Source organism: Phyllobates terribilis, unplaced genomic scaffold (genome assembly GCF_046119375.1).
Source record: "Phyllobates terribilis strain yellow unplaced genomic scaffold, ASM4611937v1 Scaffold_3__8_contigs__length_932513732, whole genome shotgun sequence".
Taxonomy (NCBI): Eukaryota; Metazoa; Chordata; class Amphibia; order Anura; family Dendrobatidae; genus Phyllobates; species Phyllobates terribilis.
This window is the reverse complement of record NW_027362763.1, coordinates 615,546,471-615,616,935: the sequence shown is the minus strand read 5'-3', so window position 1 is coordinate 615,616,935 and position 70,465 is coordinate 615,546,471.

The following is a 70,465-nucleotide window of genomic DNA, read 5'->3' as shown; positions in this document are numbered from 1 at the left end:
CCCTTGGAAGAGCGGTGGAGGTCGCAGTAGCTTAACAAGACGGTTTAATGCCCCTTGGAAGAGTGGTGGAGGTCTCAGTAGCTAAACAAGATGGTTTTAATGCCCATTGGAAAAGTGGTGGCGGTCGCTGTAGCTTAACAACACAGTTTTTATGCCCCTTGGAAGAGACGTGGAGGTCGCACTGGAGTAAAAAGACAATATCACTGCCCCTTGAAAATGTGGTGGAAGTCGCAGTAGCTTAACAAGAAGGTTTTAATGCCCCTGGGAAAAGTGTTGGAGGTCGCAGTAGCTTAACAAGATGGTTTTAATGCCCGTTGGAAGAATGGTGGAGGTCGCAGTAGCTTAACAAGACGGTTTTAATGCCCCTTGGAAGAGTGTTGGAGGTTGCAGTAGCTTAACAAAACGGTTTTAATGCCCCTTGGAAAAGTGGTGGAGGTCGCAGTAGCTTAACAAGACGGTTTTTTATGCCCCTTGGAAGAGACGTGGAGGTCACAGTGGATTAAAAAGACAATATGAATGCCCATTGAAAATGTTGTGGAGGTCACAGTAGCTTAACAAGACGGTTTTAATGCCCCTTGGAAAAATGGTGGGTCGCAGTAGCTTAAAAAGCCGGATTTAATGCCTCTTGGAAAAATGGTAGAGGATGCAGTAGCTTAACAAGAAGACTTTAATGCCACTGGGAAAAGTGGTGGAGGTCTTAGGAGCTTAACAAGACGGTTTTACTGCCTCTTGGAAGAGCGGTGGAAATCGCAGTAGCTGAACAAGATGGTTTGAATGCCCCTTGGAAGAGCGGTGGAGGTCACAGTAGCTTAAAATGACGTTTAAATGCCTATTGGAAAAGTGGTGGAGGTCGCAGTAGCTTAACAAGATGGTCTTAATGCCCCTGGGAAAAGTGGTGGAGGTCGCAGTAGCATAACAAGACAGTTTTAATGCCCCTTGGAAGAATTGTGGAGGTCGCAGTAGCTTAACAAGATGGTTTTAATGCCCCTTGGCAAAGTGGTGGAGGTCGCAGTAGCTTAACAAGAAGGTCTTAATGCCCCTGGGAAAAGTGGTGGAGGTCGCAGTAGCGTAACAAGACAGTTTTAATGCCCCTTGGAAGAATTGTGGAGGTCGCAGTAGCTTAACAAGATGGTTTTAATGCCCCTTGGCAAAGTGGTGGAGGTCGCAGTAGCTTAACAAGATGTTTTTTATGCCCCTTAGAGAATTGTTGGAGGTCACAGTGGCTTAACAAGACAGTTTTAAGTCCCCTTGGAAGAGCGGTGGAGGTCGCAGTAGCTTAACAAGATTGTTTTAATGACCCCATCGAAGAATGGTGGAGGTCGGAGTAGCTTAAAAAAACAGTTTTAATGCCCCTTGGAAGAGCAGTGGAGGTCGCAGTAGCTTAACAAGACGGTTTAATACCCCTTGGAGTAGTGGTGGAGGTCTCAGTAGCTAAACAAGATGGTTTTAATGCCCATTGGAAAAGTGGTGGAGGTCGCTGTAGCTTAACAAGACTGATTATTTTGCCCCTTGGAAGAGACGTGGAGGTCGCAGTGGAGTAAAAAGACAATATCACTGCCCCTTCAAAATGTGGTGGAGGTCGCAGTAGCTTAACAAGTAGGTTTTAATTCCCCTGGGAAAAGTGGTGGAGGTCGCAGTAGCTTAACAAGACGGTTTTAATGCCCCTTGGAAGAATGGTGGAGGTCGCAGTAGCTTAACAAGATGGTTTTAATGACGCTTGCAAGAGTGGTGGAGGTCACAGTAGCTTAACAAGATGGTTTTAATGCCCCTTGGAAAAGTGGAGGAGGTCGCAGTAGCTTAACAAGACGTTTTTTATGCCCCTTGGAGAATTGGTGGAGGTCACAGTAGCTTAACAAGACGGTTTTACTGTCCCTTGGAAGAGAGGTGTAGGTGAGAGTGGAGTAAAAAGACAATATCAATGCCCCTTGAAAATGTGGTGGAGGTCACAGTAGCTTAACAAGGTGGTTTTAATGCCCCTTGGAAAAGTGGTGGAGGTCGCAGTAGCTTAACAAGATGTTTTTAATGCCCCTTCGAAGAATGTTGGAGGTCGCAGTAGCTTAACAAGACAGTTTTAATGCCCCTTGGAAGAGCGGTGGAGGTCGCAGTAGCTTAACAAGACGGTTTAATGCCCCTTGGAATAGTGTTTGAGTTCTCAGTAGCTAAACAAGACGGTTTTAGTGCCCATTGGAAAAGTGGTGGAGGTCGCTGTAGCTTAACAAGACAGTTTTTATGCCGCTGGGAAAAGTCGTGGAGGTCGCAGTAGCTTAACAAGACGGTTTAATGCCCCTTGGAATAGTGTTTGAGTTCTCAGTAGCTAAACAAGACGGTTTTAATGCCCATTGGAAAAGTGGTGGTGGTCGCATTAGCTTAAAAAGACTGTTTTAATGCCCCTTGGAAGAGACGTGGAGGTCGTAGTGGAATAAAAATACAATATCAATGCCCCTGGAAAATATGATGGAGGTCACAGCAGCTTAACAAGATGGTTTTAATGTCCCTTGGAGAATTGGTGAAGGTCGCAGTACCTTAACTAGATGGTTTTAATGCCCCTGCGAAAGTGGTGGAGGTCACAGTAGCTTAACAACATGGTTTTAATGCCCCTTGGAAGAGATGTGGAGGTCGCAGTGGAATAAAAAGACAATATCAATGCCTCTTGAAAATGTGGTGGAGGTCGCAGTAGCTTAACAAGACGGTTTCAATTCCCCATGGAAGAGAAGTGGAGGTAGCAGTGGAATATAAAGACAATATCAATGCCCCTTGAAAATGTGGTGGAGGTCCCAGTAGCTTAACAAGAAGGTCTTAATGCCCCTGGGATTAGTGGTGGAGGTCGCAGTAGCGTAACAAGACGGTTTTAATGCCTCTTGGAAGAATGGTGGAGGTCGCAGTAGCTTAACAAGATGGTTTTAATGCCCCTTGGAAAAGTGGTGGAGGTCGCAGTAGCTTAACAAGATGTTTTTTATGCCCCTTGGAGAATTGTTGGAGGTCACAGTAGCTTAACAAGATGTTTTCAAAATGCCCCTTGGAAGAGACGTGGAGGTCAGAGTGGAGTAAAAAGTCAATATCAATGCCCCTTGAAAATGTGGTGGAGGTCACAGTAGCTTATCAAGACGGTTTTAATGCCCCTTGGACTAGTGGTGGAGGTCGCAGTAGATTAACAAGATGGTTTTAATGCCCCTTCGAAGAATGGTGGAGGTCGCAGTAGCTTAACAAGACAGTTTTAGTGCCCGTTAGAAGAGTGGTGGAGGTCGCAGTAGCTTAACAAGACCGTTTAATGCCCCTTGGAATAGTGGTGGAGGTCTCAGTAGCAAAACAAGACGGTTTTAATGCCCATCGGAAAAGTGGTGGAGGTTGCTGTAGCTTAACAAGACTGTTTTTTTGCCCCTTGCTAGAGACGTGGAGGTTGCAGTGGAGTGAAAAGACAATATCACTGCACCTTGAAAATGTGGTGGAAGTCGCTGTAGCTTAACAAGTAGGTTTTAATGCCCCTGTGAGAAGTGGTGGAGGTCGCAGTAGCTTAACAAGACGGTTTTAATGCCCCTTGGAAGAATGGTGGAGGTTGCAGTAGCTTAACACGACGGTTTTAATGCCCCTTGGAAGAGTGGTGGAGGTCGCTGTTGCTTAACAAGATGGTTTTAATGCCCCTTGGAAAAGTGGTGGAGGTCGCAGTAGCTTAACAAGACGTTTTTTATGCCCCTTGGAGAATTGTTGGTGGTCACAGTAGCTTAACAAGACCGTTTTAATGCCCCTTGGAAGAGACGTGGAGGTCAGAGTGGAGTAAAAAGACAATATCAATGCCCCTTGAAAATGTGGTGGAGGTCACAGTAGCTTAACAAGGTGGTTTTAATGCCCCTCGGAAAAGTGGTGGAGGTCGCAGTAGCTTAACAAGATGGTTTAAATGCCCCTTCGAAGAATGGTGGAGGTCACAGTAGCTTAACAAGACAGTTTTAATGCCCCTTGGAAGAGCGGTGGAGGTCGCAGTAGCTTAACAAGACGGTTTAATGCCCCTTGGAATAGTGTTTGAGGTCTCAGTAGCTAAACAAGATGGTTTTAATGCCCATTGGAAAAGTGGTGGAGGTCGCTGTAGCTTAACAAGACAGTTTAATGCCACTTGGAAGAGACGTGGAGGTCGCAGTGAAGTAAAAAGACAATATCACTGCCCCTTGACAATGTGGTGGAGGTTGCAGTAGCTTAACAAGAAGGTTTTAATGCCCCTGGGAAAAGTGGTGGAGGTCGCAGTAGCTTAACAAGACTTTTTTAATGCCCCTTGGAAGAATGGTGGAGGTCGCAGTAGCTTAACAAGATGGTTTTAATGCCCATTGGAAGAGTGGTGGAGATCGCTGTAGCTTAACAAGACGGTTTTAATGCCCCTTGGAAAAGTGGTGGAGGTCACAGTAGCTTAACAAGACGGTTTTTATGCCCATTGGAGAATTGGTGGAGGTCACAGTAGCTTAACAAGACGGTTTTAATGCCCCTTAGAAGAGACATGGAGGTCACAGTGGAGTGCAAAGACAATATCAATGCCCATTGAAAATGTGGTGGAGGTCACAGTAGCTTAACAAGACGGTTCTAATGCCCCTTGTAAAAGTGGTGGAGGTCGCAGTAGCTTAACAATATGGTTTTAATGCCCCTTCGAAGAATGGTGGAGGTCGCAGTAGCTTAACAAGAAATTTTAATGCCCCATGGAAGAGTGGTGGAGGTCGCAGTAGCTAAACAAGATGGTTTTAATGCCACTTGGAAGAGGCGTGAAGGTCGCAGTGGAATAAAAAGACAATATAAATGCCCCTTGAAAATGTGGTGGAGGTGGCAGCACTTAACAAGGCGGTTTTAATGCCCCTTGGAAAAGTGGTGGAGGTCACAGTAGCTTAAAAAGCCGGTTTTAATGCCTCTTTGAAAAGTGGTGGAGGTTGCAGTAGCTTAACAAGATGACTTTAATGACCCTGGGAAAAGTGGTGAAGGTCACAGTAGCTTAATAAGACGGTTTTAATGCCCCTGGAAAAGTGGTGGAGGTTGCAATAGCTTAACAAGATGGTTTTAATTCACCTTGGAAGAGCGGTGGAGGTCACAGTAGCTTAAAATGAGGGTTTAAATTCCCCTTGTAAAAGTGTTGGAGGTCGCAGAAGCTTAACAAGACGGCTTTAATGCCCCTTGGAGAAGTCGTGGAGGTCACAGTAGCTTAACAAGACGTTTTTAATTCCCCTTGGAGAAGTGGTGGAGGTCACAGTAGCTTAACAAGACTGTTTTAATGCCCCTGGGAAAAGTAGTTGAGGTCGCAGTAGCTTAACAAGACGGTTTTAATGCCCCTTCGAAGAATGGTGGAGGTCGCAGTAGCTTAAAAAGACTGTTTTAATGCCCCTTGGAAGAGTGGTGGAAGTCGCAGTAGCTTAAACAAGACGGTTCTTGTGAAATAAAAATACAATATCAATGCCCCTGGAAAATGTGATGGAGGTCACAGTAGCTTAACAAAACGGTTCTAATTCCCCTTGGAGAAATGGTGGAGGTCGCAGTAGCTTAAAACGACGGTTTAAATGCTCCTTGAAAAGTAGTGGAGGTCGCAGTAGCTTAACAAGATGGTTTTTATGTCGCTTGGAGAATTGGTGAAGGTCGCAGTACCTTAACTAGATGGTTTTAATGCCCCTGCGAAAGTGGTGGAGGTCACAGTAGCTTAACAACATGGTTTTAATGCCCCTTGGAAGAGATGTGGAGGTCGCAGTGGAATAAAAACACAATATCAATGCCTCTTGAAAATGTGGTGGAGGTCGCAGTAGCTTAACAATACGGTTTTAATGCCCCATGGAAGAGACGTGGAGGTAGCAGTGTAATAAAAAGACAATATCAATGCCCCTTGAAAATGTGGTGGAGGTCGCAGTAGCTTAACAAGAAGGTCTTAATGCCCCTGGGATTAGTGGTGGAGATCGCAGTAGCGTAACAAGATGGTTTTAATGCCCCTTGGAAGAATGGTGGAGGTCGCAGTAGCTTAACAAGATGGTTTTAATGCCCCTTGGAATAGTGGTGGAGGTCGCAGTAGCTTAACAAGATGTTTTTTATGCCCCTTGGAGAATTGTTGGAGGTCACAGTAGCTTAACAAGACGGTTTCAAAATGCCCCTTGGAAGAGACGTGGAGGTCAGGGTGGAGTAAAAAGACAATATCAATGCCCCTTGAAAATGTGGTGGAGGTCACAGTAGCTTATCAAGATGGTTTTAATGCCCCTTGGACTAGTGGTGGAGGTCGCAGTAGATTAACCAGATGGTTTTAATGCCCCTTCGAATAATGGTGGAGGTCACAGTAGCTTAACAAGACAGTTTTAAAGCCCCTTAGAAGAGCGGTGGAGGTCGCAGTAGCTTAGCAAGACGGTTTAATGCCCCTTGGAATAGGGGTGGAGGTCTCAGTAGCTAAACAAGATGGTTTTAATGCCCATCGGAAAAGTGGTGGAGGTCGCTGTAGCTTAACAAGACTGTTTTTTTGCCCCTTGTTAGAGACGTGGAGGTCACAGTGGAGTAAAAAGACAATATCACTGCCCCTTGAAAATGTGGTGGAGGTCGCAGTAGCTTAACAAGTAGGTTTTAATGCCCCTGGGAGAAGTGGTGGAGGTCGCAGTAGCTTAACAAGACGGTTTTAATGCCCCTTGGAAGAATGGTGGAGGTCGCAGTAGCTTAACACGACGGTATTAAAGCCCCTTGGAAGAGTGGTGGAGGTCGCTGTAGCTTAACAAGATGGTTTTAATGACCCTTGGAAAAGTGGTTAAGGTCGCAGTAGCTTAACAAGACGTTTTTTATGCCCCTTGGAGAATTGGTAGAGGTCACAGTAGCTTAACAAGACGGTTTTAATGCCCCTTGGAAGAGACGTGGAGGTCAGAGTGGAGAAAATAGACAATATCAATGCCCCTTGAAAATGTGGTGGAGGTCACAGTAGCTTAACAAGATGGTTTTAATGCCCCTTGGAAAAGTGGTGGAGGTCGCAGTAGCTTAACAAGAATGTATTAATGCCACTTCAAAGTTTGGTGGAGGTCGCAGTAGCTTAACAAGACTGTTTTAATGCCCCTTGGAAGAGCGGTGGAGGTCGCAGTTGCTTAACAAGACGGTTTAATGCTCCTTGGAATAGTGGTGGAGGTCTCAGTAGCTAAACAGGATGGTTTTAATGCCCATTGGAAAAGTGGTGGAGATCGCTGTAGCTTAACAAGACAGTTTTTATGCCCCTTGGAAGAGACGTGGAGGTCGCAGTGGAGTAAAAAGACAATATCACTGCCCCGTGAAAATGTGGTGGAGGTCGCAGTAGCTTAACAAGAAGGTTTTAATGCGCCTGGGAAAAGTGGTGGAGATCGCAGTAGCTTAATAAGACGGTTTTAATGCCCCTTGGAAGAATGGTGGTGGTCGCAGTAGCTTAACAATATTGTTTTAATGCTCCTTGGAAGAGTGGTGGAGGTCGCTGTAGCTTAACAAGATGGTTTTAATGCCCCTTGGAAAAGTGTTGGAGGTCACAGTAGCTTAACAAGACGTTTTTTATGCCCCTTGGAGAATTGGTGGAGGTCACAGTAGCTTCACAAGACGGTTTTAATGCCCCTTGGAAGAGACGTGGAGGTCACAGTGGAGTACAAAGACAATATCAATGCCCCTTGAAAATGTGGTGGAGGTCACAGTAGCTTAACAAGACGGTTTTAATGCCCCTTGTAAAAGTGGTGGAGGTCGCAGTAGCTTAACAATATGGTTTTAATGCCCCTTTGAAGAATGGTGGAGGTCGCAGTAGCTTAGCAAGAAAGTTTTAATGCCCCATGGAAGAGCGGTGGAGGTCGCAGTAGCTAAACAAGACGGTTTTAATGCCACTTGCTAGAGACGTGGAGGTGGCAGGGGAATAAAAAGACAATATAAATGCCCCTTGAAAATGTGGTGGAGGTGGCAGTAGCTTAATAAGGCGTTTTTAATGCCTCTTGGAAAAGTGGTGGAGGTCGCAGTAGCTTAAAAAGCCGGTTTTAATGCCTCTTGGAAAAGTGGTGGAGGTTGCAGTAGCTTAACAAGACGACTTTAATGTCCCTGGGAAAAGTGGTGAAGGTCGCAGTAGCTTAACAAGACTGTTTTAATGCCCCTGGAAAAGTGGTGGAGGGCGCAGTAGCTTAACAAGACGGTTTTAATGCACCTTGGAAGAGCGGTGGAGGTCACAGTAGCTTAAAATGACGGTTTAAATGCCCCTTGGAAAAGTTTTGGAGGTCGCAGAAGCTTAACAAGACAGTTTTAATGACCCTTGGAGAAGTGGTGGGGGTCGCAGTAGCTTAACAAGATGGTTTTAATGCCCCTTGGAGAAGTGGTGGAGGTCGCAGTAGCTTAAGAAGACGGTTTTAATGTTATGATCTGCTACAGGCACTAAGGAAAGACAAGAGATCTGTCCCTACAATAGAACTAAACTAGATCCCTACGATGTAACGGGGAACCTGATCCTGCGATCAGACCCGCTAAAGTCCTCGGCTAGTCTGTACGAAGACCTATAGATGTAAGGGAGGGATCCCTACAAGAACTAGGGACTGGGATAAAGTTGGACACCTCCTAGCAGAAATTGTAGCAGTCAAAGACAAACACACAACAAAGAGCATAGAGGTCAGAAGACCTAGCAAAACTAACAGAGAACGGTAACAGAGCACCAAGCTAGCTCAAGAGTAGTAAATACAATGAAGTCCAGCAAGACCAGGAGGGCGGAGCCGGATTAAATAGGCAAAAAAGGTCATGTGACCAACAAACGAGAAAAAAACCAACAGGAGAGTTCTAACAGTACCCCCTCTTCTAAGAGGATCCTCCGGATCCCCTAGGCCCGGGCTTATCAGGAAACCTCCTGTGAAACGCTCTGACAAGTCTGGAAGCAGAAACGTCATCCGCCCTCACCCATGAGTTATCCTCGGGTCCGAAACCCTTCCAAGCGACGAGATACTGCAAGCTCTCTCTATACCGTCTAGAATTAGGATGCGGGAAATTTCATATTCCCCGTCCTCCACCACCGGAGGAACAGTGGCAGAGGCGTCACCAACCGACACATCAGCTTTTTTCAACAGAGAAGCATGAAACACCGGATTAACCTTCCAGGAGGTAGGAACCTCCAACCTAACAGCAGATTGTTTAACTATCTGAAGCACCTTAAAGGGCCCTACAAACTTGGGACCCAATTTTTTAGAAGGAATCCTCAATCGCAGATTCTTAGAGGACAACCAAACCATGTCACCAATAGCAAACGAAACCTCTTGCCGTTTCCTATCAAAGTACCTCTTAGATTTTTTGTTAGCCTCCTGAAGATTATCAAGCACATCCTTCCAAACTCTCTCCAAATCACCGGAAAAACTCTCCTCCTCAGGCACAGCCGATACCAATTTGGAGAATGACCCAAAAGACGGATGTCTCCCAGAGCAACAAAAAAAAGGCAAACATCCAGCAGAAGAGGATGTATGGTTGTTAAGAGCAAATTCAGCAAGTGGCAGAAACTCAGACCACCCCTCTTGATTGTCTGACACAAAGCAACGCAAGAACTGCTCAACATCCTGGTTCTTTCTTTCTGTCTGGCCATTAGACTCAGGATGATATCCGGATGAAAACGACAAATGAACTCCCAACCTGTCACAAAAGGCGCGCCAAAAACGAGCCACGAACTGAGGTCCCCTATCAGATACAATGTCAGTAGGAACACCATGTAGTCTGACAATTTCCTTGACAAAGGCCTTAGCGAGTGTCTTAGCGCAAGGCAGTTTGATGAAGGGAACCAAGTGACACATCTTCCTAAAACGGTCCACGACCACCCAGATGACCGTGAATCCTTCAGTGGGGGGAAGGTCAGTAATAAAGTCCATAGCCAGATGTGTCCAAGGTGCACTAGGAACCTCCAGAGGGCAAAGCAACCCCACAGCAGGAGCATGCGAAGACTTGAATCTAGCACACACAGTACATTGACGCACCCACTTAATGACTTCCTTCTGCCATCCAGGCCACCAAAAACTGCGACCCACAAGTCTCTTGGTCTCAGAAATTCCTGGATGACCTGCCAACCGAGACTCATGACACTCAACAAACAAATCTCTCCTAAAGGTCCTAGGCACAAACAACCTCCAATGGGGAGAGTTAGATGGGGCATTCTCCTGAGCTTTAAGAATCTCATCCTCCAAAACGGAGTCCAAAGCAGCAATCACAACACCTTCTTGTAAAATGCTCTCCTCTTCCTCCTCAACACCGACCATGGGAGAAAAGCTGCGAGACAAAGCATCAGCTTTAACATTCTTGGTACCCGGAATGTAAGTAACGGAAAAATTAAACCGCAAGAAAAAAAGTGCCCACCTAGCCTGATGGGCATTCAAGCGCTTGGCAGCATCAAGATAGATCAGATTTTTATGATCAGTGAAAACCTGAATGGGAAATTCAGCACCTTCCAAGAGATGACGCCAGTGTTCAAATGCAAGTTTAATAGCCAGCAATTCCCTATTACCAAGATCGTAATTAAGTTCAGTCTCAGAAAAATTTTTTGAAAAAAAGGCACAGGGATGTATTCCATCCTTGCTTTCCTGAGACAACACCACACCGACCCCCACAGAAGAAGCATCAACCTCAACCAAAAACGGCTTAGTCTCATCAGGCTGCATAAGGATGGGAGCAGAGGTGAACCTCTCCTTACGAAGCACAAAAGCTTCAATGGCCTCAGAAGTCCACTGAACCGCATTAGCACCTTTCCTGGTGAGATCGGTCAGCGGTTTGACAATAATAGAACATTTTTTTATGAATTTTCTGTAATAATTGGCGAAACCCAAAAACCTCTGTATCGATTTCAAACCAATAGGCCTAGGCCATTCCTGCACAGCTTGAACTTTAACCGGGTCCATCTCAAAACCTTCACTGGAGATAATGTAACCCAAAAAACTAATTCTCTGTACAGCGAACTCACATTTCTCTAGCTTAGCAAAAAGCGAATTGTCCATTAATAAATGTAAAACCTCACATACGCTCCGCCAATGAGACTCCAGATCAGGCGAATAAATCAGAATGTCATCCAAATACACAACCACATTTTTGCTGATTAAAGGTCTAAGGATGTCATTAATAAGATTCTGAAAAAATGCTGGAGCATTGGTAAGACGAAAAGGCATAACCAGATTCTCAAAATGACCCACAGGAGTGTTAAAAGCAGTCTTCCATTCATCACCCTCCTTCATGCGCAACAAATTGTATGCCCCCCGGAGATCAATTTTAGAGAACCACTTGGCCCCCACTAACTGGTTAAATAAATCAGGAATCAATGGCAGTGGGTAAGGATTGCGTACAGTAATTTTATTAATCTCACGAAAGTCCAGACAAGGACGTAAACCGCCATCTTTTTTTTTTACAAAAAAAAATCCAACAGCCACAGGAGACTTGGAAGGCCTAATGTGACCGGCGGCCAAGCTTGTCTGTATGTATTCCTCCAAAGCCTTTCTCTCAGGAATAGTAAGATTAAACAAACGACTTTTAGGAAGAGTCGCTCCAGGGACAAATTCAATGGTACAATCATAGTCTCTATGGGGAGGCAAAATTTGTGACTCCTCCTCAGAAAAAACTCTCCAAAAATCCTGAATAGGTACAGGTAATTCCCATTTTTCCACCGCAGCAATACGTCCGTTACAACACTTGTCATAACATTTAGGGCTCCAGGACTTAATTTCATTGGTAGACCAATCCAGTACAGGATTGTGCAATTTTAACCAGGGCAACCCAAATATTACTGGAGAAGGCAAATTATTTAATACTACCAAATCCAAATTCTCTTGATGAATACCATTAATAGTGAGGGGAAATTCACAGACCTTATGAGTAACACTCTTCAAGGGAGAGCCATCAACAGAAACCACAGCAATAGGGGATGACAAAGATTTAGGTTTTAATTTAAGTTTTTCCAAGAATCCCCCATCAATCACATTCAGAGTAGAACCACAATCCACAGATACCCGAAATTCAATTAATTCATCCTGAGCAGCGGTAGTAGCAGATAGGAATACTCCCTTAGAATTTAAGCAGGCTATACGTGCATGACTGACCATTTTTTTTTCTTTCTTCATACGAAGCACACAGTTCTTAATAAAATGACCAGAATTTCCGCAATAGAAGCACAAACCTTCAGAAAGCCTGCGGTCTTTTTCCTGAGAGCGGGGTGCCATCGCCCCAATCTCCATCGGCTCTCCTTTGTCAGCACAGACCCTCTCAGGACTCGGAGCTGACATAGCAGAGGATTTGCTCTCATTAACCCTTGCACGCAGTCTCCTGTCCACCCGTATAACTAATTGCATTGCCTCCTGCAAGTTTCCAGGTGTGGGATAAGCAATCAGTAAATCCTTAACCCTTTCACCTAGACCTGCAAGAAACAAGCTTTTCAAAGCTGAATCGTTCCACCCCACCTGGGCAGACCACCGACGGAAGTGAGAACAATATTTTTCCACATTACCTGATCCCTGCCTCAGATGTCTCAATTCAGACTCAGCAGATGAGACACGATCAGGATCATCGTACAACAAACCCAAAGCAGAAAAAAAACTATCGACTGATCTAAAGCACAGATCACTAGATTGGAGAGAGAAGGCCCATCCCTGAGGATCTTTGCGCAAAAGTGACATTATGAACCCTATGCGCTGTGATTCATCACCAGAGGATCTGGGTCTCAAACGAAAATACAATAAACAAGCATTTTTAAAAGAAAAAAAATCTTGTTGTTCACTAAAAAATAGATCAGGCAGACGTACCTTTGGCTCCACAAAATGTGCTCCAGAACAGCTACTCACGTGTTGTTGGAGCTCGGCCACCTCCAGAGAGAGTCCCTGCAAGCGTTGAGCCAAATCTTGAACCGAGACCATGATAGAAAACTGGAGGTCTTTCCTTAGAGAAAATTTTTTGGACGGGACTTACAGTTATGATCTGCTACAGGCACTAAGGAAAGACAGGAGATCTGTCCCTACAATAGAACTAAACTAGATCCCTACGATGTAACGGGGAACCTGATCCTGCGATCAGACCCGCTAAAGTCCTCGGCTAGTCTGTACGAAGACCTATAGATTTAAGGGAGGGATCCCTACAAGAACTAGGGACTGGGATAAAGTTGGACACCTCCTAGCAGAAATTGTAGCAGTCAAAGACAAACACACAACAAAGAGCATAGAGGTCAGAAGACCTAGCAAAACTAACAGAGAACGGTAACAGAGCACCAAGCTAGCTCAAGAGTAGTAAATACAATGAAGTCCAGTAAGGACAGGAGGGAGGAGCCGGATTAAATAGAAACTAGAAAAAAAACAACAGGAGAGTTCTAACATTTAATGCCCCCGGGAAAAGTGGTGGAGGTCGCAGTAGCTTAACAAGACGGTTTTAATGCCACTTGGAAGAGTGGTGGAAGTCGCAGTAGCTTAACAAGATGGTTTTAATGTCCCTTGGAATAGTGATGGAGGTTACAGTAGCTTAACAAGACGGTTTTAATGCACCTTGGAAGAGAAGCGGAGGTCGTAATGGAATAAAAATACAATATCAATGCCCCTGGAAAATGTGATGGAGGTCGCAGTAGCTTAACAAAACATTTTTAATGCCCCTTGGAGAAGTGGTGGAGGTCGCAGTAGCTTTAAACGACGGTTTAAATGCTCCTTGAAAAGAAGTGGAGGTCGCAGTAGCTTAACAAGCTGGTTTTAAAGCCCCTTGGAGAAGTGGTGGAGGTCGCAGTAGCTTAAAACGACGGTTTAAATGCTCCTTGAAAAGTAGTGGAGGTCGCAGTAGCTTAAGAAGATGGTTTTAATGCCCCTTGGAGAATTGGTGGAGGTCGCAGTAGCTTAAATAGATGGTTTTAATGCCCCTGCGAAAGTGGTGGAGGTCACAGTAGCTTAACAACATGGTTTTAATGCCCCTTGGAAGAGATGTGGAGGTCGCAGTGGAATAAAAAGACAATATCAATACCCCTTGAAAATGTGGTGGAGGTCGCAGTAGCTTAACAAGACGGTTTATTGCCCCTTGGAATAGTGTGTGATGTTTCAGTAGCTAAACAAGAAGGTTTTAATGCCCATTGGAAAAGTGGTGCAGGTCGCTGTAGCTTAACAAGACAGTTTTTATGCCCCTGGGAAGAGACGTGGAGGTCGCAGTGGAGTAAAAAGACAATATCACTGCCATTTGAAAATGTGGTGGAGGTTGCAGTAGCTTAACAAGAAGGTTTTAATGCCCCTGGGAAAAGTGGTGGAGGTCGCAGTAGCTTAACAAGACGGTTTTAATGCGCCTTGGAAGAATGGTGGAGGTCGCAGTAGCTTAGCAATATTGTTTTAATGCCCCTTGGAAGAGTGGTGGAGGTCGCTGTAGCTTAACAAGATGGTTTTAATGCCAATTGGAAAAGTGGTGGAAGTCACAGTAGCTTAACAAGTCGTTTTTTATGCCCCTTGGAGAATTGGTGGAGGTCAGAGTGGCTTAATGCCCCTTGGAAGAGACGTGGAGGTCACAGTGGAGTACAAAGACAATATCAATGCCCATTGAAAATGTGGTGCAGGTCACAGTAGCTTAACAAGACGGTTTTAATGCCCCTTGTAAAAGTGGTGGAGGTCGCAGTAGCTTAACAATATGGTTTTAATGCCCCTTTGAAGAATGGTGGAGGTCGCAGTAGCTTAACAAGAAAGTTTTAATGCCCCATGGAAGAGCGGTGGAGGTCGCAGTAGCTAAACAAGACGGTTTTAATACCCATTGGAAAAGTGTTGGAGGTCGCTGTAGCTTAACAATACGGTAGTACTGCCGCATTGAAGAGACGTGGAGGTCGCAGGGGAATAAAAAGACAATATCAATGCCCCTTGAAAATGTGGTGCAGGTGGCAGAAGCTTAACAAGATGGTTTTCATGCCTCTTGTAAAAGTGGTGGAGGTCGCAGTAGCTTAAAAAGTCGGTTTTAATGCCTCTTTGAAGAATGGTTGAGGTCGCAGTAGCTTAACAAGATAGTTTTAATGCCCCATGGAAGAGCAGTGGAGGTCGCAGTAGCTAAACAAGATGGTTTTAATGCCACTTGGAAGAGACGTGGAGGTCGCAGGGGAATAAAAAGACAATATAAATGCCCCTTGAAAATGTGGTGGAGGTGGCAGTAGCTTAACAAGGCGTTTTTAATGCCCCTTGGTAAAGTGGTGGAGGTCGCAGTAGCTTAAAAAGCTGGTTTTAATGCCTCTTGGAAAAGTGGTGTAGGTTGCAGTAGCTTAACAAGATGACTTTAATGCCCCTGGGAACAGTGGTGAAGGTCGCAGTAGCTTAACAAGACGGTTTTAATGCCCCCGGAAAAGTGGTGGAGGTCGCAGTAGCTTAACAAGACGGTTTTAATGCACCTTGGAAGAGCGGTGGAGGTCACAGTAGCTTAAAATGACGGTTTAAATGCCTCATGGAAAAGTTTTGGAGGTCGAAGAAGCTTAACAAGACAGACTTAATGCCCTTGGAGAAGTGGCGGAGGTCGCAGTAGCTTAACAAGACGTTTTTAATGCCCCTTGGAGAAGTGGTGGAGGTCGCAGTAGCTTAACAAGACGGTTTTAATGCCCCTTCGAAGAATGGTGGAGATCTCAGTAGCTTAAAAAGACTGTTTTAATGCCCCTTGGAAGAGTCGTGGAAGTCGCAGTAGCTTAACAAGACGGATCTAATACCCCTTGGAAGAGAAGTGGAGGTAGGAGTGGAATAAAAAGACAATATCAATGCCCCTTGAAAATGTGGTGGAGGTCGCAGTAGCTTAACAAGAAGGTCTTAATGCCCCTGGAAAAAGTGATGGAGGTCTCAGTAGCATAACAAGACGGTTTTAATGCCCCTTGGAAGAATGGTGGAGGTCGCAGTAGCTTAACAAGATGGTTTTAATGCCCCTTGGAAACGTGGTGGATGTCGCAGTAGCTTAACAAGATGTTTTTTATGCCCCTTAGTAAATTGGTGGAGGTCACAGTAGCTTAACATGAGGGTTTTAATGCCCCTTGGAAAAGGCGTGGAGGTCAAAGTGGAGCAAAAGACAATATCAATGCACATTGAAAATGTGGTGGACTTCACAGTAGCTTAACAAGACGGTTTTAATGCCCCTTGGAAAAGTGGTGGAGGTCGCAGTGGCTTAACAAGATGGTTTTAATGCCCTTTCGAAGAATGGTGGAGGTCACAGTAGCTTAACAAGACAGTTTTAATGCCCCGTAGAAGAGCGGTGGAGGTCGCAGTAGCTTAACAGGACGGTTTAATGCCCCTTGGAATAGTGGTGGAGGTCTCAGAAGCTAAACAAGACGGTTTTAATACCCATTGGAAAAGTGTTGGAGGTCGCTGTAGCTTAACAATACGGTAGTAATGCCGCATTGAAGAGACGTGGAGGTCGCAGGGGAATAAAAAGACAATATCAATGCCCCTTGAAAATGTGGTGGAGGTGGCAGAAGCTTAACAAGATGGTTTTCATGCCTCTTATAAAAGTGGTGGAGGTCGCAGTAGCTTAAAAAGTCGGTTTTAATGCCTCTTGCAAAAGTTGTGGAGGTTGCAGTAGCTTAACAAGACTACTTTAATGCCCCTGGGAAAAGTGGTGGAGGTCGCAGTAGCTTAAGAAGACGGTTTTAATGCCCCTGGGAAAAGTGGTGGAGGTCACAGTAGCTTAACAAGACGGTTTCACTGCCCCTTGGAACAGCGGTGTAAATCGCAGTAGCTTAACAAGACGGTTTTAATGCCCCTTGGAAAAGTGGTGGAGGTCGCAGTAGCTTAACAAGACAGTTTTAATGCCCCTTGGAAGAGCAGTGGAGGTCACAGTAGCTTAAAATGATGGTTTAAATGCCGCTTGGAAAAGTGGTGGAGGTCGCAGAAGCTTAACAAGACAGTTTTAATGCCCCTTGGAGAAATGTTGGCGGTCGCAGTAGCTTAACAAGACGGTTTTAATGCCCCTGGGAAGAGAAGTGGAGGTAGCAGTGGAGTAAAAAGACAATATCAATGACCCTTGAAAATGTGATGGAGGTCGCAGTAGCTTAACAAGACGCTTTTAAAGCCCCTTCGAAGAATGGTGGAGGTCGCAGTAGCTTAACAAGTCATTTTTTATGCCCCTTGGAGAATTGATGGAGGTAACAGTAGCTTAACAAGACGGTTTTAATGCCCCTTGGAAGAGACGTGGAGGTCAGAGTGGAGTAAAAAGACAATATCAATGCCCCTTGAAAATGTGGTGGAGGTCAGAGTAGCTTAACAAGATGGTTTCAATGCCCATTGGGAAAGTGGTGGAGGTCACAGTAGCTTAACAAGATGGTTTTAATGCCCCTTTGAAGAATGCTGGAGGTCGCAGTAGCTTAACAAGACGTTTTTTATGCCCCTTGGAGAATTGATGGTGGTCACAGTAGCTTAACAAGACGGTTTTACCGCCCCTTGGAACAGCGGTGGAAATTGCAGTAGCTTAACAAAACGGTTTTAATGTCCCTTGGAAAAGCGGTGGAGGTTGCAGTAGCTTAACAAGATGGTTTTAATGCCCCTTTGAAGAGCGGTGGAGGTCGCAGTAGCTTAATAAGATGGTTTAATGCCCCTTGGAATAGCGGTGGAGGTCTCAGTAGCTAAACAAGACGGTTTTAATGGCCGTTGGAAAAGTGCTGGAGGTCGCTGTAGCTTAACAACACAGTTTTTATGCCCCTTGGAAGAGACGTGGAGGTCGCAGCGGAGTAAAAAGACAATATCACTTCCTCTTGAAAATGTGGTGGAGGTCGCAGTATCTTAACAAGGTTTTATTGCCCATGGGAAAAGTTTTGGAGATCGCAGTAGCTTAACAAGATGGTTTTAATGCCCGTTGGAAGAATGGTGGATGTCGCAGTAGCTTAACAAGACGGTTTTAATGCCCCTTGGAAGAGTGGTGGAGGTCGCAGTAGCTTAACAAGACGGTTTTAATGCCCCTTGGAAAAGTGGTGGAGGTCGCAGTAGCTTAACAAGACAGTTTTTATGCCCATTGGAGAAGTGGTGGAGGTCACAGTAGCTTAACAAGATGGTTTTAATGCCCCTTGGAAGGGACGTGGAGGTCACAGTGGAGTAAAAAGACAATATCAATGCCCATTGAAAATGTGGTGGAGGTCACAGTAGCTTAACAAGACGGTTTTAATGCCCCTTGGAAAGTGGTGAAGGTCGCAGTAGCTTAACAAGATGGTTTTAATGCCACTTCGAAGAATGGTGGAGGTCGCAGTAGCTTAACAAGACGGTTTAATGCCCCTTGGAATAGTGGTGCAGGTCTCAGTTGCAAAACAAGATGGTTTTATTTCCCATTGGAAAAGTGGTGGAGGTCGCTGTAGCTTATCAAGACAGTTTAATGCCCATTGGAAGAATGGTGGAGGTCTCAGAAGCTAAACAAGACGGTTTTAATGACTCTTGGAAGAGACGTGGAGGTGGCAGGGGGATAAAAAGACAATATCAATGTCCCTTGAAAATGTGGTGGAGGTGGCAGTAGCTTAACAAGGCAGTTTTAATGCCCCTTGGAAAAGTGGTGGAGGTCTCAGTAGGTTAAAAAGCCGGTTTTAATGCCTCTTTGAAAAGTGGTGGAGGTTGCAGTAGCTTAACAAGATGGTTTTAATGCCCCTGGGAAATGTGGTGGAGGTCACAGTAGCTTAACAAGACGGTTTTAATGTCCCTTGGAAAAGCGGTGGAGGTCGCAGTAGCTTAACAAGATGGTTTTAATGCCCCTTGGAAGAGCGGTGGAGGTCACAGTAGCTTAAAATGACGGTTTAAATGCCCCTTGGAAAAGTGGTGGAGGTCGCAGAAGATTAGCAAGACAGTTTTAATGCCCCTTGCAGAAGTGGTGGAGGTCGCAGTAGCTTAATAAGACGGTTTTAATGCCCCTTGGAGAAGTGCTGGAGGTCACAGTAGCTTAACAAGATGGTTTTAATGCCCCTGGGAAAAGTGGTGGAGGTCGCAGTGGCTTAACAAGACGGTTTTAATGCCCCTTGGAAGAGAAGTGGAGGTAGCAGTGGAATAAAAAGAAAATATCAATGCCCCTTGAAAATGTGGTTGAGGTCGCAGTAGCTTAACAAAAAGGTCTAATTGGCCCTGGGAAAAGTGGTGGAGGTCGCAGTAGCATAAGAAGACAGTTTTAATGCCCCTTGGAAGAATGGTGGAGGTCGCAGTAGCTTAACAAGATGGTTTTAATGCCCTTTGGAAAAGTGGTGGAGGTCGTAGTATCTTAACAGGATGTTTTTTATGCCTCTTGGAGTATTGGTGAAGGTCACAGTAGCTTAACAAGACGGTTTTAATGCCCCTTGGAAGAGAAGTGGAGGTCAGAGTGGAGTAAAAAGACAATATCAATGCCCCATGAAAATTCGGTGGAGGTCACAGTAGCTTAACAAGACAGTTTTAATGCCCCTTAAAAAAGTGGTGGAGGTCGCAGTAGCTTAACAAGATGGTTTGAATGCCCCTTCGAAGAATGGTGGAGGTCGCAGTAGCTTAACAAGACTGTTTTAATGTCCCTTGGAATAGTGGTGCAGGTCTCACTTGCAAAACAAGATGGTTTTAATTCCCATTGGCAAAGTGGTGGAGGTCGCTGTAGCTTAACAAGACAGTTTTTATGCCCGTTGGAAGAGACGTGGAGGTTGCAGTGGAGTAAAAAGACAATATCACTGCCCCTTGAAAATGTGGTGGAGGTCGCAGTAGCTTAACAAGACGGTTTTAATGCCCCTTGAAAGAATGGTGGAGGTCGCAGTAGCTTAACAAGACGGTTTTAAGGCCCCTTGGAAGAGTGGTGGAGGTCGCAGTAGCTTAACAAGATGGTTTTAATGCCCCTTGGAAAAGTGGTGGAGGTCGCTGTAGCGTAACAAGACAGTTTTTATGCCCCTTGGAAGAGACGTGGTGGTCGCAGTGGAGTAAAAAGACAATATCACTGCCCCTTGAAAATGTGGTGGAGGTCGCAGTAGCTTAACAAGAAGGTTGTAATGCCCCTGGGAAAAGTGGTGGAGGTCGCACTAGCTTATCAAGACAGTTTTAATACCCCTTGGAAGAATGGTGGAGGTTGCAGTAGCTTAGCAAGATGGTTTTAATGACCCTTGGAAGAGCTGTGGCTTTCACAGTAGCTTAACAAGACGGTTTTACTGCCCCTTAGAAGAGCGGTGGAAATCGCAGTAGCTTAACAAGACGGTTTTAATGCCCCTTGGAAAAGCGGTGGAGGTCACAGTAGCTTAAAATGACGGTTTAAATACCCCTTGGAAAAGTGGTGGAGGTCGCAGTAGCTTAACAAGACATTTTTTATGCCCCTTGGAGAATTGGTGGAGGTCACAGTAGCTTAAGAAGACGGTTTTAATGCCCATTGGAAAAGACGTGGAGGTCAGAGTGGATTAAAAAGACAATGTCAATGCCCCTTGAAAATGTGGTGGAGGTCGCAGTAGCTTAAAAAGACAGTTTTAGTGCCCCGGGGAAAAGTTGTGGAGGTCGCAGTAGCTTAACAAGACGGTTTTAAAGCCCTTTTGAAGAATGGTTGAGGTCGCAGTAGATGAACAAGACGGTTTTAATGCCCCTTGGAAAAGCGGTGGAGGTCGCAGTAGCTTAAAAAGACAGATTTAGTGCCCCAGGGAAAAGTTGTGGAGGTCTCAGTAGCTTAACAAGACGGTTTTAAAACCCTTTTGAAGAATGGTTGAGGTCTCAGTAGATTAACAAGCCGGTTTTAATGCCCCTTGGAAAAGCGGTGGAGGTCGCAGTAGCTTAACAAGACGGTTTTAATGCCACTTGGAGAAGTGGTGTAGGTCGAAGTAGCTTAACAAGACGGTTTTAATGCCCCTTCGAAGAGACGTGGAGGTCACAGTGGAGTTAAAAGACAATGTCACTGCCCCTTGAAAATGTGGTGGAGGTCGCAGTAGCTTAATAAGAAGGTCTTAATGCCCCTGGGAAAAGGGGTGGATTTCGCAGTAGTGTAACAAGACGGTTTTAATGTCCCTTGGAAGAATGGTGGAGGTCGCAGTATCTTAACAGGATGGTTTTAATGCCCCTTGGAAGAATGGTGGAGGTCGCTGTAGCTTAACAAGATGGTTTTAATGGCCCTTGGAAAAGTGGTGGAAGTCGCAGTAGCTTAATAAGACGTTTTTTATGCCCTTGCAGAATTGGTGGAGGTCACAGTAGCTTAACAAAACGGTTTTAATGCCCCTTTGAAGAGACGTGGAGGTCAGAGTGGAGTAAAAAGACAATATCAATGCCCCTTGTAAATGTGGTGGAGGTCACAGTAGCTTAACAACACGGTTTTAATGCCCCTTGGAAAAGTGGTGGAGGTCGCAGTAGCTTAACAAGATGGTTTTAATGCCCCTTCGAAGAATGTTGGAGGTCGCAGTAGCTTAACAAGACTTTTTTAATGCCCCTTGGAAGAGCGGTGGAGGTCGCAGTAGCTTAACAAGACGGTTTAATGCCTCTTGGAATAGTGGTGGAGGTCTCAGTAGCTAAACAAGATGGTTTTAATGCCCATTGGAAAAGTGGTGTAGGTCGCTGTAGCTTAACTGCATGGTTTTAATGCCCCATGGAAGAGCGGTGGAGGTCACAGTAGCTTAAAAAGACAGTTTAAATGACCCTTGGAAGAGACATGGAGGTCGCAGTGGATTAAAAAGACAATATCGATGCCCCTTGAAAATGTTGTGGAGGTCGCAGTAGCCTAAAAAAACAGTTTTAATGCCCCTTGGAAAAGTAGTGGATGTCGCAGTAGCTTTACAAGACTGTTTAATGCCCCTTGGAATAGTGTGTGATGTCTCAGTAGCTAAACAAGAAGGTTTTAATGCCTATTGGAAAAGTGGTGGAGGTCGCTGTAGCTTAGCAAGACAGTTTTTATGCCCCTGGGAAGAGACGTGGAGGTCGCCGTGGAGTAAAAAGACAATATCACTGCCATTTGAAAATGTGGTGGAGGTTGCAGTAGCTTAACAAGAAGGTTTTAATGCCCCTGGGAAAAGTGGTGGAGGTCGCAGTAGCTTAACAAGACGGTTTTAATGCCCCTTGGAAGAATGTTGAAGGTCGCAGTAGCTTAACAATATTGTTTTAATGCCCCTTGGAAGAGTGGTGGAGGTCGCTGTAGCTTAACAAGATGGTTTTAATGCCCCTTGGAAAAGTGGTGGAAGTCACAGTAGCTTAACAAGTCATTTTTTATGCCCCTTGGAGAATTGGTGGAGGTCAGAGTAGCTTAATGCCCCTTGGAAGAGACGTGGAGGTCACAGTGGAGTACAAAGACAATATCAATGCCCATTGAAAATGTGGTGCAGGTCACAGTAGCTTAACAAGACGGTTTTAATGCCCCTTGTAAAAGTGATGGAGGTCGCAGTAGCTTAACAATATGGTTTTAATGCCCCTTTGAAGAATGGTGGAGGTCGCAGTAGCTTAACAAGAAAGTTTTAATGCCCCATGGAAGAGTGGTGGAGGTCGCAGTAGCTAAACAAGATGGTTTTAATGCCACTTGGAAGAGACGTGGAGGTCGCAGGGGAATAAAAAGACAATATAAATGCCCCTTGAAAATGTGGTGGAGGTGGCAGTAGCTTAACAAGGCATTTTTAATACCCCTTGGTAAAGTGGTGGAGGTCGCAGTAGCTTAAAAAGCTGGTTTTAATGCCTCTTGGAAAAGTGGTGGAGGTTGCAGTAGCTTAACAAGACGACTTTAATGCCCCTGGGAAAAGTGGTGAAGGTCGCAGTAGCTTAACAAGACGGTTTTAATGCCCCTGGAAAAGTGGTGGAGGTCGCAGTAGCTTAACAAGACGGTTTTAATGCCCCTTCGAAGAATGGTGGAGGTCGCAGTAGCTTAAAAAGACTGTTTTAATGCCCCTTGGAAGAGTCGTGGAAGTCGCAGTAGCTTAACAAGACGGTTTTAATACCCCTAGGAAGAGAAGTGGAGGTAGGAGTGGAATAAAAAGACAATATCAATGCCCCTTGAAAATGTGGTGGAGGTCGCAGTAGCTTAACAAGAAGGTCTTAATGCCCCTGGAAAAAGTGATGGAGGTCTCAGTAGCGTAACAAGACGGTTTTAATGCCCCTTGGAAGAATGGTGGAGGTCGCAGTAGCTTAACAAGATGGTTTTAATGCCCCTTGGAAACGTGGTGGATGTCGCAGTAGCTTAACAAGATGTTTTTTATGCCCCTTAGTAAATTGGTGGAGGTCACAGTAGCTTAACATGAGGGTTTTAATGCCCCTTGGAAAAGGCGTGGAGGTCAAAGTGGAGTAAAAGACAATATCAATGCACATTGAAAATGTGGTGGACTTCACAGTAGCTTAACAAGACGGTTTTAATGCCCCTTTGAATAATGGTGGAGGTCGCAGTAGCTTAACAAGACTGTTTTAATGCCCCTTGGAAAAGCGTTGGAGGCCGCAGTAGCTTAACAAGACGGTGTAATGCCCCTTGGAATATTGGTGGAGGTCGTAGTAGCTAAACAAGACGGTTTTAATGCCCCTTTTCGAAGTCGTGGAGGTCGCAGTAGCTTAACAAGACGGTGTAATGCCCCTTGGAAAAGCGTTGGAGGCCGCAGTAGCTTAACAAGACGGTTTTAATGCCCCTTGGAAAGGTGATGGAGGTCGCAGTAGCTTAACAAAATGGTTTTAATGCCCCTGGGAAAAGTGGTGGAGGTCACAGTCGATTAACAAGACGGATTTAATGCCCCAGGGAAATTTGGTGGAGGTTGCAGTGGCTTAACAAGAAGGTTTTAATACTCCATGGAAGAGCGGTAGAAGTCGCAGCAGCTTAACAACACGGTTTTAATGCCTCTTGGAAAAGCGGTGGAGGTCGCAGTAGCTTAGCAAGACTGTTTTAATGCCCCTTGGAAGAGTGGTGAAGGTTGCAGTAGCTTAACAAGATGGTTTTAATGCCACTTGGAACAGTGGTGGAGGTCGCAGTAGCTTAACAAGACGGTTTTAATGCCCCTTGGAAGAGACGTGGAGATCGCAGTGGAATAAAAATACAATATCAATGCCCCTTGAAAACATGGTGAAGGTCGCAGTATCTTAACAAGATGGTTTTAATGCCCATTGGAAAAGTGGTGGAGGTCTTTGTAGCTTAACAAGACGGATTTAATGCCCCTTGGAGAAGTGGTGAAGGTCGCAGTAGCTTAACAAGACGGTTTTAATGCCCCTTGGAAGAGACGTGGAGATCGCAGTGGAATAAAAATACAATATTAATGCCCCTTGAATATATGGTGAAGGTCGCAGTATCTTAACAAGATGGTATTAATGCCCATTGGAAAAGTGTTGGAAGTCTTTGTAGCATAACAAGACGGATTTAATGCCCCTTGGAGTAGTGGTGGAGGTCGCAGTAGTTTAACAAGACGGTTTTATTGCCCCTTGAAAGAATGGTGGAGATCACAGTAGGTTAACAAGACTGTTTTAATGCCCCTTGGAAGAGCGGTGGAGGTCGCAATAGCTTATTAAGACGGTTTTAATGCCCCTTGGAAGAGTGGTGGAGGTCACAGCAGCTTGAAAAGACGGTTTAAATGCCCCTTTGAAAAGTGGTGGAGGTCGCAGAAGTTTAACAAGACTGTTTCAATGCCCCTTGGAGAAGTGGTGGAGGTTGCAGTAGCTTAAAAGACGGTTTTAATGCCCCTTGTAACAGACATGGAGATCGCAGTGTAAAAAAAAGACAATATCAATGCCCCTTGAAAATGTGGTGGAGGTCGCAGTAGCTTAACAAGACGATTTTAATGCCCCTTGGAAAAGTGGTGGAGGTCGCAGTAGCTTAACAAAACAGTTTTTATGCCCCTTGGAGAAGTGGTGGAGGTCGCAGTAGCTTCAAAAGACGGTTTTAATCCCCCTGGGAAAAGTGGTGGAGTTCGCAGCAGCTTAACAAGACGGTTTTAATGCCCCTTGTAAAAGTGTTGGAGGTCTCAGTAGCTCAAGAAGACTGTTTTAAAGCCCCTGGGAAAAGAGGTGGAGTTCGAAGTAGCTTAACAAAACGATTTTAATGCCCCTTGGAAGAGAAGTGGAGATAGCAGTGGAATAACTAGACAATATCAATGTCACTTGAAAATATGGTGAAGGTCGCAGTAGCTTAACAAGACGGTTTTAATGCCCCTTGGAAAAGTGGTGTAGGTCGCAGTAGCTTAACAAGATGGTTTTAATGCCCCTCGGAGAAGTGGTGTAGGTCGCAGTAGCTTAACAAGACTGTTTTATTGCCCCTTGAAAGAATGGTGGAGATCGCAGTAGCTTAACAAGACAGTTTTAATGTCCGTTGGAAGAGCGGTGGAGGTCGCAGTAGCTTATCAAGATGGTTTTAATGCCCCTTGGAAGAGTGGTGGAGGTCACAGAAGCTTAAAAAGACGGTTTTAACGCCCCTTGGAATAGGTTTGGAGGTCGCACAAGCTAAGCAAGATGGTTTCAATGCCCCTGGAGAAGTGGTGGAGGTCGCAGTAGCTTAACAAGACGGTTTTAATGTCCCTTGGAAGAGAAGTGGAGGTCGCAGTGGAATAAAAAGGCAATATCAAGGAACCTTGAAAATGTGGAGGAGGTCGCAGAATCTTTACAAGACGATTTTGATGACCCTTGGAAAGGTGGTGGAGGTCGCAGTAGCTTAACAAACCGGTTTTAATGCCCATTGGAGAAGTGGTGGAGGTCGCAGTAGCTTAACAAGACGGTTTTAATGCCCCTTGGAAGAGACATGGAGATCGCAGTGGAATAAAAATACAATATCAATGCCCCTTGAAAATATGGTGAAGGTCGCAGTATCTTAACAAGATGGTATTAATGCCCATTGGAAAAGTGTTGGAGGTCTTTGTAGCATAGCAAGACGGATTTAATGCCCCTTGGAGTAGTGGTGGAGGTCGCAGTAGTTTAACAAGACGGTTTTATTGCCCCTTGAAAGAATGGTGGAGATCACAGTAGGTTAACAAGACTGTTTTAATGCCCCTTGGAAGAGCGGTGGAGGTCGCAGTAGCTTATTAAGACGGTTTAAATGCCCCTTTGAAAAGTGGTGGAGGTCGCAGAAGTTTAACAAGACTGTTTCAATGCCCCTTGGAGAAGTGGTGGAGGTTGCAGTAGCTTAAAAGACGGTTTTAATGCCCCTTGTAACAGACATGGAGATCGCAGTGTAAAAAAAAGACAATATCAATGCCCCTTGAAAATGTGGTGGAGGTCGCAGTAGCTTAAAAAGACGATTTTAATGCCCCTTGGAAAAGTGGTGGAGGTCGCAGTAGCTTAACAAAACAGTTTTTATGCCCCTTGGAGAAGTGGTGGAGGTCGCAGTAGCTTCAAAAGACGGTTTTAATGCGCCTGGGAAAAGTGGTGGAGTTCGCAGCAGCTTAACAAGACGGTTTTAATGCCCCTTGGGAAAAGTGGTGGAGGTCGCAGTAGTTTAAGAAGACTGTTTTAATGCCCCCTGTAAAAGTGGTGGAGGTCTCAGTAGCTCAAGAAGACGGTTTTAATGCCCCTTGGGAAAAGTGGTGGAGGTCGCAGTAGTTTAACAAGACGGTTTTAATGCCCCTTGTTAATGTGGTGGAGGTCGCAGTAGCTTAACAAGTTGGTTCTAATGCCCGTGGGAAAAGTGGTGGACATCGCAGTAGCTTAACAAGACAGTTTTAATGCTCCATGGAAGAGCGGTGGAAGTCGCAGTAGCTTAACAACACAGTTTTAATGCCCCTTGGAAAAGCGGTGGAGGTCGCAGTAGCTTAGCAAGACTGTTTTAATGCCCCTTGGAAGAGTGGTGGAGGTTGCAGTAGCTTAACAAGACGGTTTTAGTGCCACATGGAATAGTGGTGGAGGTCGCAGTAGCTTAAAAAGATGGTTTTAATGCCCATTGGAAGAGACGTGGAGGTATCAGTGGAATAAAAATACAATATCAATGTCCCTTGAAAATATGGTGAAGGTCGCATTAGCTTTACAAAATGGTTTTAATGCCCCTTGGAAAAGTGGTGGAGGTCGCATTACCTTAACAAGATGGTTTTAATGCCCCTCGGAGAAGTGGTGTAGGTCGCAGTAGCTTAACAAGACAGTTTTATTGCCCCTTGAAAGAATGGTGGAGATCGCAGTAGCTTAACAAGACGGTATTAATGCCCCTTGGAAGAGTGGTGGAGGTCACAGTAGCTTAAAAATATGGTTTAAATGCCCCTTGGAAAAGTGGTGGAGGTAGCAGTAGCTTATCAAGACGGTATTAATGCCCCTTGGAAGAGTGGTGGAGGTCACAGTAGCTTAAAAATACGGTTTAAATGCCCCTTGTAAAAGTGGTGGAGGTTGCAGTAGCTTAACAAGACGTTTTTAATGCCCCTTGGAAGAGACATGGAGGTCGCAGTGTAATAAAAAGACAATATCAATGCCCCTTGAAAATGTGGTGGAGGTCGCAGTAGCTTAACAAGAAGTTTTTAATGCCCCTGGGAAAAGTGGTGGAGGTCGCAGTAGCTTCACAAGACGGTTTTAACGCCCCTGGGAAAAGTGGTGGAGGTCGCAGTAGCATAACAAGACGGTTTTAATGCTCCTGGGAAAAGTGGTGGAGGTCGCAGTAGATTAACAAGTCGGTTTTAATGTCCCTGGGGAAAGTTGTGGAGGTTGCAGCAGCTTAACAAGATGGTTTACATGCCCCTTGGAAGAGCGGTGGAAGTCGCCGTAGCTTAAAAGGACGGTATTAATGCCCCTTGGAAGAGCGGTGGAGGTCGCAGTAGCTTAACAAGACCGTTTTAATGCCCCTTGGAGAAGTGGTGGAGGTCGCAGTAGCTAATCAAGACAGTATTAATGCCCCTTGGAAGAGTGTTGGAGGTCACAGTAACTTAAAAATACGGTTTAAATGCCCCTTGGAAAAGTCGTGGAGGTTGCAGTAGCTTAACAAGACGGTTTTAATGCCCCTTGGAAGAGACATGGAGGTCGCAGTGTAATAAAAAGACAATATCAATGCCCCTTGAAAATGTGGTGGAGGTAGCAGTAGCTTAACAAGACGGTTTTAATGCACCTTGGGTAAGTGGTGGAGGTGGCAGTAGCTTAACAAGACTGTTTTATTGCCCCTTCGAAGAATGGTGGAGGGCGCAGTAGCTAAATAAGACATTTTTACTGCCCCTTGGAAGAGCGGTGGAGGTCGCAGCAGCTTAACAAGACGGTTTAATGCCCCTTTGAATAGGAGTGGAGGTTGCAGTAGCTAAACAAGACGGTTTTAATGCCCCTTGGAAGAGATTTGGAGGTCGCAGTGGAATAAAAAGACAATATCAAGGCCCCTTGAAAATGTGGTGGAGGTCGCAGTAGCTTAACAAGACGATTTTAATGCCCCTTGGAGAGGTGGTGGAGGTCGCAGTAGCTTAACAAAACGGTTTTAATGCCCCTTGGAAATTGGTGGAGGTGGCAGTAGCTTAACAAGATGGTTTTAATGCCCTTGGTAAAAGTGGTGGAGGTCGCAGTAGCTTCACAAGACGGTGTTAATGCCCCTGGGAATAGTGGTGGAGGTCGCAGTAGCTTAACTAGACGGTTTTAATACCCCTGGGTAAAGTGGTGGAGGTTGCAGTAGCTTAACAAGACGGTTTTAATGCCTCTGGCATAAGTGGTGGATGTCGCAGTAGCTTAACAAGATGGCTTAAATGCCCCTTGGAAGAGCGGTGGAAGTCGCCATAGCTTAACAAGATGGTATTAATGACAATTGGAAGAGAGGTGGATGTCGCACTAGCTTAACAAGACCGTTTTAATGCCCCTTGGAAGAGCAGTGGAGGTCACAGTAGCTTAAAAAGACTGTTTAAATGCCCCTTGGAAAAGTGGTGGAGGTAACAGAAGCTTAAAGAGATGATTTTATTGCCCCTTGAAGAAGAGATGGAGGTCGCAGTAGCTTAACAAGACGGTTTTAATGCCCCTTGGAGAAGTGTTGGACATCACAGTAGCTTAACAAGACGGTTTTAATGCTCCATGGAAGAGTGGTGGATGCCGCAGTAGCTTAACAACACGGTTTTAATGCCCCTTGGAAAAGCGGTGGAGGTCGCAGTAGCTTAGCAAGACTGTTTTAATGCCCCTTGGAAGAGTGGTGGAGGTTGCAGTAGCTTAACAAGACCGTTTTAAGGCCACATGGGATAGTGGTGGAGGTCGCAGTAGCTTAACAAGACGGTTTTAATGCCCATTGGAAGCGACGTGGAGGTTTCAGTGGAATAAAAATACAATATCAATGTCCCTTGAAAATATGGTGAAGTTCGCAGTAGCTTAACGAGGCGGTTTTAATGCCCCTTGGAAAAGTGGTGGTGGTCGCAGTAGCTTAACAAGACGGCTTTAATGCCCCTCGGAGAAGTGGTGTAGGTCGCAGTAGCTTAACATGACGGTATTATTGCCCCTTGAAAGAATGGTGTAGATCGCAGTAGCTTAACAAGACGGTTTTAATGCCCCTTGGGAGAGCGGTGGAGGTCGCAGTAGCTTATCAAGACGGTTTTAATGCCCCTTGGAAGAGTGGGGGAGGTCACAGTAGCTTAAAAAGACGGTTTTAGTGCCCCTTGGAATAGGGGTGGAGGTCGCAGTAGCTAAGCAAGACCGTTTTAATGCCCCTTGGAGAAGTGGTGGAGGTCGCAGTAGCTTAACAAGACGGTTTTAATGCCCCTTGGAAGAGACGTGGAGGTTGCAGTGGAATAAAAAGACAATATCAAGGCACATTGAATATGTGGTGGAGGTCGCAGTAGCTTAACAAAACGGTTTTAATGCCCATTGAATTAGTGGTGGAGGTCGCAGTAGCTTAACAAGACGGTTTTAATGCCCTTGGTAAAAGTGGTGGAGGTCGCAGTAGCTTAACAAGACGGTTTTCATGCCCCAGGGAATAGTGGTGGAAGTTGCAGTAGCTTAACAAGTTGGTTCTAATGCCCGTGGGAAAAGTGGTGGACATCGCAGTAGCTTAACAAGACAGTTTTAATGCTCCATGGAAGATCGGTGGAAGTCGCAGTAGCTTAACAACACAGTTTTAATGCCCCTTGGAAAAGCGGTGGAGGTCGCAGTAGCTTAGCAAGACTGTTTTAATGCCCCTTGGAAGAGTGGTGGAGGTTGCAGTAGCTTAACAAGACGGTTTTAGTGCCACATGGAATAGTGGTGGAGGTCGCAGTAGCTTAAAAAGATGGTTTTAATGCCCATTGGAAGAGACGTGGAGGTCTCAGTGGAATAAAAATACAATATCAATGTCCCTTGAAAATATGGTGAAGGTCGCATTAGCTTTACAAAACGGTTTTAATGCCCCTTGGAAAAGTGGTGGATGTCGCATTACCTTAACAAGATGGTTTTAATGCCCCTCGGAGAAGTGGTGTAGGTCGCAGTAGCTTAACAAGACAGTTTTATTGCCCCTTGAAAGAATGGTGGAGATCGCAGTAGCTTAACAAGACGGTATTAATAGCCCTTGGAAGAGTGGTGGAGGTCACAGTAGCTTAAAAATACGGTTTAAATGCCCCTTGGAAAAGTGGTGGAGGTAGCAATAGCTTATCAAGACGGTATTAATGCCCCTTGGAAGAGTGGTGGAGGTCAAAGTAGCTTAAAAATAAGGTTTAAATGCCCCTTGGAAAAGTGGTGGAGGTTGCAGTAGCTTAACAAGACGTTTTTAATGCCCCTTGGAAGAGACATGGAGTTCGCAGTGTAATAAAAAGACAATATCAATGCCCCTTGAAAATGTGGTGGAGGTCGCAGTAGCTTAACAAGAAGTTTTTAATGCCCCTGGGAAAAGTGGTGGAGGTCGCAGTAGCTTCACAAGACGGTTTTAACGCCCCTGGGAAAAGTGATGGAGGTCGCAGTAGCTTAACAAGACGGTTTTAATGCCCCTGGGAAAAATGGTGGAGGTCGCAGTAGCTTAACAAGTCGGTTTTAATGTCCCTGGGAAAAGTTGTGGAGGTTGCAGCAGCTTAACAAGATGGTTTAAATGCCCCTTGGAAGAGCGGTGGAAGTCGCCGTAGCTTAAAAGGACGGTATTAATGCCCCTTGGAAGAGCGGTGGAGGTCGCAGTAGCTTAACAAGACTGTTTTAATGCCCCTTGGAGAAGTGGTGGAGGTCGCAGTAGCTAATCAAGACAGTATTAATGCCCCTTGGAAGAGTGGTGGAGGTCACAGTAACTTAAAAATACGGTTTAAATGCCCCTTGGAAAAGTCGTGGAGGTTGCAGTAGCTTAACAAGACGGTTTTAATGCCCCTTGGAAGAGACGTGGAGGTCGCAGTGTAATAAAAAGACAATATCAATGCCCCTTGAAAATGTGGTGAAGGTCGCAGTAGCTTAACAAGAAGTTTTAAATGCCCCTGGGAAAAGTGGTGGAGGTCGCAGTAGCTTCACAAGACGGTTTTAACGCCCCTGGGAAAAGTGGTGGAGGTCGCAGTAGCTTAACAAGACTGTTTTAATGCCCCTTGGAATAGACATGGAGGTCGCAGTGGAATTAAAAGACAATATTAATGCCCCTTGAAAATGTGGTGGAGGTAGCAGGAGCTTAACAAGACGGTTTTAATGCCCCTTGGGAAAGTGGTGGAGGTCGCAGTAGCTAAACAAGACTGCTTTATTGCCCCTTCGAAGAATGGTGGAGGACGCAGTAGCTAAACAAGACATTTTTACTGCCCCTTGGAAGAGCGGTGGAGGTCACAGCAGCTTAACAAGACGTTTTAATGCCCCTTGGAATAGGAGTGGAGGTCGCAGTAGCTAAACAAGACTGTTTTAATGCCCCTTGGAGAAGTGGTGGAGGTCGCAGTAGCTTAACAAGACGGTTTTAATGCCCCTTGGAAGAGATGTGGAGGTCGCAGTGGAATAAAAAGACAATATCAAGGCCCCTTGAAAATGTGGTGGAGGTTGCAGTAGCTTAACAAGACGGTTTTAATGCCCCTGGGAATAGTGGTGGAGGTCGCAGTAGCTTAACAAGGTGGTTTTAATACCCCTGGGAAAAGTGGTGGAGGTCGCAGTAGCTTAACAAGACAGTTTTAATGCCCGTGGCATAAGTGGTGGAGGTCGCAGTAGCTTAACAAGATGGTTTAAATGCCCCTGGGAAAAGTGGTGCAGGTCGCAGTAGCTTCACAAGACGGTTTTAACGCCCCTGGGAAAAGTGGTGGAGGTCGCAGTAGCTTAACAGGACTGTTTTAATGCCCCTTGGAATAGACATGGAGGTCGCAGTGGAATAAAAAGACAATATTAATACCCCTTGAAAATGTGGTGGAGGTAGCAGTAGCTTAACAAGACGGTTTTAATGCCCCTTGGGAAAGTGGTGGAGGTCACAGTAGCTAAACAAGACTGCTTTATTGCCCCTTCGAAGAATGGTGGAGGACGCAGTAGCTAAACAAGACATTTTTACTGCCCCTTGGAAGAGCGGTGGAGGTCACAGCAGCTTAACAAGACGTTTTAATGCCCCTTGGAATAGGAGTGGAGGTCGCAGTAGCTAAACAAGACTGTTTTAATGCCCCTTGGAGAAGTGGTGGAGATCGCAGTAGCTTAACAAGACGGTTTTAATGCCCCTTGGAAGAGATGTGGAGGTCGCAGTGGAATAAAAAGACAATATCAAGGCCCCTTGAAAATGTGGTGGAGGTCGCAGTAGCTTAACAAGACGGTTTTAATGCCCCTTGGAGAGGTGGTGGAGGTCGCAGTAGCTTAACAAAACGGTTTTAATGCCCTTTGGAGAAGTGGTGGAGGTGGCAGTAGCTTAACAAGACGGTTTTAATGCCCTTGGTAAAAGTGGTGGAGGTCGCAGTAGCTTCACAAGACGGTGTTAATGCCCCTGGGAATAGTGGTGGAGGTCGCAGTAGCTTAACAAGATGGTTTTAATACCCCTGGGAAAAGTGGTGGAGGTCGCAGTAGCTTAACAAGGCCGTTTTAATGCCCCTTGGAGAAGTGGTGGAGGTTGCAGGAGCTTAACAAGACGGTTTTAATGTCCCTTGGAAAAGTGGTGGTGGTCGCAGTAGCTTAACAAGATCATTTTAATGCCCCTTGGAAAGGGGTTTGAGGTCGCAGTAGCTTAACAAGACGGTTTTAATGCCACTTGTAGAAGTGGTGGAGGTCGCAGTAGCTTAACAAAATGGTTTTAATGCACCTTGGAAGAGCGATGGAGGTCGCAGTAGCTTAACAAGATGGTATTAATGCCCCTTGGAAGAGCGGTGGAGGTCGCAGTAGCTTAACAAGACCATTTTAATGCCCCTTGGAATAGCAGTGGAGGTCACAGTAGCCAAAAAAGACTGTTTAAATGCAACTTGGAAAAGTGGTGGAGGTAACAGAAGCTTAACGAGATGATTTTATTGCCCTTTTTAGAAGAGATGGAGGTCGCAGTAGCTTAACAAGACGGTTTTAATGCCCCTTGGAGAAGTGGTGGACATAACAGTATCTTAACAAGACGGTTTTAATGCTCCATGGAAGAGTGGTGGAAGTCGCAGTAGCTTAACAACACGGTTTTAATGCCCCTTGGAAAAGCGGTGGAGGTTGCAGTAGCTTAACAAGACGGTTTTAATGCCACATGGGATAGTGGTGGAGGTCGCAGTAGCTTAACAAGATGGTTTTAATGCCCATTGGAAGAGACGTTGAGGTTGCAGTGGAATAAAAATACAATATCAATGTCCCTTGAAAATATGGTGAAGGTCGCAGTAGCTTAACAAGGTGGTTTTAATGCCCCTTGGAAAAGTGGTGGAGGTCGCAGTAGCTTAACAAGACGGTTTTAATGCCCCTCGGAGAAATGGTGTAGGTCGCAGTAGCATAACAAGACGGTATTATTGCCCCTTGAAAGAATGGTGGAGAGCGCAGTAGCTTAACAAGACGGTTTTAATGCCCCTTGGGAGAGCGGTGGAGGTCGCAGTAGCTTATCAAGACGGTTTTAATGCCCCTTGGAAGAGTGGGGGAGTTCACAGTAGCTTAAAAAGACGGTTTTGATGCCCCTTGGAATAGGGGTGGAGGTCGCAGTAGCTAAACAAGACCGTTTTAATGCCCCTTGGAGAAGTGGTGGAGGTCGCAGTAGCTTAACAAGACTGTTTTAATTCCCCTTGGAAGAGACGTGGAGGTCGCAGTGGAATAAAAAGACAATATCAAGGCACCTTGAAAATGTGGTGGAGGTCGCAGTAGCTTAACAACATGGATTTAATGCCCCTTGGAAAGGTGGTGGAGGTCGCAGTAGCTTAACAAAACGGTTTTAATGCCCATTGGAGAAGTGGTGGAGGTCGCAGTAGTTTAACAAGACGGTTTTAATGCCCTTGGTAAAAGTGGTGGAGGTCGCAGTAGCTTAACAAGACAGTTTTAATGCTCCAGGGAGTAGTGGTGGAAGTTGCAGTAGCTTAACAAATTGGTTCTAATGCCCGTGGAAAAAGTGGTGGACATCGCAGTAGCTTAACAAGACAGTTTTAATGCTCCATGGAAGAGCGGTGGAAGTCGCAGTAGCTTAACAACACAGTTTTAATGCCCCTTAGAAAAGCGGTGGAGGTCGCAGTAGCTTAGCAAGACTGTTTTAATGCCCCTTGGAAGAGTGGTGGAGGTTGCAGTAGCTTAACAAGACGGTTTTAGTGCCACATGGAATAGTGGTGGAGGTCGCAGTAGCTTAACAATATGGTTTTATTGCCCATTGGAAGAGACGTGGAGGTCTCAGTGGAATAAAAATACAATATCAATGTCCCTTGAAAATATGGTGAAGGTCGCAGTAGCTTTACAAAACGGTTTTAATGCCCCTTGGAAAAGTGGTGGAGGTCGCAGTAGCTTAACAAGAGTTTTATTGCCCCTTGAAAGAATGGTGGAGATTGCAGTAGCTTAACAAGACGATTTTAATGCGCCCTGGAAGAGCGGTGGAGGTAGCAGTAGCTTATCAAGACGGTATTAATGCCCCTTGGAAGAGTGGTGGAGGTCACAGTAGCTTGAAAATACGGTTTAAATGCCCCTTGGAAAAGTGGTGGAGGTCGCAGTAGCTTAACAAGACGGTTTTAATGCCCCTTGGAAGAGACGTGGAGGTCGCAGTGTAATAAAAAGACAATATCAATGCCCCTTGAAAATGTGGTGGAGGTTGCAGCAGCTTAAAAAGACGGTTTTAATGCCCCTTGAAAAAGTTGTGGAGGTCGCAGTAGCTTCACAAGACGGTTTTAATGCCCCTGGGGAAAGTGTTGGAGGTCACAGTAGCTTAACAAGACGGTTTTAATGCCCCTAGGAAAAGTGGTGTAGGTCGCAGTAGCTTAACAAGATGGTTTAAATGCCCCTTGGAAGAGCGGTGGAGGTCACAGTAGCTTAACAAGATGGTTTAAACGCCCCTTGGAAGAGCGGTGGAAGTCGCCGTAGCTTAAAAAGATGGTATTAATGCCCCTTGGAAGAGAATGGGATGTCGCAGTGTATTAAAAAGACAATTTCAATGCCCCTTGAAAATGTGGTGGAGGTTGCAGTAGCTTAACAAGACCGATTTAATGCCCATTGGAGTAGTAGTGGAGGTCGCAATAGCTTAACAAGACAGTTTTAATGCCCCTTGGAGAAGTCGTTGAGGTCGCAGTAGCTTAACAAGACGGTTTTAATGCCCCTGGGAAAAGTGGTGGAGGTCGCAGAAGCTAAACAAAACGGTTTTAATGCACCTTGGAAGAGCGGTGGAGGTCGCAGTAGCTTAACAAGACAGTTTTAATGCCCCTTGGAGAATTGGTGGAGGACGCAGTAGCTTAACACGATGGTTTTAATGCCCCTTGGAAGAGAATGGGAGGTCGCAGTGTAATAAAAAGACAATTTCAATGCCCCTTGAAAATGTGGTGGAGGTCGCAGTACCTTAATACGACGGATTTAATGCCCCTTGGAGTAGTGGTGGAGGTTGCAATAGCTTAAGAAGACAGTTTTCATGCCCCTTGGAGTAGTGGTGGAGCTCGCAATAGCTTAACAAGACAGTTTTAATACCCCTTGGAGAAGTGGTGGAAGTCGCAGTAGCTTAACAAGACTGTTTTAATGCCCCTTGGAAGAGACGTGGAGGTCGCAGTGGACTAAAAAGACAATATCAATGCACCTTGAAAATGTGGTGGAGATCGCAGTAGCTTAACAAGAAGGTTTTAATGCCCCTGGGAAAAGTGGTGGAGGTCGCAGTAGCTTAACAAGACGGTTTTAATGCCCCTTGGAAATATGATGGAGGTCGCAGAAGCTTTACAAGACGGTTTTAATGCCCCTTGGAAGAGCGGTGGAGGTCGCAGTAGCTTAACAAGACGGTTTGAATGTCCGTTGGAGAAGTGGTGGAGGTCGCAGTAGCTTAAAAAGAAAGTTTAATGCCCCTGGGAAAAGTGATGGCGGTCGCAGTAGCTTAACAAGACGGATTTAATTCCCCTTGGAGTAGTGGTGGAGGTCGCAATAGTTTAACAAGTCAGTTTTAATGCCCCTTGGAGTAGTGGTGGAGGTCGCAATAGCTTAACAAGACAGTTTTAATGCCCCTTGGAGAAGTGGTGGAAGTCGCAGTAGCTTAACAAGACGGTTTTAATGACCCTTGGAAGAGACGTGGAGGTCGCAGTGGATTAAAAAGACATATCAATGCCCCTTGTAAATGTGGTGGAGGTCACAGTAGCTTAACAAGAAGGTTTTAATGCCCCTGGAAAAGTGGTGGAGGTCGCAGTAGCTTAAGAAGACGGTTTTAATGCCCCTTGGAAGTATGATGGAGGTCGCAGAAGTTTAACAAGACGGTTTTAATGCCCCTTGGAAGAGCAGTGGAGTTCGCAGTAGCTTAAAAAGACGGTTTAAATGCTCTCTGTAAAGTGGTGGAGATCGCACTAGCTTAACAAGACGGTTTTAATGCCCCTAGGAGAAGTGGTGGAGGTCGCAGTAGCTTAACAAGAGAGTTTTAATGCCCCTTGGAGAAGTGGCGGAGGTCACAGTAGCTTAACTAGACGGTTTTAATGCCCTGGGAAATGTGGTGGAGGTCAAATTTGCTTAACAAGACGGTTTTAATGCCCCTTGGAAGAGATGTGGAGGTCGCAGTGGAATAAAAAGACAATATCAAAGCCCCTTGAAAATGTGATGAAGGTCTCAGTAGCTTAACAAGACGGTTTTAATGCCCCTTGGAAGTATGATGGAGGTCGCAGAAGCTTAACAAGACGGTTTTAATGCCCGTTGGAAGAGCGGTGGAGGTCACAATAGCTTAACAAGATGGTTTTAATGTCCCTTGGAGAAGTGGTGGAGGTCGCAGTAGCTTAACAAGAAAGTTTAATACCCCTGGGAAAAGTGATGGCGGTTGCAGTAGCTTAACAAGACTGATTTAATGCCACTTGGAGTAGTGATGGAGGGCCCAATAGCTTAACAAGACGGTTTTAATGCCCCTTGGAAGAGATGTGGAGGTCGCAGTGGAATAAAAAGACAATATCAAAGCCCCTTGAAAATGTGATCAAGGTCTCAGTAGCTTAGCAAGACAGTTTTAATGCCCCTTGGAAAAGTGGTGGAGGTCGCAGTAGCTTAACAAGGCCATTTTAATGCCCCTTGGAGAAGTGGTGGAGGTTGCAGGAGCTTAACAAGACGGTTTTAATGTCCCTTGGAAAAGTGGTGGTGGTCGCAGTAGCTTAACAAGATCATTTTAATGCCCCTTGGAAAGGGGTTTGAGGTCGCAGTAGCTTAACAAGACGGTTTTAATGCCACTTGTAGAAGTGGTGGAGGTCGCAGTAGCTTAACAAAATGGTTTTAATGCACCTTGGAAGAGCGATGGAGGTCGCAGTAGCTTAACAAGACAGTTTTAATGCCCCTTGGAGAATTGGTGGAGGACGCAGTAGCTTAACACGATGGTTTTAATGCCCCTTGGAAGAGAATGGGAGGTCGCAGTGTAATAAAAAGACAATTTCAATGCCCCTTGAAAATGTGGTGGAGGTCGCAGTAGCTTAACAAGACGGATTTAATGGCCCTTGGAGTAGTGGTGGAGGTCACAATAGCTTAACAAGACAGTTTTCATGCCACTTGGAGTAGTGATGGAGGGCCCAATAGCTTAACAAGACAGTTTAATACCCCTTGGAGAAGTGGTGTAAGTCGCAGTAGCTTAACAAGGCAGTTTTAATGCCCCTTGGAAGAGACGTGGAGGTCGCAGTGGACTAAAAAGACAATATCAATGCCCCTTGAAAATGTGGTGGAGGTCGCAGTAGCTTAACAAGAAGGTTTTAATTCCCCTGGGAAAAGTGGTGGAGGTCACAGTAGCTTAACAAGACGGTTTTAATGCCCCTTGGAAGTATGATGGAGGTCGCAGAAGCTTAACAAGACGGTTTTAATGCCCGTTGGAAGAGCGGTGGAGGTCACAGTAACTTAACAAGATGGTTTTAATGTCCCTTGGAGAAGTGGTGGAGGTCGCAGTAGCTTAACAAGAAAGTTTAATGCACCTGGGAAAAGTGATGGCGGTCGCAGTCGCTTAACAAGACAGATTTAATGCCCCTTGGAGTAGTGGTGGACGTCGCAATAGCTTAACAAGACAGTTTTAATGCCCCTTGGAGTAGTGGTGGAGGTCGCAATAGCTTAACAAGACAGTTTTAATGCCCCTTGGAGAAGTGGTGGAAGTCGCAGTAGCTTAATAAGACGTTTTTAATGCCCCTTGAAAGAGACGTGGAGGTCGCAGTGGATTAAAAAGACAATATCAATGCCCCTTGAAAATGTGGTGGAGGTCGCAGTAGCTTAACAAGACGGATTTAATGCCCCTTGGAGTAGTGGTGGAGGTCACAATAGCTTAACAAGACAGTTTTAATGCCCCTGGGAGTAGTGGTGGAGGTCGCAATAGCTTAACAAGACAGTTTTAATACCCCTTGGAGAAGTGGTGGAAGTCGCAGTAGCTTAACAAGACGGTTTTAATGCCCCTTGGAAGAGACGTGGAAGTCGCAGTGGACTAAAAAGACAATATCAATGCCCCTTGAAAATGTGGTGGAGGTCGCAGTAGCTTAACAAGAAGGTTTTCATGCCCCTGGGAAAAGTGGTGGAGGTCGCAGTAGCTTAACAAGATGGTTTTAATTCCCCTTGGAAGTATGATGGAGGTCGCAGAAGCTTAACAAGACGGTTTTAATGCCCGTTGGAAGAGCGGTGGAGGTCCCAGTAGCTTAACAAGATGGTTTTAATGCCCCTTGTAGAAGTGGTGGATGTCGCAGTAGCTTAACAAAATGGTTTTAATGCTCCTTAAAGTAGTGGTGGAGGTCGCAGTAGCTTAGTGTCACGCTGTCTCAGCATACAGGAGGTCAGGGTCCTGAGCTGACCCTAAACGGGGGCCCTGACTAATCCCTCTACCTGGAGGTACTGTTAATGGTACAGAGGTCCAGGCCGCCAGCGTAACCCTCAACTCCTGAATATCCCTGAACCTCAGTAATCTAGTCCTGAGAAGGACCCCGATCACAACAATGGGGGACAGGATAGAAAATGCCCAAAACACAGTACTAGACAAACGAGACAGTACAAGGGGAAAACCAAAAACCACCTTGCATACAAAAACTCACACCACAACTACAGAGGGAACAACAACAGGTTAGGAGATAAATGATAAAGGGAGGAAGGGAAGAAACCACACCGCATACACTTTGCTCCGAACTCCACCAAACAACGATCCGCTCTGAAGGTCTGCAAGAAATGCTATCACCGACAACTTCCCTAACAGACCAGCAGGTATTTGAAGGAATCCCAATACTGCAGCATTAACTGCAGCTGGGCGAGGCTGAGCCTCGTCAAGCACAAAGAGAGAGAATTAACTCCCTCACTACCAAAAAACACAAAGCACAAAAAACTCAGCTGCGAGAAGTCAGGCTGTGTAGTCGCGACGATCTTCATGGCGACAAACCCGTGACAGTACCCCCCCCTTCTACGAGGGGCCTCCGGACCCTCAGAGCCAGGTTTATCCGGGTGAGTCGTGTGGAAGGCCCGAATTAACCAGTCTGCGTTAATATCTGACGCAGGAACCCACATTCTCTCCTCAGGACCATTTGGCGCCCACGATCTGATTGAAGAGATCGGGGATAAGTGGGAGTGGATACGGATCTCGGACCGTAATCCGATTAAGTTCACGGAAATCCAGGCAAGGGCGTAGGCCTCCATCTTTCTTCTTCACAAAGAAGAACCCCGCGGCCACCGGGGAAGATGAAGGTCTAATATGCCCCTTAGCCAGACTCTCTGAAATATAATCCTTCATGGCCTGCCTCTCCGGACCAGATAGGTTATACAACCTAGATTTAGGTAACTTGGCCCCAGGGAGCAATTTTACCGAACAGTCATACACGCGATGAGGAGGTAGTTCCTGACACCCTTTCTCCGAGAATACATCCTCAAAGTCCGCCAGAAATGGAGATAAGACCCTAGGAGTGACAGCACCGATGACCGTATTCATGCAGTTTTTAATACAGAATTCACTCCATTGGCTTATCTCCCTGGATTGCCAATTAATAACCGGATTATGCTTAGTTAACCAAGGAAGGCCCAACACAATAGGAGTGGGAAGACCCTCCAACACGTAACAAGACAACAGTTCTTTATGTATCACCCCCACTTGAAGATTTACGTTATGCACCACTTGCAAAAAACTTCCCTGACCGAGAGGCCTGGCGTCGATCGAAAATAAGGGGATGGGTTTAGCCAACATATTCAATATCATACCTTGAACCCGGGCAAACCGAGCATCCACCAAATTAGCCCCGGCCCCACTATCTAGAAGAACAGATATCCTCTCAGTTCTCATACCCACCACCACCTCCGCCGGCACGAGAAACTGAGACGAACCTAGGGACGAAATACCTACTCCCAGATTGCCGTCCACCACACAACCTGGGATCAATAGTTTTCCGACGACTCTTTACTCTGCAAAGGACGGGATGGACACCCCCCAATAAAATGTCCCTTTCTGCCGCAGAAGAAGCACCTTCCAGTCTTGTGGCGCACCGCCGGTCCCCTCCCCCGGAATGATGTCCCTCCTAACTGCATAGGCTCCTCTGGACTGACCAGGGGAACCTCCATATGAGAGGACCTTGTAGGAGGTGGCGTCATCACAGGGGGCAGAGTTATCCCGCACCTCTCCCGAAGCCGTCTGTCAATGCGAATAGCAAGGGCCATAGCGGCTTCCAGTGAGGCGGGAGGGTCATACTGTGCCAACACATCCTTTAATTTGTCAGATAACCCTTTACAAAACTGGCTCCTAAGAGCCGGGTCATTCCACTGGGTGTCCGTGGCCCACCTACGGAACTCCGAACAGAATTCCTGCGCCGGACGATCTCCCTGGTGGATCCTACGTAACTTAGATTCAGCAAGGGAGATCCGATCCGGGTCATCATATTCGAGTCCCAGAGCAGCGAAGAACCTATCCACTGACTGGAGAGCCGGGGAGCCCGGGGGAAGAGAGAACACCCAAGATTGTGGGTCCCCTTGTAGGGGCAAGATGACAATTCCCACCCTTTGCTCCTCACTCCCCGATGACCGAGGCCGCAGCCGAAAGTACAACATGCATGCTTCCCGGAAAACAAAAAACTTGTCCCGCTCCCCAGTGAACCTGTCAGGGAGAGCTACTTTAGGTTCTGGTCCGGCTTGCTCCAGGGGATACAAAACCTTGGACTTAACGTCCGCCAGTTCCATGGACAAACTCTGCAACTGCCGAGCTAGACTGGCTACTGGATCCATGGTGGCTGGAGAGAATTTTTTGTCGGTCGGTGAAAATGTCACGCTGTCTCAGCGTACAGGAGGTCAGGGGCCTGAGCTGACCCTAAACGGGGGCCCTGACTAATCCCTCTACCTGGAGGTACTGTTAATGGTACAGAGGTACAGGCCGCCAGCGTAACCCTCAACTCCTGAATATCCCTTAACCTCAGTAATCTAGTCCTGAGAAGGACCCCGATCACAACAATGGGGGACAGGATAGAAAATGCCCAAAACACAGTACTAGACAAACGAGACAGTACAAGGGGAAAACTAAAAACCACCTTGCATACAAAAACTCACACCACAACTACAGAGGGAACAACAACAGGTTAGGAGATAAATGATAAAGGGAGGAAGGGAAGAAACCACACCGCATACACTTCTCTCCGAACTCCACCAAACAACGATCCGCTCTGAAGGTCTGAAAGAAATGCTATCACCGACAACTTCCCTATCAGACCAGCAGGTATTTGAAGGAATCCCAATACTGAAGCAATAACTGCAGCAGGGCGAGGCTGAGCCTCGTCAAGCACAGAGAGAGAGAATTTACTCCCTCACTAGCAAAAAACACAAAGCACCAAAAACTCAGCTGCGAGAAGTCAGGCTGTGTAGTCGCGACGATCTTCGTGGCGACACACCCGTGACACTTAGCAAGATGCCCTTGGAAGAGTGGTGGAGGTAACAGTAGCATAACAAGAAGGTTTTAATGCCCCTTGGAAGAGTGGTGGAGGTCACAGTAGCTTAAAAAGACGGTTTAAATGCCCCTTGAAAAGTGGTGGAGGTCGCAGTAGCTTAGCAAGATGGTTTTAATGCACCTAGGAGAAGAGGTGGAGGTCACAGTAGCATAACAAGACGGTTTTAATGCCCCTTGGAGAAATGGTGGAGGTAGCAGGAGCTTAACAAGACGGTTTAATGTCCCTTGGAAGAGACATGGGGGTCGCAGTGGAATAAAAAGACAATATCAATGTCACTTGAAAATGTGGTGGAGGTCGCAGTAGCTTAACAATACGGTTTTAATGACCATTGGAAAAGTGGTGAAGGTCGCAGTAGCTTAACAAGACTGTTTTAATGCCTCTTGGAGAAGTGGTGGAGGTCGCAGTAGCTTAACAAGACGGTTTTAATGCCACTTGGGAAAGTGGTGGAGGTTGCATTAGCTTAACAAACCGGTTTTAATGCCCCTGGGAAAAGTGGTGGAGGTCGCAGTAGCTTAACAAGACAGTTTTCATGCCCCTAGGAAAAGTGGTGGAGGTCGCAGTAGCTTAAGAAGACGGTTTTAATGCACATAGGAGAAGTGGTGGAGGTCGCAGTAGCTTAACAAGAAGGTTTTAATGCCCCTTGGAGAAGTGGTGGTCGCAGTAGCTTAACTAGACAGTTTTAATGCCCCTGGGAAAAGTGGTGGAGGTCGCAGTAGCTTAAAAAGACGGTTTTAATGCCCCTTGGAAAAAATGTGGAGGTCGCAATGGAATAAAAAGACAATATCAATGCCGCTTGAAAATGTGATGGAGGTCACAGTAGCTTAACAAGACGGTTTTCATGCCCCTGGGAAGAGTGGTGGAGGTCGCAGTAGCTTAACAAAACAGTTTTAATGCACCTTGGAAGAGCGGTGGAGGTCGCAGTAGCTTAACAAGACAGTTTTAATGCCCCTTGGAAGAGTGGTGGAGGTAACAGTAGCTTAAAAAGACAGTTTAAATGCCCCTTGGAAAAATGGTGGAGGTCGCAGTAGCTTAGCAAGATGGTTTTAATGCCCTTGGTGTAGTGGTGGAGGTCGCAGCAGCTTAACAAGATGGTGTTTATGCCCCTTGGAGAAGTGGTGGAGGTCGCAGTAGCTTAACAAGACGGTTTTAATGCCCCTGGGTTTAGTGGTGGTAGACGCAATAGCTTAAGAAGATGGTTTTAATGCCCCTTGGAAAAGTGGTGGAGGTCGCAGTAGCTTAAAAAGACGGTTTTAATGCCCCTTGGAAAAAATGTGGAGGTCGCAATGGAATAAAAAGACAATAACAATGCCGCTTGAAAATGTGATGGAGGTCACAGTAGCTTAACAAGACGGTTTTCATGCCCCTGGGAAGAGTGGTGGAGGTCGCAGTAGCTTAACAAAACAGTTTTAATGCACCTTGGAAGAGCGGTGGAGGTCGCAGTAGCTTAACAAGACAGTTTTAATGCCCCTTGGAAGAGTGGTGGAGGTAACAGTAGCTTAAAAAGACAGTTTAAATGCCCCTTGGAAAAATGGTGGAGGTCGCAGTAGCTTAGCAAGATGGTTTTAATGCCCTTGGTGTAGTGGTGGAGGTCGCAGCAGCTTAACAAGATGGTGTTTATGCCCCTTGGAGAAGTGGTGGAGGTCGCAGTAGCTTAACAAGACGGTTTTAATGCCCCTGGGTTTAGTGGTGGTAGACGCAATAGCTTAAGAAGATGGTTTTAATGCCCCTTGGAAAAGTGGTGGAGGTCGCAGTAGCTTAAAAAGACGGTTTTAATGCCCCTTGGAAAAAATGTGGAGGTCGCAATGGAATAAAAAGACAATATCAATGCCGCTTGAAAATGTGATGGAGGTCACAGTAGCTTAACAAGACGGTTTTCATGCCCCTGGGAGGAGTGGTGGAGGTCGCAGTAGCTTAACAAGACAGTTTTTATGCCCCTTCGAAGAATGGTGGAGGTCGCAGTAGCTTAACAACACGGTTTTAATGCCCCTTGGAAGAGCGGTGGAGGTCGCAGTAGCTTAACAAGATGGTTTTAATACCCCTTGGAGAAGTGGTGGAGGTCGCAGTAGCTTAACAAGACGGTTTTCATGCCCCTGGGAAAAGTGGTAGCTTAACAAAACGGTTTTAATGCACCTCGGAAGAGTGGTGGAGGACGCAGTAGCTTAACACGACAGTTTTAATGCCCCTTGGAAGAGAATGGGAGGTCGCAGTGTTATAAAAAGACAATTTCAATGCTCCTTGAAAATGTGGTGGAGGTCGCAGTAGCTTAACAAGATGGATTTAATGCCCCTTGGAGTAGTGGTGGAGGTTGCAATAGCTTAACAAGACAGTTTTAATGCCCCTTGGAGAAGTGGTGGAAGTCGCAGTGGCTTAACAAGACGGTTTTAATGCCCCTTGGAAGAGACGTGGAGGTCGCAGTGGACTAAAAAGACAATATCAATGCCCCTTGAAAAAGTGGTGGAGGTCCCAGTAGCTTAACAAGACGGTTTTAATGCCCCTTGGAAGTATGATGGAGGTCGCAGAAGTTTAACAAGACCGTTTTAATGCCCCTTGGAAGAGCGGTGGAGGACGCAGTAGCTTAACAAGATGGTATTAATGCCCCTTGGAAAAGTGGTGGAGGTCGCAGTAGCTTAACAAGACGGTTTTAATGACCCTTGGAGAAGTGGTGGAGATCGCAGTAGCTTAACAAGATGGTTTTAATGCCGCTTGGAGAAGTGGTGGAGGTCGCAGTAGCTTAACAAACGGTTTTAATGCCCCTTGGGAAAGTGGTGGAGGTTGCAGTAGCTTAACAAATCGTTTTTAATGCCCCTGGGAAAAGTGTTGGAGGTCGCAGTATCTTAATGAGACAGTTTTAATGCCCCTTGGGAGAGCTTTGGAGGTCGCAGTAGCTTAAAAAGTTGGTTAAATGACTCTTGGAAAAGTGGTGGAGGTCGCAGTAGCTTAAAAAGATGGTTTTATTGCCCCTTGGAAGAGCGTTGGAGGTCGAAGTAGCGTAAAAAGACGATTTTAATGCCCCTTGGAGAAGTGGTGTAGGCCACAGTAGCTTAACAAGACAGTTTTAATGCCCTTTGGAAGAGATGTGGAGGTTGCAGTGGAATAAAAAGACAATATCCATGAACCTTGAAAATGTGGTGAAGGTCGCAGTAGCTTAACAAGACGGTTTTAATGCCCCTTAGAAAAGTGGTGGAGGTTGCAGTAGTTTAACAAGGTGGTTTTAATACCCCTTGGAGAAGGGGTGGAGGTTGCAGTAGCTTAACAAGACAGTTTTAATGCCCCTTGGAAAAATGGTGGAGGTTGCAGTAGCTTAACAAGATGGTTTTAATGCCCTTGGAGAAGTGGTGGAGGTCGCAGCAGCTTAACAAGATGGTGTTTATGCCCCTTGGAGAAGTGGTGGAGGCAGCAGTAGCTTAACAAGATGGTTTTAATGCCCCTGGGTTTAGTGGTGGTAGACGCAATAGCTTAAGGAGAAGGCTTTAATGCCCCTTGGAAGAGTGGTGGAGGAGGCAGTGGAATAAAAAGACAATATCAATGCCCCTTGAAATTGTGGTGGAGGTCAAAGTAGCTTAGAAGACGGTTTTAATGCCCCTGGAAAAGTTGTGGAGACAGTTTTTATGCCCCTTCGAAGAATGGTGGAGGTCGCAGTAGCTTAACAAGACAGTTTTAATGCCCCTTGGAAGAGCGGTGGAGGTCGCAGTAGCTTAACAAAATGATTTTAATGTCCCTTGGAGAAGTGGTGGAGGTCGCAGTAGCTTAACAAGACGGTTTTCATGCCCCTGGGAAAAGTGGTGGAGGTCGCAGTAGCTTAACAAAACGGTTTTAATGCACCTTAGAAGAGCGGTGGAGGACGCAGTAGCTTAACACGACAGTTTTAATGCCCCTTGGAAGAGAATGGGAGGTCGCAGTGTAATAAAAATATAATTTCAATCCCCCTTGAAAATGTGGTGGAGGTCACAGTAGCTTAACAAGACCGATTTAATGCCCATTGGAGTAGTGGTGGAGGTCGCAATAGCTTAACAAGACAGTTTTAATGCCCCTTGGAGAAGTGGTGGAGGTCTCAGTAGATTAACAAGACGGTTTTAATGCCCCTGGGAAAAGTGGTGGAGGTCGCAGTAGCTTAACGAAACGGTTTTAATGCACCTTGGAAGAGCGGTGGAGGTCGCAGTAGCTTAACAAGACAGTTTTAATGCCCCTTGGAGAATTGGTGGAGGACGCAATAGCTTAACACGATGGTTTTAATGCCCCTTGGAAGAGATTGGGAGGTCGAAGTGTAATAAAAAGACAATTTCAATGCCCCTTGAAAATGTGGTGGAGGTCGCAGTAGCTTAACAAGACTGATTTAATGCCCCTTGGAGTAGTGGTGGAGGTCGCAATAGATTAACAAGACAGTTTTAATGCCCCTTGGAGTAGTGGTGGAGGTCGCAATAGCTTAACAAGACAGTTTTAATGCCCCTTGGAGAAGTGGTGGAAGTCGCAGTAGCTTAACAATATGGTTTTAATGCCCCTTGGAAGAGACGTGGAGGTCGCAGTGGACTAAAAAGACAATATCAATGCACATTGTAAATGTGGTGGAGGTCGCAGTAGCTTAACAAGAAGGTTTTAATGCCCCTGGGAAAAGTGGTGGAGGTCGCAGCAGCTTAACAAGATGGTTTTAATGCCCCTTGGAAGTATGATGGAGGTCGCAGAAGCTTAACAAGACGGTTTTAATGCCCCTTGGAAGAGCGGTGGAGGTCGCAGTAGCTTAAAAAGACGGTTTAAATGCTCTCTGAAAAGTGGTGGAGGTCGCACTAGCTTAACATGACGGTTTTAATGCCCTCAGGAGAAGTGGTGGAGGTCGCATTAGCTTAGCAAGACGGATTTAATGCTCCTTGGAGAAGTGGTGGAGGTCGCAGTAGCTTAACTAGACGGTTTTAATGAGCTGGGAAAAGTGGTGGAGGTCGCAGTTGCTTAAAAAGACGGTTATAATGCCAATTGGAAGAGATGTGGAGGTCGCAGTGGAATAAAAAGACAATATCAATGCCCCTTGAAAATGTGGTGAAGGTCTCAGTAGCTTAACAAGACGGTTTTAATGCCCCTTGGAAAAGTGGTGGAGGTCGCAGTAGCTTAAAAAGGCCGTTTTAATGCCCCTTGGAGAAGTGGTGGAGGTCGCAGTATCTTAACAAGACGGTTTTAATGTCCCTTGGAAAAGTGGTTGTGGTCGCAGTAGCTTAACAAGACCATTTTAATGCCCCTTGGAAAGGGGTTGGAGGTCGCAGTAGCTTAACAAGACATTTTTAATGCCCCTTGTAGAAGTGGTGGATGTCGCAGTAGCTTAAGAAAATGGTTTTAATGCCCCTTGAAGTAATGGTGGAGGTCGCAGTAGCTTAGCAAGATGGTCTTAATGCCCCTTGGAAGACTGGTTGAGGTAACAGTAGCATAACAAGATGGTTTTAATGCCCCTTGGAAGAGTGGTGGAGGTCGCAGTAGCTTAACAAGATGGTTTTAAGGCACCTAGGAGAAGTGGTGGAGGTCCAGTATCATAACAAGACGGTTTTAATGCCCCTTGGAGAAATGGTGGAGGTAGCAGTAGCTTAACAAGTCGGTTTTAATGTGCCTTGGAAGAGACATGGGGGTCGCAGTGGAAAAAAAAGACAATATCAATGTCACTTGAAAATGTGGTGGAGGTCGCAGTAGCTTAACAATACGGTTTTAATAACCCTTGGAAAAGTGGTGAAGGTCGCAGTAGCTTAACAAGACTGTTTTAATGCCTCTTGGAGAAGTGGTGGAGGTCGCAGTAGCTTAACAAGACGGTTTTAATGCCCCTTGGGAAAGTGGTGGAGTTTGCAGTAGCTTAACAAAACGGTTTTAATGCCCCTGGGGAAAGTGGTGGAGATCGCAGTAGCTTAACGACACAGTTTTAATGCCCCTAGGAGAAGTGGTGGAGGTCGCAGGAGCTTAACAAGAAGGTTTTAATGCACATAGGAGAAGTGATGGAGGTCGCAGTAGCTTAACAAGACGGTTTTAATGCCCCTTGGAAAAAATGTGGAGGTCGCAGTGGAATAAAAAGACAACATCAATGCCGCTTGAAAATGTGGTGGAGGCCGCAGTAGCTTAACAAGACGGTTTTCATGCCCCTGGTAAAAGTGGTGGAGGTCGCAGTAGCTTAACAAAACGGTTTTAATGCACCTTGGAAGAGCGGTGGAGGTCGCAATAGCTTAACAAGACAGTTTTAATGCCCCTTGGAGAATTGGTGGACGACGAAGTAGCTTAACAAGACGGTTCTCATGCCTCTTGGCAAAGAATGGGAGGTCGCAGTGTAATAAAAAGACAATTTCAATCCCCCTTGAAAATGTGGTGGAGGTCGCAGATGCTTAACAACACGGATTTAATGCCCCTTGGAGTAGTGTTGGAGGTCGCAATAGCTTAACAAGACAGTTTTAATGCCCCTTGGAGAGTGGTGGAAGTCGCAGTAGCTTAAAAAGACGGTTTTAATGCCCCTTGGAAGAGACTTGGAGGTCGCAGTGGACTAAAAAGACAATATCAATGCCCCTTGAAAATGTGGTGGAGGTCGCAGTAGCTTAACAAGAAGGTTTTAATGCCCCTGGGAAAAGTGGTGGAGGTCGCGGTAGCTTAACAAGACGGTTTTAATGCCCCTTGGAAGTATGATGGAGGTCGCAGAAGTTTAACAAGACCGTTTTAATGCCCCTTGGAAGAGCGGTGGAGGTCGCAGTAGCTTAACAAGAAGGTTTTAATGCCCCTTGGAAAAGTGGTGGAGGTCGCAGTAGCTTAACAAGACGGTTTTAATGCCCCTTGGAGAAGTGGTGGAGGTCGCAGTAGCTTAACAAGACAGTTTTAATGCCCCTTGGATAAGACGAGGAGGTTGCAGTGGAATAAAAAGACAATATCAATGTCACTTGAAAATGTGGTGGAGGTCGCAGTAGCTTAACAAGATGGTTTTAATGCCGCTTGGAGTAGTGGTGGATGTCGCAGTGTAATAAAAAGACAATTTCGATGCCCCTTCAAAATGTGGTGGAGGTCGCAGAAGCCTAACAACACGGATTTAATGCCCCTTGGAGTAGTGGTGGAGGTCGCAATAGCTTAACAAGACAGTTTTCATGCCCCTTGGAGAAGTGGTGGAAGTCGCAGTAGCTTAACAAGACGGTTTTAATGCCCCTTGGAAGAGACTTGGAGGTCGCAGTGGACCAAAAAGACAATATCAATGCCCCTTGAAAATGTGGTGGAGGTCGCAGTAGCTTAACAAGAAGGTTTTAATGCCCCTGGGAAAAGTGGTGGAGGTCGCAGTAGCTTAACAAGACGGTTTTAATGCCCCTTGTAAGTATGATGGAGGTCGCAGAAGTTTAACACGACCGTTTTAATGCCTCTTGGAAGAGCGGTGGAGGTCGCAATAGCTTAACAAGATGTTTTTAATGCCCCTTGGAAAAGTGGTGGAGGTCGCAGTATCTTACCAAGACGGTTTTAATGCCCCTTGGAGAAGTGGTGGAGGTCGCAGTAGCTTAACAAGACAGTTTTCATGCCCCTTGGATGAGACGTGGAGGTTGCAGTGGAATAAAAAGACAATATCAATGTCACTTGAAAATGTGGTGGAGGTCGCAGTAGCTTAACAAGACGGTTTTAATGCCCCTTGGGAAAGTGGTGGAGGTTGCAGTAGCTTAACAAAACGGTTTTAATGCCCCTGGGGAAAGTGGTGGAGATCGCAGTAGCTTAACGAGACAGTTTTAATGCCCCTAGGAGAAGTGGTGGAGGTCGCAGGAGCTTAACAAGAAGGTTTTAATGCACATAGGAGAAGTGGTGGAGGTCGCAGTAGCTTAACAAGACGGTTTTAATGCCTCTTGGAAAAAATGTGGAGGTCGCAGTGGAATAAAAAGACAACATCAATGCCGCTTGAAAATGTGGTGGAGGCCGCAGTAGCTTAACAAGACGGTTTTCATGCCCCTGGTAAAAGTTTTGGAGGTCGCAGTAGCTTAACAAAATGGTTTTAATGCACCTTGGAAGAGCGGTGGAGGTCGCAATAGCTTAACAAGACAGTTTTAATGCCCCTTGGAGAATTGGTGGACGACGAAGTAGCTTAACAAGACGGTTCTCATGCCTCTTGGCAAGGAATGGGAGGTCGCAGTGTAATAAAAAGACAATTTCAATGCCCCTTGAAAATGTGGTGGAGGTCGCAGATGCTTAACAACACGGATTTAATGCCCCTTGGAGTAGTGTTGGAGGTCGCAATAGCTTAACAAGACAGTTTTAATGCCCCTTGGAGAAGTGGTGGAAGTAGCAGTAGCTTAACAAGACGGTTTTAATGCCCCTTGGAAGAGACATGGAGGTCGCAGTGGACTAAAAAGACAATATGAATGCCCCTTGAAAATGTGGTGGAGGTCGCAGTAGCTTAACAAGAAGGTTTTAATGCCCCTGGGAAAAGTGGTGGAGGTCGCGGTAGCTTAACAAGACGGTTTTAATGCCCCTTGGAAGTATGATGGAGGTCGCAGAAGTTTAACAAGACCGTTTTAATACCCCTTGGAAGAGCGGTGGAGGTCGCAGTAGCTTAACAAGATGGTTTTAATGCCCCTTGGAAAAGTGGTGGAGGTCGCAGTAGCTTAACAAGACGGTTTTAATGCCCCTTGGAGAAGTGGTGGAGGTCGCAGTAGCTTAACTAGACAGTTTTAATGCCCCTTGGATGAGACAAGGAGGTCGCAGTGGAATAAAAAGACAATATCAATGTCACTTGAAAATGTGGTGGAGGTCGCAGTAGCTTAACAAGATGGTTTTAATGCCGCTTGGAGTAGTGGTGGAAGTCGCAGTAGCTTAACAAGACGGTTTTAATGCCCCTTGGAAGAGACTTGGAGGTCGCAGTGGACTAAAAAGACAATTTCAATGCCCCTTCAAAATGTGGTGGAGGTCGCAGAAGCTTAGCAACACGGATTTAATGCCCCTTGGAGTAGTGGTGGAAGTCGCAGTAGCTTAACAAGACGGTTTTAATGCCCCTTGGAAGAGACTTGGAGGTCGCAGTGGACTAAAAAGACAATATCAATGCCCCTTGAAAATGTGGTGGAGGTCGCAGTAGCTTAACAAGAAGGTTTTAATGCCCCTGGGAAAAGTGGTGGAGGTCGCAGTAGCTTAACAAGACGGTTTTAATGCCCCTTGTAAGTATGATGGAGGTCGCAGAAGTTTAACAAGACCGTTTTAATGCCTCTTGGAAGAGCGGTGGAGGTCGCAGTAGCTTAACAAGATGTTTTTAATGCCCCTTGGAAAAGTGGTGGAGGTCGCAGTAGCTTAAAAAGACGGTTTTAATGCCCCTTGGAGAAGTGGTGGAGGTCGCAGTAGCTTAACAAGACAGATTTAATGCCCCTTGGATGAGACGTGGAGGTCGCAGTGGAATAAAAAGACAATATCAATGTCACTTGAAAATGTGGTGGAGGTTGCATTAGCTTAACAAGATGGTTTTAATGCCGCTTGGAGTAGTGGTGGAGGTCGCAGTAGCTTAACAAGACTGTTTTAATGCCCCTTGGATGAGACGTGGAGGTCGCAGTGGAATAATAAGACAATATCAAGGTCACTTGAAAATGTGGTGGAGGTCGCAGTAGCTTAACAAGATGGTTTTAATGCCGCTTCGAGAAGTGGTGGAGGTCGCAGTAGCTTAACAAGACGGTTTTCATGCCCCTTGGAAAAGCGGTGGAGGTTGCAATAGCTTAACAAAATGTTTTTAATGCCCCTAGGAAAAGTGTTGGAGGTCGCAGTATCTTAACGAGACGGTTTTAATACCCCTTGGGAGAGCTTTGGAGGTCGCAGTATCTTAAAAAGACTGTTTAAATGACCCTTGGAGAAGTGGTGTAGGTCGCAGTAGCTTAACAAGACGGTTTTAATGCCCTTTGAAAAAGTGGTGGAGGTCGCAGTAGCTTAACAAGATGTTTTTAATGCCCCTTAGAGAAGTGGTGGAGGTTGCAGTAGCTTAACGAGACAGTTTTCATGCCCCTTGGAAGAGTGGTGGAGGTCGCAGTAGCTTAAAAAGAGTTTAAGTGCCCCTTGGAAAAATGGTGGAGGTCGCAGTAGCTTAACAAGATGGTTTTAATGCCCTTGGAGAAGTGGTGGAGGTCGCAGCAGCTTAACAAGATGGTGTTTATGCCCCTTGGAGAAGTGGTGGAGGTCGCAGTAGCTTAACAAGACGGTTTTAATGCCCCTGGGTTTAGTGGTGGTAGACGCAATAGCTTAATGAGATGGTTTTAATGCCCCTTGGAAGAGTGGTGGAGGTAGCAGTGGAATAAAAAGAAATATCAATGCTTCTTGAAATTGTGGTGGAGGTCGTAGTAGCTTAGCAAGACGGTTTTAATTCCCCTTTAAAAGTTGTGGTGGCCGCAGTAGCTTAACAAGACAGTTTTTATAACCCTTCGAAGAATGGTGGAGGCCGCAGTAGCTTAACAAGACGGTTTTAATGCCCCTTGGAAGAGCGGTGGAGGTCGCAGTAGCTTAACAAGATGGTTTTAATGCCCCTTGGAGAAGAGGTGGAGGTCGCAGAAGCTTAACAAGATGGTTTTAATGCCCTTGGGAAAAGTGGTGGAGGTCGCAGTAGCTTAACAAGACGGCTTTTCATGCCACTGGGAAAAGTAGTGGAGGTCGCAGTAGCCTAAAAATACGGTTTTATTGCTCCTGGGAAGAGTGGTGGAGGTCTCAGTAGCTTAACAAGACGGTTTTAATGCCCCTTGGAAGAGGGGTGGAGGTGACAGTAGCTTAAAAAGACGGTTTAAATGCCCCATGAAAAGTGGTGGAGGTTGCAGTAGCTTAACAAGATGGTTTTAATGCCACTTGGAGTAGTGGTGGAGGTCACAGTAGCTTAACAAGAAGGTTTTAATGCTCCTTGGAGAAGTGGTGTAGGTCGCAGTAGCTTAACTAGATGGTTTTAATTCCCCTGGGAAAAGTGGGGGAGGTCGCAGTAGCTTAACAAGACTGTTTAATGCCCTATGGAAGAGATGTGGAGGTCGCAGTGGAATAAAAAGACAATATCAATGCCCTTTGAAAATGTGGTGGAGGTCGCAGTAGCTTAACAAGACAGATTTAATGCCCCTGGGAAAAGTGGTGGAGGTCGCAGTAGCTTAACAAGACGGTTTTAATGCCCCTTGGAAAAGTGGTGAAGGTCGCAGTAGCTTAACAAGATGGTTTTAATGACCATTGGAGAAGTGGTGAAGGTTGCAGTAGCTTAAGAAGACGGTTTTAATGCCCCTTGGAGAAGTGGTGGAGGTCGCAGTAGCTTAACAAGATGGTTTTAATGCCCCTTGGAAGAGCGGTGGAGGTCGCAGTATCTTAAAAAGACTGTTTAAATGCCCCTTGGAAAAGTGGTGGAGGTCGCAGTAGCTTAACAAGACTTTTTTAATGCCCCTTGGAGAAGTGGTGGAGGTCGCAGTAGCTTAACAAGATGGTTTTAATGACCCTTGGAAGAGCGGTGGATGGCGCAGTAGCTTAAAAACACGGTTTTAATGCCCCTTGGAGAAGTGGTGGAGGTCGCAGTTGCTTAACAAGACGGTTTTCATGCTCCTTGGCAGAGACGTGAAGGTCGCAGTAGCTTAACAAGATGGTTTGAATGCCCCTTGGAAAAGTGGTGGAGGTCACAGTAGCTTAAAAACACGGTTTTAATGCCCCTTGGAAAAGATGTGGAGGTCTCAGTGGAAAAAAAAGACAATATCAATGCCCCTTGGAGAAGTGGTGGAGGTCGCTGTAGCTTAACAAGACGGTTTTAATGCCCCTTTGAAAAGTTGTAGAGGTCGCATTAGCTTAACAAAACGGTTTTAATGCCCCTTAGAGAAGTGGTGGAGGTCGCAGTAGCTTAACAAGATGGTTTTAATGTCCCTTGGAAGAGACGTGGGGGTCGCAGTGGAATAAAAAGACAATATCAATGTCCCTTGAAAATGTGGTGGAGGTGGCAGTAGCTTAACAATACAGTTTTAATGACCCTTGGAAAAATGGTGAAGGTCGCAGTAGCTTAACAAGACAGTTTTAATGTCTTTTGGAGAAGTGGTGGAGGTCGCAGTAGCTTAACAAGACGGTTTTAATGCCCATTGGAAAAGTGGTGGAGATTGCAGTAGCTTAACAAGACGGTTTTAAGGCCCCTGAGAAAAGTGGTGGAGGTCGCAGCAGCTTAACAAGACAGTTTTAATGCCCCTAAGAGAAGTGGTGGAGGTCGCAGTAGCTTAACAAGACGGTTTTCATGCCCCTGGTAAAAGTGGTGGAGGTCGCAGTAGCTTAACAAAACGGTTTTAATGCACCTTGGAAGAGCGGTGGAGGTCGCAATAGCTTAACAAGACAGTTTTAATGCCCCTTGGAGAATTGGTGGACGACGAAGTAGCTTAACAAGACGGTTCTCATGCCTCTTGGCAAAGAATGGGAGGTCGCAGTGTAATAAAAAGACAATTTCAATGCCCCTTGAAAATGTGGTGGAGGTCGCAGATGCTTAACAACACGGATTTAATGCCCCTTGGAGTAGTGTTGGAGGTCGCAATAGCTTAACAAGACAGTTTTAATGCCCCTTGGAGACTGGTGGAAGTCGCAGTAGCTTAAAAAGACGGTTTTAATGCCCCTTGGAAGAGACTTGGAGGTCGCAGTGGACTAAAAAGACAATATCAATGCCCCTTGAAAATGTGGTGGAGGTCGCAGTAGCTTAACAAGAAGGTTATAATGCCCCTGGGAAAAGTGGTGGAGGTCGCGGTAGCTTACCAAGACGGTTTTAATGCCCCTTGGAAGTATGATGGAGGTCGCAGAAGTTTAACAAGACCGTTTTAATGCCCCTTAGAAGAGCGGTGGAGGTCGCAGTAGCTTAACAAGAAGGTTTTAATGCCCCTTGGAAAAGTGGTGGAGGTCGCAATAGCTTAACAAGACGGTTTTAATGCCCCTTGGAGAAGTGGTGGAGGTCGCAGTAGCTTAACAAGACAGTTTTAATGCCCCTTGGATAAGACGAGGAGGTTGCAGTGGAATAAAAAGACAATATCAATGTCACTTGAAAATGTGGTGGAGGTCGCAGTAGCTTAACAAGATGGTTTTAATGCCGCTTGGAGTAGTGGTGGATGTCGCAGTGTAATAAAAAGACAATTTCAATGCCCCTTCAAAATGTGGTGGAGGTCGCAGAAGCTTAACAACACGGATTTAATGCCCCTTGGAGTAGTGGTGGAGGTCGCAATAGCTTAACAAGACAGTTTTAATGCCCCTTGGAGAAGTGGTGGAAGTCGCAGTAGCTTAACAAGACGGTTTTAATGCCCCTTGGAAGAGACTTGGAGGTCGCAGTGGACTAAAAAGACAATATCAATGCCCCTTGAAAATGTGGTGGAGGTCGCAGTAGCTTAACAAGAAGGTTTTAATGCCCCTGGGAAAAGTGGTGGAGGTCGCAGTAGCTTAACAAGACGGTTTTAATGCCCCTTGTAAGTATGATGGAGGTCGCAGAAGTTTAACAAGACCGTTTTAATGCCTCTTGGAAGAGCGGTGGAGGTCGCAATAGCTTAACAAGATGTTTTTAATGCCCCTTGGAAAAGTGGTGGAGGTCGCAGTAGCTTACCAAGACAGTTTTAATGCCCCTTGGAGAAGTGGTGGAGGTCGCAGTAGCTTAACAAGACAGTTTTCATGCCCCTTGGATGAGACGTGGAGGTTGCAGTGGAATAAAAAGACAATATCAATGTCACTTGAAAATGTGGTGGAGGTCGCAGTAGCTTAACAAGACGGTTTTAATGCCCCTTGGGAAAGTGGTGGAGGTTGCAGTAGCTTAACAAAACGGTTTTAATGCCCCTGGGGAAAGTGGTGGAGATCGCAGTAGCTTAACGAGACAGTTTTAATGCCCTAGGAGAAGTGGTGGAGGTCGCAGGAGCTTAACAAGAAGGTTTTAATGCACATAGGAGAAGTGGTGGAGGTCGCAGTAGCTTAACAAGACGGTTTTAATGCCTCTTGGAAAAAATGTGGAGGTCGCAGTGGAATAAAAAGACAACATCAATGCCGCTTGAAAATGTGGTGGAGGCCGCAGTAGCTTAACAAGACGGTTTTCATGCCCCTGGTAAAAGTGGTGGAGGTCGCAGTAGCTTAACAAAACGGTTTTAATGCACCTTGGAAGAGCGGTGGAGGTCGCAATAGCTTAACAAGACAGTTTTAATGCCCCTTGGAGAATTGGTGGACGACGAAGTAGCTTAACAAGACGGTTCTCATGCCTCTTGGCAAAGAATGGGAGGTCGCAGTGTAATAAAAAGACAATTTCAATGCCCCTTGAAAATGTGGTGGAGGTCGCAGATGCTTAACAACACGGATTTAATGCCCCTTGGAGTAGTGTTGGAGGTCGCAATAGCTTAACAAGACAGTTTTAATGCCCCTTGGAGAAGTGGTGGAAGTAGCAGTAGCTTAACAAGACGGTTTTAATGCCCCTTGGAAGAGACTTGGAGGTCGCAGTGGACTAAAAAGACAATATGAATGCCCCTTGAAAATGTGGTGGAGGTCGCAGTAGCTTAACAAGAAGGTTTTAATGCCCCTGGGAAAAGTGGTGGAGGTCGCGGTAGCTTAACAAGACGGTTTTAATGCCCCTTGGAAGTATGATGGAGGTCGCAGAAGTTTAACAAGACCGTTTTAATGCCCCTTGGAAGAGCGGTGGAGGTCGCAGTAGCTTAACAAGATGGTTTTAATGCCCCTTGGAAAAGTGGTGGAGGTCGCAGTAGCTTAACAAGACGGTTTTAATGCCCCTTGGAGAAGTGGTGGAGGTCGCAGTAGCTTAACTAGACAGTTTTAATGCCCCTTGGATGAGACGAGGAGGTCGCAGTGGAATAAAAAGACAATATCAATGTCACTTGAAAATGTGGTGGAGGTCGCAGTAGCTTAACAAGACGGTTTTAATGCCGCTTGGAGTAGTGGTGGAAGTCGCAGTAGCTTAACAAGACGGTTTTAATGCCCCTTGGAAGAGACTTGGAGGTCGCAGTGGACTAAAAAGACAATTTCAATGCCCCTTCAAAATGTGGTGGAGGTCGCAGAAGCTTAACAACACGGATTTAATGCCCCTTGGAGTAGTGGTGGAAGTCGCAGTAGCTTAACAAGACGGTTTTAATGCCCCTTGGAAGAGACTTGGAGGTCGCAGTGGACTAAAAAGACAATATCAATGCCCCTTGAAAATGTGGTGGAGGTCGCAGTAGCTTAACAAGAAGGTTTTAATGCCCCTGGGAAAAGTGGTGGAGGTCGCAGTAGCTTAACAAGACGGTTTTAATGCCCCTTGGAGTAGTGTTGGAGGTCGCAATAGCTTAACAAGACAGTTTTAATGCCCCTTGGAGAAGTGGTGGAAGTAGCAGTAGCTTAACAAGACGGTTTTAATGCCCCTTGGAAGAGACTTGGAGGTCGCAGTGGACTAAAAAGACAATATGAATGCCCCTTGAAAATGTGGTGGAGGTCGCAGTAGCTTAACAAGAAGGTTTTAATGCCCCTGGGAAAAGTGGTGGAGGTCGCGGTAGCTTAACAAGATGGTTTTAATGCCCCTTGGAAGTATGATGGAGGTCGCAGAAGTTTAACAAGACCGTTTTAATGCCCCTTGGAAGAGCGGTGGAGGTCGCAGTAGCTTAACAAGATGGTTTTAATGCCCCTTGGAAAAGTGGTGGAGGTCGCAGTAGCTTAACAAGAAGGTTTTAATGCCCCTTGGAGAAGTGGTGGAGGTCGCAGTAGCTTAACAAGACGGTTTTAATGCCCCTTGTAAGTATGATGGAGGTCGCAGAAGTTTAACAAGACCGTTTTAATGCCTCTTGGAAGAGGGGTGGAGGTCGCAGTAGCTTAACAAGATGTTTTTAATGCCCCTTGGAAAAGTGGTGGAGGTCGCAGTAGCTTAAAAAGACGGTTTTAATGCCCCTTGGAGAAGTGGTGGAGGTCGCAGTAGCTTAACAAGACAGTTTTAATGCCCCTTGGATGAGACGTGGAGGTCGCAGTGGAATAAAAAGACAATATCAATGTCACTTGAAAATGTGGTGGAGGTTGCATTAGCTTAACAAGATGGTTTTAATGCCGCTTGGAGTAGTGGTGGAGGTCGCAGTAGCTTAACAAGACTGTTTTAATGCCCCTTGGATGAGACGTGGAGGTCGCAATGGAATAATAAGACAATATCAAGGTCACTTGAAAATGTGGTGGAGGTCGCAGTAGCTTAACAAGATGGGTTTAATGCCGCTTGGAGAAGTGGTGGAGGTCGCAGTAGCTTAACAAGACGGTTTTAATGCCCCTTGGAAAAGCGGTGGAGGTTGCAATAGCTTAAAAAAATGTTTTTAATGCCCCTGGGAAAAGTGTTGGAGGTCGCAGTATCTTAACGATACGGTTTTAATACCCCTTGGGAGAGCTTTGGAGGTCGCAGTATCTTAAAAAGACTGTTTAAATGACCCTTGGAGAAGTGGTGTAGGTCGCAGTAGCTTAACAAGACGGTTTTAATGCCCTTTGAAAAAGTGGTGGAGGTCGCAGTAGCTTAACAAGATGTTTTTAATGCCCCTTGGAGAAGTGGTGGAGGTTGCAGTAGCTTAACGAGACAGTTTTCATGCCCCTTGGAAGAGTGGTGGAGGTCGCAGTAGCTTAAAAAGAGTTTAAGTGCCCCTTGGTAAAATGGTGGAGGTCGAAGTAGCTTAACAAGATGGTTTTAATGCCCTTGGAGAAGTGGTGGAGGTCGCAGCAGCTTAACAAGATGGTGTTTATGCCCCTTGGAGAAGTGGTGGAGGTCGCAGTAGCTTAACAAGACGGATTTAATGCCCCTGGGTTTAGTGGTGGTAGACGCAATAGCTTAATGAGATGGTTTTAATGCCCCTTGAAAGAGTGGTGGAGGTAGCAGTGGAATAAAAAGAAATATCAATGCTTCTTGAAATTGTGGTGGAGGTCGTAGTAGCTTAGCAAGGCGGTTTTAATTCCCTTGGAAAAGTTGTGGTGGCCGCAGTAGCTTAACAAGACAGTTTTTATGCCCCTTCGAAGAATGGTGGAGGCCGCAGTAGCTTAACAAGACGGTTTTAATGCCCCTTGGAAGAGCGGTGGAGGTCGCAGTAGCTTAACAAGATGGTTTTAATGCCCCTTGGAGAAGAGGTGGAGGTCGCAGAAGCTTAACAAGATGGTTTTAATGCCCTTGGGAAAAGTGGTGGAGGTCGCAGTAGCTTAACAAGACGGCTTTTCATGCCACTGGGAAAAGTAGTGGAGGTCGCAGTAGCCTAAAAAGACGGTTTTATTGCTCCTGGGAAGAGTGGTGGAGGTCTCAGTAGCTTAACAAGACGGTTTTAATGCCTCTTGGAAGAGTGGTGGAGGTGACAGTAGCTTAAAAAGACGGTTTAAATGCCCCATGAAAAGTGGTGGAGGTCGCAGTAGCTTAACAAGATGGTTTTAATGGCACTTGGAGTAGTGGGGGAGGTCACAGTAGCTTAACAAGAAGGTTTTAATGCTCCTTGGAGAAGTGGTGTAGGTCGCAGTAGCTTAACTAGATGGTTTTAATTCCCCTGGGAAAAGTGGGGGAGGTCGCAGTAGCTTAACAAGACTGTTTAATGCCCTATGGAAGAGATGTGGAGGTCGCAGTGGAATAAAAAGACAATATCAATGCCCCTTGAAAATGTGGTGGAGGTCGCAGTAGCTTAACAAGACAGATTTAATGCCCCTGGGAAAAGTGGTGGAGGTCGCAGTAGCTTAACAAGACGGTTTTAATGCCCCTTGGAAAAGTGGTGAAGGTCGCAGTAGCTTAACAAGATGGTTTTAATGACCATTGGAGAAGTGGTGAAGGTTGCAGTAGCTTAAGAAGACGGTTTTAATGCCCCTTGGAGAAGTGGTGGAGGTCGCAGTAGCTTAACAAGATGGTTTTAATGCCCCTTGGAAGAGCGGTGGAGGTCGCAGTATCTTAAAAAGACTGTTTAAATGCCCCTTGGAAAAGTGGTGGAGGTCGCAGTAGCTTAACAAGACTTTTTTAATGCCCCTTGGAGAAGTGGTGGAGGTCGCAGTAGCTTAACAAGATGGTTTTAATGACCCTTGGAAGAGCGGTGGATGGCGCAGTAGCTTAAAAACACGGTTTTAATGCCCCTTGGAGAAGTGGTGGAGGTCGCAGTAGCTTAACAAGACGGTTTTCATGCTCCTTGGCAGAGATGTGAAGGTCGCAGTAGCTTAACAAGATGGTTTGAATGCCCCTTGGAAAAGTGGTGGAGGTCACAGTAGCTTAAAAACACGGTTTTAATGCCCCTTGGAAAAGATGTGGAGGTCTCAGTGGAAAAAAAAGACAATATCAATGCCCCTTGGAGAAGTGGTGGAGGTCGCTGTAGCTTAACAAGACGGTTTTAATGCCCCTTTGAAAAGTTGTAGAGGTCGCATTAGCTTAACAAAACGGTTTTAATGCCCCTTAGAGAAGTGGTGGAGGTCGCAGTAGCTTAACAAGATGGTTTTAATGTCCCTTGGAAGAGACGTGGGGGTCGCAGTGGAATAAAAAGACAATATCAATGTCCCTTGAAAATGTGGTGGAGGTGGCAGTAGCTTAACAATACAGTTTTAATGACCCTTGGAAAAATGGTGAAGGTCGCAGTAGCTTAACAAGACAGTTTTAATGTCTTTTGGAGAAGTGGTGGAGGTCGCAGTAGCTTAACAAGACGGTTTTAATGCCCATTGGAAAAGTGGTGGAGATTGCAGTAGCTTAACAAGACGGTTTTAAGGCCCCTGAGAAAAGTGGTGGAGGTCGCAGCAGCTTAACAAGACAGTTTTAATGCCCCTAAGAGAAGTGGTGGAGGTCGCAGTAGCTTAACAAGACGGTTTTCATGCCCCTGGTAAAAGTGGTGGAGGTCGCAGTAGCTTAACAAAACGGTTTTAATGCACCTTGGAAGAGCGGTGGAGGTCGCAATAGCTTAACAAGACAGTTTTAATGCCCCTTGGAGAATTGGTGGACGACGAAGTAGCTTAACAAGACGGTTCTCATGCCTCTTGGCAAAGAATGGGAGGTCGCAGTGTAATAAAAAGACAATTTCAATGCCCCTTGAAAATGTGGTGGAGGTCGCAGATGCTTAACAACACGGATTTAATGCCCCTTGGAGTAGTGTTGGAGGTCGCAATAGCTTAACAAGACAGTTTTAATGCCCCTTGGAGACTGGTGGAAGTCGCAGTAGCTTAAAAAGACGGTTTTAATGCCCCTTGGAAGAGACTTGGAGGTCGCAGTGGACTAAAAAGACAATATCAATGCCCCTTGAAAATGTGGTGGAGGTCGCAGTAGCTTAACAAGAAGGTTATAATGCCCCTGGGAAAAGTGGTGGAGGTCGCGGTAGCTTACCAAGACGGTTTTAATGCCCCTTGGAAGTATGATGGAGGTCGCAGAAGTTTAACAAGACCGTTTTAATGCCCCTTAGAAGAGCGGTGGAGGTCGCAGTAGCTTAACAAGAAGGTTTTAATGCCCCTTGGAAAAGTGGTGGAGGTCGCAATAGCTTAACAAGACGGTTTTAATGCCCCTTGGAGAAGTGGTGGAGGTCGCAGTAGCTTAACAAGACAGTTTTAATGCCCCTTGGATAAGACGAGGAGGTTGCAGTGGAATAAAAAGACAATATCAATGTCACTTGAAAATGTGGTGGAGGTCGCAGTAGCTTAACAAGATGGTTTTAATGCCGCTTGGAGTAGTGGTGGATGTCGCAGTGTAATAAAAAGACAATTTCAATGCCCCTTCAAAATGTGGTGGAGGTCGCAGAAGCTTAACAACACGGATTTAATGCCCCTTGGAGTAGTGGTGGAGGTCGCAATAGCTTAACAAGACAGTTTTAATGCCCCTTGGAGAAGTGGTGGAAGTCGCAGTAGCTTAACAAGACGGTTTTAATGCCCCTTGGAAGAGACTTGGAGGTCGCAGTGGACTAAAAAGACAATATCAATGCCCCTTGAAAATGTGGTGGAGGTCGCAGTAGCTTAACAAGAAGGTTTTAATGCCCCTGGGAAAAGTGGTGGAGGTCGCAGTAGCTTAACAAGACGGTTTTAATGCCCCTTGTAAGTATGATGGAGGTCGCAGAAGTTTAACAAGACCGTTTTAATGCCTCTTGGAAGAGCGGTGGAGGTCGCAATAGCTTAACAAGATGTTTTTAATGCCCCTTGGAAAAGTGGTGGAGGTCGCAGTAGCTTACCAAGACAGTTTTAATGCCCCTTGGAGAAGTGGTGGAGGTCGCAGTAGCTTAACAAGACAGTTTTCATGCCCCTTGGATGAGACGTGGAGGTTGCAGTGGAATAAAAAGACAATATCAATGTCACTTGAAAATGTGGTGGAGGTCGCAGTAGCTTAACAAGACGGTTTTAATGCCCCTTGGGAAAGTGGTGGAGGTTGCAGTAGCTTAACAAAACGGTTTTAATGCCCCTGGGGAAAGTGGTGGAGATCGCAGTAGCTTAACGAGACAGTTTTAATGCCCTAGGAGAAGTGGTGGAGGTCGCAGGAGCTTAACAAGAAGGTTTTAATGCACATAGGAGAAGTGGTGGAGGTCGCAGTAGCTTAACAAGACGGTTTTAATGCCTCTTGGAAAAAATGTGGAGGTCGCAGTGGAATAAAAAGACAACATCAATGCCGCTTGAAAATGTGGTGGAGGCCGCAGTAGCTTAACAAGACGGTTTTCATGCCCCTGGTAAAAGTGGTGGAGGTCGCAGTAGCTTAACAAAACGGTTTTAATGCACCTTGGAAGAGCGGTGGAGGTCGCAATAGCTTAACAAGACAGTTTTAATGCCCCTTGGAGAATTGGTGGACGACGAAGTAGCTTAACAAGACGGTTCTCATGCCTCTTGGCAAAGAATGGGAGGTCGCAGTGTAATAAAAAGACAATTTCAATGCCCCTTGAAAATGTGGTGGAGGTCGCAGATGCTTAACAACACGGATTTAATGCCCCTTGGAGTAGTGTTGGAGGTCGCAATAGCTTAACAAGACAGTTTTAATGCCCCTTGGAGAAGTGGTGGAAGTAGCAGTAGCTTAACAAGACGGTTTTAATGCCCCTTGGAAGAGACTTGGAGGTCGCAGTGGACTAAAAAGACAATATGAATGCCCCTTGAAAATGTGGTGGAGGTCGCAGTAGCTTAACAAGAAGGTTTTAATGCCCCTGGGAAAAGTGGTGGAGGTCGCGGTAGCTTAACAAGACGGTTTTAATGCCCCTTGGAAGTATGATGGAGGTCGCAGAAGTTTAACAAGACCGTTTTAATGCCCCTTGGAAGAGCGGTGGAGGTCGCAGTAGCTTAACAAGATGGTTTTAATGCCCCTTGGAAAAGTGGTGGAGGTCGCAGTAGCTTAACAAGACGGTTTTAATGCCCCTTGGAGAAGTGGTGGAGGTCGCAGTAGCTTAACTAGACAGTTTTAATGCCCCTTGGATGAGACGAGGAGGTCGCAGTGGAATAAAAAGACAATATCAATGTCACTTGAAAATGTGGTGGAGGTCGCAGTAGCTTAACAAGACGGTTTTAATGCCGCTTGGAGTAGTGGTGGAAGTCGCAGTAGCTTAACAAGACGGTTTTAATGCCCCTTGGAAGAGACTTGGAGGTCGCAGTGGACTAAAAAGACAATTTCAATGCCCCTTCAAAATGTGGTGGAGGTCGCAGAAGCTTAACAACACGGATTTAATGCCCCTTGGAGTAGTGGTGGAAGTCGCAGTAGCTTAACAAGACGGTTTTAATGCCCCTTGGAAGAGACTTGGAGGTCGCAGTGGACTAAAAAGACAATATCAATGCCCCTTGAAAATGTGGTGGAGGTCGCAGTAGCTTAACAAGAAGGTTTTAATGCCCCTGGGAAAAGTGGTGGAGGTCGCAGTAGCTTAACAAGACGGTTTTAATGCCCCTTGGAGTAGTGTTGGAGGTCGCAATAGCTTAACAAGACAGTTTTAATGCCCCTTGGAGAAGTGGTGGAAGTAGCAGTAGCTTAACAAGACGGTTTTAATGCCCCTTGGAAGAGACTTGGAGGTCGCAGTGGACTAAAAAGACAATATGAATGCCCCTTGAAAATGTGGTGGAGGTCGCAGTAGCTTAACAAGAAGGTTTTAATGCCCCTGGGAAAAGTGGTGGAGGTCGCGGTAGCTTAACAAGATGGTTTTAATGCCCCTTGGAAGTATGATGGAGGTCGCAGAAGTTTAACAAGACCGTTTTAATGCCCCTTGGAAGAGCGGTGGAGGTCGCAGTAGCTTAACAAGATGGTTTTAATGCCCCTTGGAAAAGTGGTGGAGGTCGCAGTAGCTTAACAAGAAGGTTTTAATGCCCCTTGGAGAAGTGGTGGAGGTCGCAGTAGCTTAACAAGACGGTTTTAATGCCCCTTGTAAGTATGATGGAGGTCGCAGAAGTTTAACAAGACCGTTTTAATGCCTCTTGGAAGAGGGGTGGAGGTCGCAGTAGCTTAACAAGATGTTTTTAATGCCCCTTGGAAAAGTGGTGGAGGTCGCAGTAGCTTAAAAAGACGGTTTTAATGCCCCTTGGAGAAGTGGTGGAGGTCGCAGTAGCTTAACAAGACAGTTTTAATGCCCCTTGGATGAGACGTGGAGGTCGCAGTGGAATAAAAAGACAATATCAATGTCACTTGAAAATGTGGTGGAGGTTGCATTAGCTTAACAAGATGGTTTTAATGCCGCTTGGAGTAGTGGTGGAGGTCGCAGTAGCTTAACAAGACTGTTTTAATGCCCCTTGGATGAGACGTGGAGGTCGCAATGGAATAATAAGACAATATCAAGGTCACTTGAAAATGTGGTGGAGGTCGCAGTAGCTTAACAAGATGGGTTTAATGCCGCTTGGAGAAGTGGTGGAGGTCGCAGTAGCTTAACAAGACGGTTTTAATGCCCCTTGGAAAAGCGGTGGAGGTTGCAATAGCTTAACAAAATGTTTTTAATGCCCCTGGGAAAAGTGTTGGAGGTCGCAGTATCTTAACGATACGGTTTTAATACCCCTTGGGAGAGCTTTGGAGGTCGCAGTATCTTAAAAAGACTGTTTAAATGACCCTTGGAGAAGTGGTGTAGGTCGCAGTAGCTTAACAAGACGGTTTTAATGCCCTTTGAAAAAGTGGTGGAGGTCGCAGTAGCTTAACAAGATGTTTTTAATGCCCCTTGGAGAAGTGGTGGAGGTTGCAGTAGCTTAACGAGACAGTTTTCATGCCCCTTGGAAGAGTGGTGGAGGTCGCAGTAGCTTAAAAAGAGTTTAAGTGCCCCTTGGTAAAATGGTGGAGGTCGAAGTAGCTTAACAAGATGGTTTTAATGCCCTTGGAGAAGTGGTGGAGGTCGCAGCAGCTTAACAAGATGGTGTTTATGCCCCTTGGAGAAGTGGTGGAGGTCGCAGTAGCTTAACAAGACGGATTTAATGCCCCTGGGTTTAGTGGTGGTAGACGCAATAGCTTAATGAGATGGTTTTAATGCCCCTTGAAAGAGTGGTGGAGGTAGCAGTGGAATAAAAAGAAATATCAATGCTTCTTGAAATTGTGGTGGAGGTCGTAGTAGCTTAGCAAGGCGGTTTTAATTCCCTTGGAAAAGTTGTGGTGGCCGCAGTAGCTTAACAAGACAGTTTTTATGCCCCTTCGAAGAATGGTGGAGGCCGCAGTAGCTTAACAAGACGGTTTTAATGCCCCTTGGAAGAGCGGTGGAGGTCGCAGTAGCTTAACAAGATGGTTTTAATGCCCCTTGGAGAAGAGGTGGAGGTCGCAGAAGCTTAACAAGATGGTTTTAATGCCCTTGGGAAAAGTGGTGGAGGTCGCAGTAGCTTAACAAGACGGCTTTTCATGCCACTGGGAAAAGTAGTGGAGGTCGCAGTAGCCTAAAAAGACGGTTTTATTGCTCCTGGGAAGAGTGGTGGAGGTCTCAGTAGCTTAACAAGACGGTTTTAATGCCTCTTGGAAGAGTGGTGGAGGTGACAGTAGCTTAAAAAGACGGTTTAAATGCCCCATGAAAAGTGGTGGAGGTCGCAGTAGCTTAACAAGATGGTTTTAATGGCACTTGGAGTAGTGGGGGAGGTCACAGTAGCTTAACAAGAAGGTTTTAATGCTCCTTGGAGAAGTGGTGTAGGTCGCAGTAGCTTAACTAGATGGTTTTAATTCCCCTGGGAAAAGTGGGGGAGGTCGCAGTAGCTTAACAAGACTGTTTAATGCCCTATGGAAGAGATGTGGAGGTCGCAGTGGAATAAAAAGACAATATCAATGCCCCTTGAAAATGTGGTGGAGGTCGCAGTAGCTTAACAAGACAGATTTAATGCCCCTGGGAAAAGTGGTGGAGGTCGCAGTAGCTTAACAAGACGGTTTTAATGCCCCTTGGAAAAGTGGTGAAGGTCGCAGTAGCTTAACAAGATGGTTTTAATGACCATTGGAGAAGTGGTGAAGGTTGCAGTAGCTTAAGAAGACGGTTTTAATGCCCCTTGGAGAAGTGGTGGAGGTCGCAGTAGCTTAACAAGATGGTTTTAATGCCCCTTGGAAGAGCGGTGGAGGTCGCAGTATCTTAAAAAGACTGTTTAAATGCCCCTTGGAAAAGTGGTGGAGGTCGCAGTAGCTTAACAAGACTTTTTTAATGCCCCTTGGAGAAGTGGTGGAGGTCGCAGTAGCTTAACAAGATGGTTTTAATGACCCTTGGAAGAGCGTTGGATGGCGCAGTAGCTTATAAACACGGTTTTAATGACCCTTGGAGAAGTGGTGGAGGTCGCAGAATCTTAACAAGACGGTTTTCATGCTCCTTGGCAGAGACGTGAAGGTCGCAGTAGCTTAACAAGATGGTTTGAATGCCCCTTGGAAAAGTGGTGGAGGTCACAGTAGCTTAAAAACACGGTTTTAATGCCCCTTGGAAAAGATGTGGAGGTCTCAGTGGAAAAAAAAGACAATATCAATACCCCTTGGAGAAGTGGTGGAGGTCGCTGTAGCTTAACAAGACGGTTTTAATGCCCCTTTGAAAAGTTGTAGAGGTCGCATTAGCTTAACAAAACGGTTTTAATGCCCCTTAGAGAAGTGGTGGAGGTCGCAGTAGCTTAACAAGATGGTTTTAATGTCCCTTGGAAGAGACGTGGGGGTCGCAGTGGAATAAAAAGACAATATCAATGTCACTTGAAAATGTGGTGGAGGTCGCAGTAGCTTAACAATACAGTTTTAATGACCCTTGGAAAAATGGTGAAGGTCGCAGTAGCTTAACAAGACAGTTTTAATGTCTTTTGGAGAAGTGGTGGAGGTCGCAGTAGCTTAACAAGACGGTTTTAATGCCCCTTGGAAAAGTGGTGGAGATTGCAGTAGCTTAACAAGACGGTTTTAAGGCCCCTGAGAAAAGTGGTGGAGGTCGCAGCAGCTTAACAAGACAGTTTTAATGCCCCTAGGAGAAGTGGTGGAGGTCGCAGTAGCTTAACAAGACGGTTTTAATGCACATAGGAGATGTGGTGGAGGTCGCAGTAGCTTAACAAGACGGTTTTAATGCCCCTTGGAGAAGTGGAGGAGGTCGCAGTAGCTTAACTAGACAGTTTTAATGCCCCTGGGAAAAGTGGTGGAGGTCGCAGTGAAATAAAAAGACAATATCAATGGCGCTTGAAAATGTGGTGGAGGTCACAGTAGCTTAACAAAACGGTTTTAATGCACCTTGGAAGAGCGGTGGAGGATGCAGTAGCTTAACACGACGGTTTTAATGCCCCTTGGAAGAGAATGGGAGGTCGCAGTGTAAGAAAAAGACAATTTCAATGCCCCATGAAAATGTGGTGGAGGTCGCAGTAGCTTAACAAGACCGATTTAATGCCCATTGGAGTAGTGTTGGAGGTCGCAATAGCTTAACAAGACAGTTTTAATGCCCCTTGGAGAAGTGGTGGAGGTCGCAGTAGCTTAGCAAGACGGTTTTAATGCCCCTGGGAAAAATGGTGAAGGTCGGAGTAGCTTAACAAAACGGTTGTAATGCACCTTGGAAGGGCGGTGGAGGTCGCAGTAGCTTAACAAGGCAGTTTTAATGCCCCTTGGATAATTGTTGGAGGACGCAGTAGCTTAACACGATGGTTTTAATGCCCCTTGGAAGAGAATGGGAGGTCGCAGTGTAATAAAAAGACAATTTCAATGCCCCTTGAAAATGTGGTGGAGGTCGCAGTAGCTTAACAAGACGTATTTAATGCCCCTTGAGTAGTGGTGGAGGACGCAATAGCTTAAAAAGACAGTTTTAATCCCCTTGGAGTAGTGGTGGAGGTCGCAATAGCTTAACAAGACAGTTTTAATGCCCCTTGGAGAAGTGGTGGAAGTCGCAGTAGCTAAACAAGACGGTTTTAATGCCCCTTGGAAGAGACTTGGAGGTCGCAGTGGACTAAAAAGACAATATCAATGCCCCTTGAAAATGTGGTGGAGGTCGCAGTAGCTTAACAAGAAAGTTTTAATGCCCCTGGGAAAAGTGGTGGAGGTCGCAGTAGCTTAACAAGACGGTTTTAATGCCCCTTGGAAGTATGATGGAGGTCGCAGAAGCTTAACAAGACGGTTTTAATGCCCCTTGGAAGAGCGGTTGAGGTCGCAGTAGCTTAACAAGACGGTTTTAATGTCCCTTGGAGAAGTGGTGAAGGTCGCAGCAGCTTAACAAGAAAGTTTAATGCCCCTAGGAAAACTTATGTAGGTCACAGTAGCATAACAAGACGGTTTTAATGCCCCTTGAAAAGTTGTGGAGGTCGCAGTAGCTTAACAAGAAGGTTTTAAGGCCCCTTGGAGTAGTGGTTGAGGTCGCAGTAGCTTAACTAGATGGTTTTAATGCCCCTGGGAAAAGTGGCAGAGGTCGCAGTAGCTTAACAAGACGGTTTTAATGCCCTATGGAAGAGATGTGGAGGTCGCAGTGAAATAAAAAGACAATATCAATGCCCCTTGAAAATGTGGTGGAGGTCGCAGTAGCTTAACAAGACTGTTTTAATGCCCCTGGGAAAAGTGGTGGAGGTCGCAGTATCTTAACAAGACGGTTTTAACGCCCCTTGGAAAAGTGGTGGAGGTCTCAGTAGCTTAACAAGATGGTTTTAATGCCCATTGGAGAAGTGGTGAAGGTTGCAGTAGCTTAAGAAGACAGTTTTAATGCCCCTTGGAGAAGTGGTGGAGGTCGCAGTAGCTTAATAAGATGGTTTTAATGCCGCTTGGAAGAGCGGTGTAGGTCGCAGTATCTTAAAAAGACTGTTTAAATGCCCCTTGGAAAAGTGGTGGAGGTCGCAGTAGCTTAACAAGACGGTTTTAATGCCCCTTGGAGAAGTGTTGGAGGTCGCAGTAGCTTAACAAGATGGTTTTAATGACCCTTGGAAGAGGGGTGGATGTCGCAGTAGCTTAAAAACACAGTTTTATTGCCCCGTGGAGAAGTGGTGGATTTTGCAGTAGCTTAACAAGATGGTTTTAATGACCCTTGGAAGAGCGGTGGATGTCGCAGTAGCTTAAAAACACAGTTTTATTGCCCCGTGGAGAAGTGGTGGAGGTCGCAGTAGCTTAACAAGACGGTTTTAATGCTCCTTGGCAGAGATGTGGAGGTCGCAGTAGCTTAACAAGACGCTTTGAATGCCCCTTGGAAGAGTGGTGGAGGTCACAGTAGCTTAAAAAGACGGTTTTAATGCCCCTTGGAAAAGATGTGGAGGTCTCAGTGGAAAAAAAAGACAATATCACTGCACCTTGGAGTAGTGGTGGAGGTTGCTGTAGCTTAACAAGACCGTTTTAATGCCCCTTTGAAATGTGGTGGAGGTCGCTTTAGCTTATCAAAATGGTTTTAATGTCCCTTGGAAGAGCGTTGGAGGTCGAATTAGCGTAAAAAGCCGATTTTAATGCCCCTTGGAGAACTGGTGTAGGTCGCAGTAGCTTAACAAGACAGTTTTAATGCCCTTTGGAAGAGACGTGGAGGTCGCAGTGGAATAAAAAGACAAAATCCATGCCCCTTGAAAATGTGGTGAAGGTCGCAGTAGCTTAACAAGACGGTTTTAATGCCCCTTGAAAAAGTGGTGGAGGTCGCAGTAGCTTAACTAGATGGTTTTAATGCCCCTGGGAAAAGTGACAGAGGTCGCAGTAGCTTAACAAGACGGTTTTAATGCCCTATGGAAGAGATGTGGAGTTCGCAGTGGAATAAAAAGACAATATCAATGCCCCGTGAAAATGTGGTGGAGGTCGCACTAGCTTAACAAGACTGTTTTAATGCCCCTAGGAAAAGTGGTGGAGGTCGCAGTAGCTTAACAAGATGGTTTTAACGCCCCTTGGAAAAGTGGTGGAGGTCTCAGTAGCTTAACAAGATGGTTTTAATGCCCATTGGAGAAGTGGTGAAGGTTGCAGTAGCTTAAGAAGACAGTTTTAATGCCCCTTGAAGAAGTGGTGGAGGTCGTAGTAGCTTAACAAGATGGTTTTAATGCCCCTTGGAAGAGCGGTGTAGGTCGCAGTATCTTAAAAAGACTGTTTAAATGCCCCTTGGAAAAGTGGTGGAGGTCACAGTAGCTTAACAAGACAGTTTTAATGCCCCTTGGAGAAGTGGTGGAGGTCGCAGTAGCTTAACAAGATGGTTTTAATGACCCTTGGAAGAGCGGTGGATGTCG